At 40.0% G+C, this 58,498-nt stretch overlaps 2 protein-coding genes across 3 annotated transcripts; both read left to right on the top strand.

Moving 5' to 3' along the window:
• Positions 1-769: 769 nt before the first annotated feature.
• SMARCE1 (SWI/SNF related, matrix associated, actin dependent regulator of chromatin, subfamily e, member 1) lies at positions 770-29,818 on the top strand. 2 transcript variants are annotated; one of them, XM_042473468.1, is made up of 11 exons: positions 770-899; positions 3,538-3,581; positions 4,951-4,994; positions 10,671-10,775; positions 14,473-14,553; positions 15,588-15,719; positions 16,353-16,524; positions 23,171-23,343; positions 25,056-25,157; positions 27,083-27,293; positions 29,319-29,818. In XM_042473468.1, exons 2-11 carry the CDS (start codon positions 3,575-3,577, stop codon positions 29,528-29,530), a joined length of 1,239 nt encoding a protein of 412 aa, XP_042329402.1. In that variant the 5' UTR covers positions 770-899; positions 3,538-3,574; the 3' UTR covers positions 29,531-29,818. The 2 variants fall into 2 exon arrangements, with proteins under 2 accessions (XP_042329402.1, XP_042329401.1); XM_042473467.1 differs by having other exon boundaries at positions 771-899; positions 10,671-10,838.
• Positions 29,819-49,185: 19,367 nt separating this feature from the next.
• On the top strand, positions 49,186-57,645 carry CCR7 (C-C motif chemokine receptor 7). The gene is made up of 3 exons (XM_042475117.1): positions 49,186-49,303; positions 51,738-51,787; positions 55,113-57,645. The coding sequence occupies exons 1-3, from the start codon at positions 49,294-49,296 to the stop codon at positions 56,190-56,192; spliced, it is 1,140 nt and encodes a 379-aa protein (XP_042331051.1). The 5' UTR covers positions 49,186-49,293; the 3' UTR covers positions 56,193-57,645.
• The last annotated feature ends 853 nt before the right edge of the window (positions 57,646-58,498 follow it).

The raw sequence follows: 58,498 nt of genomic DNA, 5'->3' as shown, positions 1-58,498 counted from the left end.
CGTTTAGCCTTCTCTGCCACAGAGCTCTAGTGACACAACAAACTACAATTCCCAGAATCCCATAGCATTGAGCTATGTCAGTTAAAAGTGGTGTCACATTAGATTATTTCTGCAGTGCAGATACAGCCTAGGAAAGAGCCATGGTAGCAAAAGTGGTGTTACACTGCATTATTTTTACAGTGTATGTCCCCAAACTGTGCCCTTTAAGAGAATTTGGGACTTCAGCTCCCAGAAGCCTCCGCCATGTTGGCCAATGGTTTGGAATTCTGGGAGCTGAAGTCCCAAACCCCTTAAAGAGCACAGTTTGGGGACCACTGGTGTAGATCCAGACCCTCTTTAGGGAGTTTAACACTTTACAAAGGGCCCTAGGTTGCTTTAAAAGCTGTGCCTGCTTCCTGTTGCATTTCGGGGTTTGTAGTTCACTGAGGCTTAAGAGCTCTCTGGCTGAATATTTTAAATTGCCCCTTTGTAAACTACAAGTCCCAGAATGCAACAGGAGGCAGGCTAAGCATTTAAAGCGACCTAGGCCCGTCGTGACGTCATCGCGTACTGTAGCACGCACGCTCGCCTCCGCCTGTGCTGCTTGTCTTCCCACTTGCGTTTAAGATAAATGCAATTTTGAAATCACAACCGCAGTTTCGCCACACTCCGTTGGGAAGGAGACGACCTTAAAAAAATAAAATAAAACCTCTCTCGGAAAGGAAGAACGTGTTTTTGGGGCGAGGATGTTTTTTTGTTGGCGGTGATAGCTTTGCTTTTTTTTCTTCCTGTGAGTGAGGGGAAAGTGAGTGTGGAAAGCGCTGAAGCGGAAACGGAAGGAGCCTCTCTTTTTCGCCTTTCCTGCCTTCTCCGCTTCTGTCGAGACAAAGAAAAGAGGCCTGAGGTCGGTTTGGGAGATGGTGAGTTTGAAGGACCTGAATGGGCCCATAGGGAATCATAGGGGAGTATTTGCCCATAGAGAAACATTGGGAATACTTGTCCATAGGGAACCATTGGGGGATATTGCCCATAGGGAATCATAGAGTTGGAAGAGACCATAAGGGCCATCCAGTCCAGCCCCATTCTGCCATGCAGGAAATCCAATCAAAGCATCCCCAATAGATGACCATCTAGCCTCTGCTTAAAGATCTCTAAGGAAGGAGACTGTATTACAATCCGAGGAAGTGTGTTCCACTGTCCAACAGCCCTTTACTCTCAGGACGTTCCTCCTAATGTTGAGTGGAATCTCTTTTCCTGGAGCTTGCATCCATTGTTCTGTGTCTTATTCTCTGGAGCAGCAGGAAACAAGCTTGCTCCCTCCTCAATATGACACTCTTCAACTACTTAAACCAGGCTATCATAACACCTCTTAACTGTCTCTTTTCCAAGCTAAACATACCCAAGCCTGTCACCATTTTAGTCTCCTTTGGACACATGGCTCCAGTTTCTCAACATCCTTTTGGTGCCCAGAACTGAACACAGTATTCCAGGTGGGGCCTGACCAGAGCAGAATAGAGTGGCACTATTGCTTCCCTTGATCTAGACTAGACACTATCCTTCTATTGGTTGTTGTTTTTTTTAGGTGCCAAGTCATTTCTTGGGATTATGAGATGAGATTCTGGGGGTTATAGTGTTGTGAGATATTTAACCTCCTCTGTCAGAGAGCTCCGGAGCCACAACAAACTACAGATCCCAGAATTCCACAGCAGTGGGCCATGGCAGTTAAAGCTTTGTCGATCTGCACAACCCCTGCAGTGTGGGCGCAGCCATAGATGCAATAGGGTTTAAGATTGAAGTTGTCCCAATGCATTCCAAATATAAGTAATATAGTATGCAAAATAATTATTTTCTTCTTCAGTATCCTATATAAAACTGACTCCAGAGACTATGACCAAGAAAGAAAGTGCCGACAAAGCAAATAACTTTAGATAACTGAAGCTAGTGCCTTAGAAAGCTGCCTTGTAGTCAGAATACTTGTGCATCTAGCCCACTAAGTCTGCTCCGACTGGCCTTGTTTCCCTAATGATTCTTAGGTCTTTCCTGTCATTTGTTGCCCGCTCTTTTTAAACCTTGATGATTGAGCCTGAGACCTTCTCTGTTCTCTCTTACTAAACTGTGGTCCCTCAGCCAAGCAAATACAAGGAAACCTCTAGAAGTTCTGTAGCTACTATATCATCTACTCAGTTGAATAGATCTCACCCAGCTTCTGTGCTAGTGAAAGAACAGTATAAATTAGTCTTGTCAAGTAGGAAGCACACAAAGGCCCAGAACAGATGGGCAGAAAGAGGCAGCTTCAGGCCACTTTGGATGCTTGGTATTCAAACGACACCTGCCTCCAACGCGACCCAAAGCTGTGCTCTGGTCCTTTGGACTGGAGCAAAAAGGAGCCAGGATAATCCGGCTCCTAGCGGCACTGTTTGGGTCCTGCAGTTGGAGGCTGTGTGGTCAATGCTGACTCGTTCCACTTGTGGCCGGAGAAGGCCTCTCTTTCTTGCCTGTCTGCTCCGCCCCACAGTGATAACAGTCTTTTAGTGTTAATGTAGGGCCCATAGAGACAGGCCAAAATAAAGCTGCTTCGGGTCACTTTGGAGGTATGCTGTTTATGATGCATTCATCCTAAGAGGCTGGAAGCCGTACCAAAGCCACACTCCAGCCTTAAGGACTGGAGCGCAGCTTTGGCACAGCTTCTGGACTCTTAGGATGCATGCATCATTTAAACAGCATACCTCCAAAGTGACTTGAAACAGCTTTATTTTGGCCTGTCTCAGTTGGCCCATAGTTTCAGAATGCTTTAAAAGAACTGAATAAGGAGTGTTTTCCTAGGCCATATACTTCTTACTCCTGTCAAAAGAAGACCAACTGATTGCTGTTCCATTAATTCCATTAAATTATTCAGCACACAGTGAGGGATTAGTGTTTCCTTATATGTACTTGCTATTGCTATTATATTACCTATTCTCTATGCCATATTTTTGTCACTATTGCTGTTCCCTGATTATAGATGACTCTCAAAATACTTAGGAACACGAACCATTTACACGTGTGAAAAAGTATGGCTTAATACTATGGTTGTAGAGTTTGTGTTTTACTTGTAATTCTTTGTCCAGCTGTGCATGTTAAACTATAGGCCTTCTTGGCTGACTATCAGCCCGAACAGATGGGTGAAAAAATCCCGCTTCTGGGCATCATCAGCGTGCGGCATTTAGATGCTGCACATCCCGATGATGGCCAGAAGCTGGCTTAAAGCTGCCCAGCTGCTCAAACGTAGGCGGCTTTATGATGCCACACGCTGCCATAGCATCTTAAAGCCAGTTTCAAGGAGGGGTGGGAAAAGCCAGCTTTTCAGCAGCTGAAAAAGGAGTGGTTCTTATCTGCTCCTTTTTCAGCTGGCTTCAAGGCAGATTGAGACCATGGTCTACGTTTGCCACAGCTCCAATCCATCTTCAGAAGGGGTGGCTTCACATCCATCTGATTCCCCCTAAATTGAATCAACTGATTATGCATGATTTGTTGTGGAAACATGATTTACAGTATTCTATTACTACTACTATTTTTCAGATCTGATGTCATCTGGTTGAACTTTTTATCTACCAAAATGTCAAGTAAGTTTAGCAAACACTTTTTCTTGTTTAGCTTAATAACTGCATATAAAAAACAACAACAAAGTATTTAATTCCGTGGCTCAGTGCTAATGTGGCTGTATCTTTAAATCTTCCAGTCTTTAAGCTACATATTTTTCATGTGGCAGTTGTGTGTGTATTTGCTTGGGAGTAAACTCCATTTAATTCACTGTGAGCTAGTTCTGACTAAACCTGTATAGGCCAGCATTGCAAATCTGGAAAGGTGAGAGTGCAAAGCACAGTCCTTTGTTGACACAGGGCAAGGTCACTGTTATGTTAACCACATACTTTGTTCTGTGACCACCCCAACCAGGTTTTGTCTACCTGCTGGCAGTTTTACACTCACAGGCACAAAGACCAAGACAAATGTAAATGTAATTTTCTTTTCTTTACTATTCTTTCTTGCTTCACAATTCCTGTAGGAAGGTGCAACTTTGGTGGGCCTGTAGCCAAGTTTCCACATTAAGGGTCCACCACAGGCTGCATCGGCCCTGAAAAATGTGAAACTTTCTGGGTTTGGGAGACCTTGCATCCCATTTAATAGGAAAACAAAAAGCCTCCTGAGTCTTCCAGCAGTGAGTGATAAATAATCTGCCCCTCCAATAATTTTTCAGCTGGATGTAGACTAGAGATCTCAAACTACTATGCAGTCTGCACTCTTTCCTATCCCTGCTGTAAAGTACCCATCCACCATTAGAACCTTGTACATTGTATTGATACCAGTGATCACTACTGCATTTACTTCGTATTTGGCCGCTTTCTCCTCCACTGACTCCTTTAGTATTGATTTTGAAAGTGAGTAAGTGCTAGAGTCTTCTTTTGTGATATACACAGAAACCTTTCTCATTTCCTCAGTTTTCATATGGATGACAGAGCAAATGTTTTCTTGTTAAAATTATGTTAATGTCTTTCATATAGCATATGAGAAAGAATGCTTCTAGCATTACCTGTCTCTAATCTGTAAGAGTTTCCGCAGTGGAGCATTTGGAAACAAAATATACCCAACTAAAAACTGATAGGAGTACAGTCATTTGAAAAGGCTCAGACTTCAGCAAGTAGTTCAGCCATCAGTATTAATATTTATCTAAGAGAAAAGAAACTTACAAGTGTAGCTAGGCTTCTTCATTCTGTTCATTTCCTTGAGTTCTTGGCACCTGAATGCAAACTCACACCACAGTTTGGACACTCCAGTAGTAATAGTATTTGAAATATTTTCTGAAGTTAACCTTTCTTATTTTCCCTTCACCCTTTTCCCCTTTTTCATTTTGATTTGCTTATTCAGAAACTCCTTGCATTCTCTATGTTTCAGCTATTGTAAAGTCATTGTTTTTCCCTTTTGTTTTTAAAACAGAAAGGCCATCTTATGCCCCACCACCCACCCCAGCCCCCACAACCGTAAGTATGGAAGTATTTTTCTCGTCACACAAATTCTGAAGGCTGAATTCAATTTAGTTCCACAATTGAAGATGTAAGAAACACCATACTCTGAATCAGATTATTGATGCATCTCACACTTTGTGGTTAAACTCAAAATCAAATCCATGCTGCAGAAGTCTTTGCCAGTTAATTTGGTGAATCCTCTTTACTTTCCTAGCCCTTCTAAAGGATTAGGGGCCTCCATCGGGCATCAAGCCTGCAGACTTATTTTATATTTGGCATTAATTGTTGAAGAATGCCATATTTTTGTTGTTTAGTTCAGCTATGTCTTTAATTTAGGTGATCCAACTCTTGGTTTCTTTCTATAACATCTCAAAGCTACTTAATTTTCTAAAGCTGTGACACATTGCTGGGAATCAGAAGAAATGAAAGCTCTAGCTTTACAAAGTGCTAAGATAAAAGCATGGGTGTTGGTAATAATTCTCCCAGCCCATTCCCTTTCTAGTAGTTTCAGTGTTGCATTTATTCTGGATGTAAGATACATACACCTTGGCAAGACATGAAAATACATTTTGTGGCAGTCATTAAATAGACAAAATCAGAAGTGCTGTACAACATACTATATAGGTTCCACTACTATGTTGAAGCCAATTACTCATTTCTGAGTAAAGGTGATAAAGGAGGGATGACATGTGTCGCTCCCGTTTTCATGTCCCCCATCCAACTGCTAGTATATATCCTCAACTATAAGTCGACCTGATGTTTAAGTCGAGGGCAGGTTTTGGAACTAGAATTGTAGATTTTGATATGACTTGTGGATAAGTTGAGGATAAAATTTAGGGGCATGTAACAAAGGATCTAAATATTGCAGCAAAGGAACATGATGCCAAAGGACATACAAAATTCCAGCAGGCCTAACTGCTCATCCTAAAGGCTGGGTAGATGAGAGAGTAGAGGGGCTTCAGTGCTTCCAGGAAAGGCAGCACTCTTGCCTTTCACTAGAGGATGGCTCCTTTTCTTACAAGAAGTACAGTACTTACATTGATCTGTGGATAAGTTGACTCAGGTTTTTTAACTAAAATTTTTTACTAAACTTTATAAATTTACACATGAGTATATTCTGTAAATTTGCTGCCATGCAGAAGTACAGTTCAGCCTGAAAACAAGATGCATCTTCTCCATGTACCTTGTTTCAAAATGCTGTGTTTTGTTGCCACCATATCACTCAGCTGCTCTTAAAGGGAAATCAGCTGGATTTTGCAACAACTGTACATTTTAGCAGCATGGTGGTAAGGTACAGTTTTCTTAGTTATCAACCACTATAGTACCTTTGTATAGTATGATCTATCTGCTGCTGTGTTATAGCCCCCCTGTTTTTTGTTACTTATGGTGCAGACCTTAATAATGCCTCACTACACATTTGTCTGGTAGCTGAAACCTATGCTGTAGCATTACTTGACGTTAGACACAATTACTAGTTTGTTGAAGAGCCAGACATAGATTTACTAAATCAATGGTAAGGTTTAAAAAGTGAACTGATTTTTATTAGTACAAATATCAAGAAAATATTGATACAGTAAGAATATAAGTGGCTATTTCTGCTCAGCCACATACACTTTAAACACTTTCTTTCTTGTGAGGTATCATTCTTTCTGCAATTATGTATGCTTTGTGCTCGATGGGCCTCTACACTCTCCAGCTGTGAAACTCTTTTTTGGAAATGTACTGGAGCCCAAGTTTCACTTTTGTTCAGATACACCTACGGCATTATCATTTAAGTTGGCTGGAGTCAAGCTAAATTATTGGATAATAACAGTTCTAAGATGTTTATACAAAGCATACATTTTTCTGCTTACCTAAGGAGCATAATGGGTAGTCCCCAGGAAGGTAGCTAACTGTAACACTATGTGTGATTCAGACATAATGCCAAAGCAGCATTAGGTAAGCAGCGAGGAGCCTATGATTGTATGCTTCTTCCTCTCTTTGTGTGCTACAATTTTATCCAGTTTATATGTGTGTAGCAAACCATACTTTGTCATTTTGGCTAAACTAGCAAATACTGGATCCTACAAACAAATGTATGGTCCAGTGTTTATCTGATTTTCATTAAAGGTCAGCCTATGGTTTCCTCACATCAGACTTGGTAAAATTGCAGAAAGAAGAAGAGCACAGTAGTAAGGCTGGCACAGAATCACTTCTATCTACCCATTCATTCATGTTCCGTACATCAATGGTACATCTCCATTGCAGTGAAAACAGAATATTCTGTTTTCACAGTTATGTTGCTTCTTTGCTCTGCGTTTTTCCAGTTGTTTAGGAGCAGAATATGAAGAGCTGTGAGAACACCCCTTAAAATAATACATAAAAATTACATATTTCCATTTACAGCATTATAGGAGCCTTTGACTCATTCACAAAGTGCCATGGTATAAATGGCTAAAGTACGGATGGTGTCAATATAAGACAGGAATTTCTTTCACACTCTTCACCTAGTTTCTTTGACTTGTTCTTTCTCTTTTTAACATAATTGCTATTGTTTTTATTGCTGTTTTCCTATGGATTTTGGTTTTCCAATAGAGAAAATAATTTAACAATGTGTCTCAGCTGATTTTGATGATTTAATAAAGGTTGTCAAACAGCACAATTGATTGGCCAAATGTGGTACCTATGAGGACCTGCATTTCTGAGGACATGTCCAAGCAAGCTGTTTCACGAAATAGGTTGAAGCACCTAAAGTTAGTGTGTCTGCAAGATTTTCACATTTGAGGTACAGATCCTCTACGAGCCTCAGTTATAAACAAGCAGCAGGATAAGGAGAAAGAAATTAAATAAAATCAGGAACTGTCCTGTGTTATCAATGGCTGCAAGTTCTAGCAAACTATGCTCAACTCTGCAAAAGTAAAAAGGAATAGATACAGTAGCATACAGTACTGTACCTGGTACCAACATAATCTCTTGGGTCAATTACAGACACCATTTTCTTGGACTGTATTGGAGTCATTACAGGCTTTTGATTAAAGAATGGATTCACTGCATATCTGAAATGCTTTGTTTCTGTGAAAATTGGAAGCATTATGGCGTATTGTACATTTTAATAAACAAAGCTGATACTCATTGTTAGCTATGGGTAACAGATATATGCAAATTATATTAATGCTCTATCTCAAAAATGGCTTCTTCTCATTGACAATCACTGAGTCAACAAAATGTTTTAGTTCATTAATGTGTCGGTTAAGAGTTTCTTTTTCCTCCAGTTTTTATTGTAGGACATGGGGAAAGGTCCTGCAGTAAGCAGAAGAGTATAGTTGGTAAAAACAAGGGTCTAGAAAGCATGATTACTGAACAGCATACATGAACTTCAGCCAAGTTTTGACCTGTCTGCTATGTCCAGAAGAACTACCTAAGCACAGGAGTGGAGGAGCAGTATTAGAGCAGAGGCAGACTAACAGGGAAAACAAGTTGGAAAGCCCAAAGCAAGCTATTAAGTCTCAAAGTCAAGTGATCTTTATTCCTTGAAAGAATTAACAGGCTTGGCAGTCTTGGAACAAAGTTATAAACTGATGAAGACTTGCAAATCTTGCTGGTTTCCTACAGGGAATACAGTTGGAGCCACGGATGAGTGACCAGGACATCATACTCACACATTGGATGTAGTGGAGCAGAAGAGGCTTTTTAATATATATATAATATATTCATACATTTCACTATAATGCTTGCTTTGGTCATATGCAAATATACACTGTTGAGTACAGAATTAAATGTTCTGTACCATCTTATGTGGGGTAGTTTTTTTCCACAGTATTAGAATATTGATTCTCCTTTTTCAGCAGAACTTTTAAAAGTTACTTTGGGGGGCTGAAACTCCCAAGTGGCTGGGGAACTCTGGGATCTTTTATAAAGAAAAAAAGTATTCCATGCTCTGTACATGAGATGGTGAAAATGGCCAGTCAATTTCTTATATAGGTCGCATCACAAAACAATCTATTTTTCCATTGTTCTCCAAAAGAAGAACTCTGTTAATGTCAAATAATGGTTTTTATAAAACCAGCAGCTTGCAGGGTATCAATTTTTGGTTGAGGAGCCAATTTTATGTTTGTTTGTTTTTTTGTTGTTGTTCTCTGAACTGTGGACATTGAAAAATTTACATTGGTATAAAAAATCCATATGCAAACACGAATCTAGCAATCTAGATTTTAGTTTATGGGTGTTAAAAGAACCCCAACCTTTTGTTTAAAAAAAAATCAAATTTAAACCAGGCCTAAAGTAAGTGCCCTATGCTTTAGTTGGGTTCTCTTAATCCAGACAGGGTAGTGGCTTTTCCTGGCTCCTGAGTCGTGTTTTTGAGGCCTATGAACGTTCCTTGCCTTTGTATACATTATACCTTGGGAAGTATGGTGGATTTACCCTGATGATAAGAGTTTGTGGTTGTGATAAAAATGCCTGTTAAAATCCCTAATTCCTGTGATTTAACTATGAGTAGACGTTCCCCTAACATTCAGCTACTTCTAGTATTCATTTTTGTCATAATGATAGGAATTTTGACACTTGGACATTCTTTGCTGCCTTTCCAAAATGGGGATTGTTAGCTTGTATGATGGAGAAAAGGAAGGGACTGGGGATGTTCATATTACAGTTGGCCCTTGTAACTATGGGGGTTCCTTTCCAGACCACCCCACTCCCCTCCCAAAGGGAAAAAACAACCCATGGGACCTCGTCCTGTGGTTTTCAGTGGTGGCGTGCGCATGCACAGCCACTCTGTCACAGCCTCATCCATGCGGAGCCATCAGGCACGGTTGGGGAGAGTGGGCTGTATTGTGAGTGGAAGTTATGGCAGTTAGCTCTTCTTCAGATTCTCAACCTTTGGGACAGCATCATCATCTCATGTTGTCCAATACTGTAATGTTGCCATGAAGCTTCAGGTTAGCACAGAATATAAATGTACATAATTTCTTAGTTGCAAGTTGGACTAGTATAATCCCTGGCCACCTAGTTGTATTTTTATCATGCCCTTTCTTTGGGAGGACTACATAGTTTATTGCTTGTAAGTTAAATTTAGAGCAAGAGTGGTTCAAGATCACTCAGTAGCTTTGCACTTGAAACCTCTTTCTGTGAGCCAGGATTAAACCCCGTAATTAATCATGGTTTGTAATGGGAAAATCTCACTGCATCACAGGACAATTTCTTACAGATTGTATATCCAGCTTGATGTAGGCGTGAGTCCATTTCTGTCTTCTCTATGTGTGTTTATGTTCACTCGTAGCAAGATCTCCCTTTCTTCTGAAGCCTTTAAGATGATAGCTACTAAAATCAATTAGAAGCTTGCAACAAAGCAAAAGAAGGAAATGCAATAAAGGAGCTTAGTTATGCTGAAACAGAACTTTTGCTAGGTTCTGTGAAACAGGACACCCCCACCCTGTGTTTTTGCAAATTCGTGTTGGAAGCTTTTGAGGCTATAACTCCCCACAATTTCTAGTGACAAGAATTTAAAAGAAAAAATTCCAGTTTTCTGGATGGGTTTCATTCAGGCTACCTGTTCCTCTCAAGAGGGACCCAGCTGCTGCAACACCTCATTTTGCTTGTTTAAATTTCCGGTTGCTTTTGCATGCCGTATTTGCAAACCATTTTCATTTCTCTGTGTTCTCCTCGTTGGGACTCATTTCTCATTCGTGTTTTTGTCTCATTTGTTTCCATCAGCAAATGCCCAGCACACCAGGGTTTGTGGGATACAATCCATACAGCCATCTGGCCTACAACAACTACAGGCTGGGAGGGAACTCGGGCACCAACAGCCGGGCCACGGTAGGAGAATCAACTATTACGTCATCCGGCAAACAACAGGAAGTGACCAGAAATGGCTTTAGAGTTAGGTTCTTCTGAATCTTAGCTGCTACCACTTTTTACATTTTTAAAAAAATATATATAACCATGAAAAATTAACTTGTGATTTCTTTCCCTAATTCCCTGCTCTTCCTTTTTTCACTGTACAGGAACTAAATTTTAAATAATAACCTTTTATTTGTAAATTGGAACAAGGTTTTGGGTGAGTTCACCTGTATGTCACTTGATGTCTGGAACATCAAGTTAGGTATAATACTGTTACCAGAGATCAGGCATCACTGACAGCATTTTCATGACAGCTCCAGGCACCTCTGACAGTCGCTTCCCATGGAGGCAGCTTACACACTGGCTTGCAAGTCATCAAATTAAAAAATACACATTTGAATTGGCCTTTCACTTTCATTGGAACAATTAATGCAGAAGTCAGGCACAATTTGGCACCTGCAAGACTAAGATCAAAAACACACTGCAAAAATAATCCAGTCTGAGACTGCTTTAGCTGCCCTGGCTCAGTGCTAGGGAATCCTGGGAACTGTAGCTTATTGTGGCACCAGAGCTCCCGAACAGAGATGGCTAAATGTCTCACAAAACTACAGTTCCCCAAATTCCCTAGCATTGAACAAGGACAGTTAAGGTGGTCTCCAATTGGAATGTTTCTGATGTGTGTTTTGGACCTAAATTGCCTTATTATGCAGGAGACAGTCTGAAAAAGTGATGGGCATATAAGCACAGAAACTGAGCCAGACTGTGAAGGACTTAGATTAAGATTTAAGGGAAACAATTTTGGAACTGCAGGAAATTCTGAAGCCTTCATCCAAATTAGTATTCACTGGTTGCCATAAGTCAGAAACAACTTGAAGGCACACAACAAAAACTTAGCATCTTCCTTCTCCATATTATTGTGTAAAAATCTACAGACATTTGGAGTTGTATGAAAGTAAGTTGCTTGTTCACTCTTGCATTTAAAAATGGTCTTATATTTTTCCTGTCTTTAAATAAAGTCATAGTTAGAATAGTTGTATGGCAACAATAGGAATTCACTCAGTCATGAGTTCAGTTAAATCCTATTGATATAAATGGGTCTCAAACTACAGTCAGCCATCCATATCTATGGATTCCTTATCCACAGATTCAATCATTCACACCTTGAAACTATTTTAAAAATACACAAATTCCTAAAAACAAACCTTGAATTTCCATTTTATATAAGATACACAATTTTACTACACTATTATATTTAATGGGATATGAGCTTTATGGATTTTGGCATCCGAGGGAGTCTTGAATCCAAACCTCAGCAAATTCCAAGGGCCCACTGTTTATCTAAGTCTAGATTTGAGGGTATCCCCCTGCCACTACACACACACAGATACACCATATAAAGAAATTATCCTTACAAACCTGCAATCTGAATTCAAATTCAATTTGAGGTGGGTTTTTCGTTTCACGGACTTTCATTGTATATTTGTCATGAGCATTTACAGCTTTCTCTGCCATGTATATCTCAATACATCTGGCTTCTCTTTTAAAACTCCCTGTTGATCTATAATCATTAAATTGATTCACTGAATGTTTTCAGATCCATCTTTGTGTTTGTGTATCTGTATACATTTGCGGATGCATACAACTCATAAACATTTTAATATTTCAATGGAAATGATGTATGCATTGATTTGTTCATAGCATTTCATAAATGGCAAGGAGAAAAGCCTGTTTTTCTCAATTTTTAAAAAAATACAATTTCCATTTGCTTCTAGAAAGCCGGAGGCCAGGTTTTGCAGAATGCTTTTATTATACATCCTTTACCTGACACTAGGGAGTCCTAGTCCTTTACCAGTCCATGAGATCGATCAGATAGATCTAAAGCTGTATCTTTACCCCTTGATCCTAAGCAAACTAACATAATTCCAGAAGACCTCTATGGGTTCCAACATGCAGGTGAATTTTCTTCACAAAGGCTGACCTATCAGTTTTTATGGAAGGCAGACGTTCATATGAGCCAAGAAATCCTATGTAGATACGTTTCTTCCGTTGGAATGAGAGATCCCCCACTGTCAGCAACAGTTTAGAAGAATGATCTTTGTGCCCATAAATGTCCATTTATCATAATTGTGGATCACAGCTACTACTTGGAAATCACACTGATTTCAACATATGTATTCATGCTATAAGTCGACAGGCAACTTGAAGGGATATATATACACACACATAGTGCTGAAACTTCTTGTGAGCTTTGGAACTAATTCCATTGAAAACAGTTTTTTAAAAGAAAATGTGTAAGATTGAGGTATTAGATCTCTCTGCCAATCTGTTGATAAACTTGACTGGAATGTCAGCACATCTCTGAAAATAATAAATGTATTTGTCCAAGTGTTGCATTTTGAAAGAATTTTTTTGTAGAGAGAAAGGGTCATTACAGTTGCTGGCCAATAACACCTCTTTGTTTTAGTCTCTTTCTTTTCTTTCTTATTGAGTACAGGCAAGGTGCTTGGCGTTTGTACAAACCTTTAAGGAAGACAAAGGTCCCTCCAGGAACTCACAAACTAATTTGGACTCGGACAGTACAATTTGGACTCATAGGATGTACAGGTTGAGGGAGCAAGCCTTGCAGAGATCTTGTTCCAACAAACATTCTGGGGTTTTCCCCACTCTTATTCTGTCTTTATGGAATAAGTGTTATTTGAGAAGGCCTTGAATGAAAGAATGTCCATATTACTGCAGTTCTGTTTTCTCTCCTCCTCCTCCTAAAGTTATCTGTCTTTTGTTTAGCATTGAGGTTGCATTCACACCTGAACTTTGCTACTGGTTTGCCACTGTACTCTTGTAAACTGTGTCCCCTGATAAAATATATTCTGTGTTTCTTCAGTGGAAGTTCAAAACAAAATCTGTTACGGCAATCATAAGTAATATCTAGCAGCTATTTTAAGTACTTTCAAGATGCAAGTATAAGAGGAGCAATGTTTGAAAATTCAGGGCAATTACCACCATTTCCCCAGGAAGTAAAATTTGCCTAGATTTTGCCCTATCAAACAAAATCTCTGCGCTCATTTACTACGTGTAGGACAGGAATAGGCAACTTGTGACCTTTAAGATGATGTTGGACCTCAGCTCCCAGCAGTCCTAGTCAGTGATGAGGGAGCTGTAATCCAGTAGCATCTGGAGGGATGCAAGCTGCACAGACCATTGTAAGAGAGCCACTTCTTTGGAGCCTGAAACAACTTAGGCTTGAATTTAGTTTGAAATCAGTAATTGTTAAATCCCCTTTGAGCTCTGCTAATTGATGCTGTAAAAGTGATGTTCTTACTGGGTTTCAACCAGGAGTTCAAAAGACAGCTGTGAATGTAACCTCAGGTAGTTATTGCAGGTATAGTAACAAGTGCTCTCAATGGAAAGAGAGGATGGATCATTGCAGATGCCATTCAAGTTGTTGTACATAGTATTGCAAATATATATATTGACAGAATTGTTATACTCTAAAAGCTCTTTTAAGATTCTATGGACTTTGACGTTGGCAAGTATTCTCATGAGAGCTAGTTATGTTACCTGTACCTGTGTCTTACTTACTTGCCTGTGTCTCTTGGAAAACTTTGGGGGGGGGTTGCACTTCTTAAATGTCTGAGTTTAGATAACCAGTGGATATTATTTGGTTCTTCTCTAGGCATCATCAGGCATTACAATCCCCAAGCCCCCCAAGCCTCCAGATAAGCCACTCATGCCCTATATGAGGTACAGTAGGAAGGTGGGTACAAGACACTTGGTCTTAATTTCAACAACTGATACTTAAAATCAGGACTCATGCTTAACCTGCTTTGTAATTATTCTAAAATGTATTTCAGTTTAAAAATTAAATCTGAGTGCTTTGCTTATTATATTTCTTTTCCTTTAAGGGAAAACTTAAGAATGCAGTTGTCTCTCCTTTCACAGTGAAGGCAATAGTGAACTACCCAAATGAAAGGGGGAAAATAAGTTTCGCCACAGAATGAAACATGGCCACCCTGCTGTCGGGGGAAAAATGAAGAATTTATTGATTTTTTTTGTAAAAAAAAATGTGCTTAAAACTTACTACCACTTCCTCTACTAACAAGGATGCATCTGGTGACCTATTGACAGAATTTTTTCTATGTTAAAATACCACTTTCTGTGGCCAAGCAGGATTGGTGCAACTCCATAACTGGACTTTGCAATAGGAGCTACTTTGCTTCTTTCTTTTAAAGGTTTTTTTTTAGTTCTCTTCTCCATTTACTTTAGGGAGAGGGAATGAGGGTGTAGCGCCACCCTTCTTTTTTTTTTTTTAATTCGGTGACTTTTTCCTGATATAATGAGCATCTGGGTCTTGTGGACAGCGCCTGATCCAGTCCAGTATCAAGGAGTGACTGAGCCAGAAGGAGGAACTATGTTACTTGTCTTTTTGTCTCTGGTTCTTTATAAAAAAAATTGTTTCATCCAGCGGCCTCTCTTAAGGCAAAGGAGAAGAAACATGTGCAGGATTTAAGGGCATGTACACACTACCTGCTGTCAAAAGGATACAGTCAAAAGGATGCTGTGCGACTGAGAATAAAACCCAGGCAGTGGATAACCATTGTACCACTGTCCTCTTGTCCCAGAAAAATGCAATGGATGTTCTATAGTCAAAAATAACTGTCTTAATGTTGCCTTGCTTGTGGTGATAGTTCTCTGAAAGGACCATAGTCGTGGTGGTGATAATTACAAAGATGTGTTTAATATTATAAGTATTTAGTTAGCTGGAGCTTTACTACAGATGTTTTTATTAAGGTCTGGGACCAAGTGAAGGCGTCCAACCCTGACTTGAAGTTATGGGAAATTGGGAAGATCATTGGAGGGATGTGGCGAGACCTCACTGATGAAGAGAAGCAAGAGTACTTAAATGAATATGAAGCAGAAAAGGTACACAGAAGAAATCTCCCTCTCTCACTCCCAAATGACGCTGGAAGGCTCTGTTTCTCTCATATGCACAAAGCTAAAAATAAAATATATTTTAAAAAAGACTGGTTCTGGCGGAGGTGATAAAACGGGCTCACATACGAGAGCATTATTGAGGGAAGAAAACTGAATCAACTGTTTGCTGTACAAGGCCAGATCACCCAGGAGTTTTAAGGAGAGTATAATAGAATCATGATACCTTGGATGGCTTGAAAGAGCCCACCCAAACACCCACAAAATCGTACAGTTAAACCTGAGTCGAGGTTGCGTGCCCTCCCTCTCTGCCCCAACTGTAAGCATAAAGGCACCTGGAAGTAAAGCAGAGTTAAAGACACTCTCCTCTTCCATTCCTCCCAACGTCATGTTCCCCTGGCTGTTCATTATATATGGACACACTGAAATGCTTAGATGCAACCCAACCCTTGCAGAAGAGAGCAGTTGAATCTCAGTAAGCTGCCCTGAGATGTCCACTCCTTGCTTCATGTGAAAATGTCCTTGTTTACCACGAGGATGTTTTAGTCAGAAGAATTTCCCATGGGTATGGGAGATGGTCTTGACTTCAGTTTTTTAAATATATATATGTCTGTCAAACTGTAGATAGAGTACAACGAGTCAATGAAGGCCTATCATAATTCACCTGCTTACCTTGCCTACATCAATGCAAAAAGCCGGGCTGAAGCAGCATTGGAAGAAGAAAGCCGGCAAAGGCAGTCCCGTATGGAGAAAGGTGAACCTTATATGAGTATCCAGCCTGCTGAAGACCCAGACGGTGAGTGCAACTCTGAACCATGGTACAACTGTAACACCTTACTGAAGGGTAATTGGCAGTGGCATTTCTCTAATGGTAACCATCAGGATAGTTCCTCAGCCTAAATCACACTCTTACCAGCTTGGTGGTGAGGTGTCTCTTGACTCTGTTGGGGAATTTGTTTGATATAACTTCTTATTTTGAGATTCAGAAGAACGTAGAATGAGCTGCATTTAACTCAAGCAGCAATACTGCATACATACTCAATACATACATCAATACATACTGGGTGTTTATGTATGCCACCCCGTTTGCTAATGATTATTGTCTACAGACTCAAATCTGGTTCTGTCACCAGCTTGTGCAAAGTTTGTCATCAGGAGTAGAAAAATTCTAGGTGCCTGGTTTTATGAGAGCCTAAAAATGGTGCTTAAGAATACCAGCTGATCCTCGCAGACAACTGAGTATTTTTAATGCTGCTTCCTGAAGTATACCTTGATTTAATTCCTTGAGTGCTCTGAACTTCTTTCCTGAGCTTGACCCCTTAAACAGCCTTTTGTCTGTTGCACAGTTGTTTGGTTTGGTGGGGGAAAGGGAGACACTTGCTCTTCAGACATTTTTCCTGGTGTAGGAGTGGGGGAATAGAAGCAGAAGCAACACCACAGCACTTGGACAAAGGCCATGAGGTTTTTTCACAGACTGAGATTAGAACAGAATGAAGAATGTACCATAGAAAATCCAGGATCAAACCTGGAAGTCAGTTTGTAGAAAGAACTGGAGAGGCAAAAATTAGAGTTTCAACTGTTTTTAACAAATGTAATGGCCAGTCATTGACCATGTCCAATCAGTTCAAGTGAATTGCTGGAGAAACCTTAGACTTCCTATCATGTGTGCTACTTCAGTTTGTTTTTGTCCTGAACAGTTCAAGAGGTGGGATCATCCAATTTGAACGGGTCAGTAATAATAATAATAATCTGTTTTATTTATATACCGCTATTCCAAAGATCATAGCGGTGAACAGCAAGTAAGCTAATTAGCAAGTAAGCTAATTTGCCCCCATCAGTCTGGGTACTCATTTTAGCGACCTTGGAAGGATGCAAGCCTGAGTCGAGCTTGGGCAAATTAGTACTCAGTGTTCTACTCACCTATGGCTGTTTGAGGGGATTTCATCCATCCATCCACTACCTGATCACATTTCCTTTAGTGTCAGTCTCTTTGAAAACCTTGTTTGTCCATCTTGATGACTTCTCTGAGACAAATTAGACTCACTGACAGCTGAGTTCTTTCTGTTTTATCTTGGCCTTTAACAAGCAGAGATAATGACATTTAAGAGGCTTTGTGTTCGGAGACATGTACTGACCATGGGGCAGTTATCAGTGTGCATCTTCAATTACTGCATGTCAGAAATGAAATCAGGTTTTGCCCTTTCTGCAAGAGTACCTGCAAGTCCAGAAACCATTAGCTTATGCGGAACAGTTCTGGGCAGCATTGCTTGGTCCAAGGGTCAGTATGATTCCCATCTAAAACAAGGCCTGCATTTTGCAAGGCAGCTCAGAAAGTATGATGAGAAGAGGAATATATGATTAGGGGAATATCTTCCCTGCTCACAAGAGAGATCTTTGTCCTCCTTGGCAGTGGAGTCTCTTTTTATCACATCCAGTACAACCTCCTGGCTGACTGGGCTTTTACTATCAAATGCTCCCAGGTTTCTGGTCCACAGAGGGATGGGTATTTACCTTATACAGAGTGTGGGACCAGGGAGGAGAGAGCATTCCAAATGCTAGAGAAACTCTTTTATTTCAGGACCAACATATTTTGGACATGATCCTTCCTCAGGAGTAACACTGTAAACTACAGTCCATATAACTCTTTAAAACTCTTACTGTCAGCCCACCTTATCAGCCCTCCCCCAGATAATAAAAAGTGAGGGACCTCAAATCTCATTATTGTCAATGGATGTACAACATGCATGTGGCCATATTGGTGTACCCGCATGCACATGTTGCTATTCACAATAATGGGGTGGGACCTTCCATGGATGCTCTAATCTGTAGATGACTAGATACTGATACGGAAGGCTGACCATACTATCAGAAGCCCCAGACTTCTGATTTCTAACCTGCACAAAAGTCATAATCTACCATGCTAGGAACAAATCCCTGTCCCTGAGTCCCTTCCAAATCATGGGCTTTTTATTGTAGTAATGCCACTATTCCCTCAAAGTTGTTCAAGGCAATCCAGACTTCTGTATCTCTCAAAATAGCTTTAATTGCAATGATATTTTCATATTTTATGGTGCAATATTTTGTCTGGGGGAGGTTAGCATTTCTTATGGGCATCCTAGCACTGTTTTCTATGTTTATTACCAGGCCTCACCCCTCCAGCACTGAGGAAAGGCTACTATAGAACCCCTAAACATGTGCAGAATGTCTTTTCCTTATTATTAGGTAAATTACCACAGACCCTCCCACATTTCAGATTAGTAGGTCTGCTGTACTCACTATAAGAGAAAAACATAAGTAATAAGACTTAAAATGATGTTCTTCCTCACACTGCATGGAGGATACAGTGTGGGTGTACTGTTATTTACAGCTGATATGGAAGATCTTTCTGCACTCAGAAGTTCAGCACTTGTAATAATTGTAGATTTACCAGTAGATAAGACCCCCAGACCCTGTAGTTTGAGAAACTACAGGATGTGGGGTTCTTATCTACTGGAAATGGACATATCACAGATAAGAACCAATGTTCCTATTTGTTGGAAAGACTAGGCTTGAAATTCCAGGTGGTTCCCCTGAAAATAAAGCTTTATTTAGATTCAAAATCAAATCTATATTATCATACCACCTTTAAAAAATCTTTGTGATGTATCTTTGCTGCTTTACTGTCTCTGGCATTCTTCCACTTGTTTTAAGGTGGTTCCAGCAGGGTCGGAGAGAATAGGTGAGTGTGAGTTTGCAATCTGGTTCACGTAACTATAGTCTGCAGGAGATGACAGAAAAAAGGGTGAGGGCTTCCAGTGCTTATGGTTTTTTAAAAAATGCTTTCAGCAACAGCACATGAGCATTCATCTGGAAAAAGGTTACTTCTCCAGCTGTCACTGAAACAATTTGTGTATTTATTTTTTTCTGTGCATACTGTGCATTAGTATGTACACATCTACGGGTGTGTAGATGACATACAAACAAAGTAGATGTTCTGAAGGCCTTGAAAAAAGCCTGGAAGCATCAGGCTGGAGATGGGGACATGGGGACATTTTTTCAAGTGGGAAAATGAGAAACTCTGAATTGGGTGGAGGGGAATTCTGTGAAATATTTTTTGTTTGGGAATGATTGGAATGCTTTTTAAGACAAGGTTTTTACTTACTCAGAATAAAGGACATTGTACCTACCGTACAATGCCCATGGTATTCCATGAGCCCCTGTAGATACCAAAAATCCGTTGATGCTTAAGTCCCATTAAATACAATGGTGTGATTAAACGGTATCCCTTATATAAAGTGGCAAAATCAAGGTTTGCTTTTTGGAATGTGTGTGTATGTGTATTTGTGTGTGTGTTAATATTTTAAAGCTGTGGATAGCTGAATCCGTGGATAAAGAACTCAGGGATACAGGGAACCAACTGTATGTGGAAGTCTACAGAGTTAGAGTTAGAGCACAGCAGCACTTACATTCAAGATGCATGAAAAACTTTGCTGCACCAAGCAGGTGTTACCATCTTCATGAGAAGTTCATGGAGAAGGGGCTTGGTTACTGGAGACAATAATATGCTCTTGAAGTGTTTATGTTTTTAATGTTCAGTTTTAATTTTGAGTATTGTTCCCCAGATTTACTGTTAGCCAGTTTAAGACTGTGAGTACATGAGACTGTTCTTGGCCAAAGTAACACATTTTATTTTATGTAATTTAAAAAGTGTAGTTTATGTTTTCTTTTTTTTTCCTACTTCATAAATGACATACAATAGCTGTATGTTAGCAAGCAGCATAGATTTCAGCAGTTTTAAGGGTTTTTAGTACAAAGTAAAGGCTTTATTTCTTATACAGAACTAAGGCTTTTACATTATTAAATGTCAGAAATATGCCAAACAGTATGGTCTTACATACTAACTAAGGGCCCAAACAGACAGGCCAAAATAAAGCTGCTTCATGCCACTTTGGAGGTATGCTATTTAAATGAAACATACATCTTAAGAGGCCAGAAGCTGCGCCAAAACTGCGCTCCAGTTCTTAAGACTGGAGCATGGATTTGGCGCGGCCTCCAGCCTCTTAGGACACATGCATCATTTAAACAGCACACTTCAAAAGTGGTCCAAAACAGTTTTATTTTGGCCCCAAGTGATGAAGCAAGCATTCTACTGTATCTTACTTCAGTAAGAAGCAGTATAATAGGTTTAGGCTGATAGGAAAGTAAGTATTGCAGTTCATTCACATTTTTCCAAAAATTTCAGATCCCCACCCCTAATTTGGGTCTTTGCATGGTTTCAGAATTTATAGAAATCATACATCTCTTCCATTATGAATATGGTTAATCCAGTTTGTATTTAAGTTTACATCCAATTGAGGCACGAGAAATTGTATGCAGGTGAGTGAATGAGTGGGTGGGCCAGCAGAGAAGGTTTGAAATACTACATCGTTCCTCTGCATCCAATTCAGAAACCAGGTAAACTGCTACAAGGCAGAAGAATAGAAACGCTATCCACTGTCCAAGGAGGGTGACATGATCAGTGTTGCCAACAAGCCTCAAGGATATTCCCCGGAATGTTTTACCAAAATCGCCAGGATTCCCCAATATTTAACAGAATATTCAGTCAAAATCCCCAGAAAGAAATTAATTAAATTCCCTGGATTCTGGGGAATTGCCCGGAAATTGGCAACGCTGGACATGCTGTGTGTGACTGCCAGTCCCGGCAGGCTGGGAGCATTTTTGAAGGCTAGTGTTCTGTGGGCTTATTTACAAGGTTTCATCTGTTCATGTGTTACAGTTCTGCATATACTAACATAGGAGTCAGCACTATGCAGCCTAGTGAAAATTGCTTCTGACTAAAAATGCATCAGAATGTGGTGTAATTAGCATCATTTAATAGCAAATGTATCCAAGACTACTTTATAAGAGGGAGCACCTGTGTCTATTGATACTCAAATTAGGAATTGTTGGGTATGAGACCTAGAATAATATTGTGGTTATGAAGTTTAAACCATATCATTATCAGTTAAAATCTCAGTTTAAACATTAACTCACTGGATGATCATCGGATGGTTTGGGAAATGTGTACCCCCCCTCCCCAAGATGTTGTTGCAGTATAGCTTCCATCACTCCTAGCAGCATAACCAATGACTAAAAGCAGTGGTTGCCACAGTTTAGCAACATCTTGAAGGTGACATGTTTTCCATCTGAGCCCTTAAGGAAGTAGCTATTCAATTCAATTTTTCTCTTTCACACTGTAATAGAATGATGAATTTTCAAAGAAGTAGCCGTGTTAGTCTTGCAGTTTAAAAAGGAGGAATGAAAGGGAGAAAATAATGTGGCAGCACCTTTAAAAATAACTCGTTTTTATTTTTTGCATGAACACTCACTGTTTTGGAAGCAGTAACAGGTGGTATTGAAGCCTCACGCATAAAGCATATTTCTACAATTGTGGTAGTGGGGTAGGAAATAATAGGATCCAAAAAGATGCAAATCAAAACCCTTGTCCTAAATTTTCAAAGGGCTATGTAAGATGATCAGGCCTTTCAGTTCTTTACAGTTAGTGTTGATGTGTGATATGTGAAAGGCAATAAATCTGCTTACCAAAAGTCAGTTTTCCAGGGTTCAAAATTCTCTTGAGAAGGTTCCTTTCATTAAAGGTGCAGTTGCAAGAACTCCTGTATTCATATATGTAGTATGCCATTAAGCTATTGTCGTTGTTCATATCTGCTAATGGACTGGAATTTGTGCTGTAATTCAATTCAGCTATTTCTCTTTCTAATCTTCCTTTGTAATTTCCTTGTTCAAGGAACACTGTCTGTAAATCACTTACTGTATGTCCAGAAAAGTTGAAATGATCTGCAGTTGATTTTTGGTTATTGCCATTTCTAATATCAAGATTTGTGTCCCTTATCCTCTTAAATAGTCACTGTCCCTTTTGTCCAGTGTAGTTGGGCATAGGATAACGTATTTCACATTGGAGGAAGAACAAGTGAATGTACTCTGATGTTGTGAGTGATGTTACTGGCCCCTGTAATATGGATTACTTATTAATACTGCTCTTACAGTAGATGTGGAGACAGAATTGGCATCAAGGTTTATGGCAGGATCTTGTCTCTGTATTACTATCCATGCTATGTGTCCTGTTGTGAATGACTGCTTGTCCCCACTGAGACTAATGCACCATCAATGAGTTGCAACCAATTCTGGAGAACAGCCACTCACAAGCTCTGGAAGGCAGGCCTTTACTGTCCTACAGGCAGCCTCCAGATCTTAAACAACTACAAGTGTTACACTTAATTATGCTCCTATTCTTTGTGATTTCAGAAAATCTGACATGCTTTTGGGAGAAAGAAGTGGGAAATAGAGTAATTGAGAATGCAAGGTTATGTGTCCAGACTGACCTGCAATGTTTAGCAGTGGTAACAGTGTGCAAGCTGTATTTGTAATCCTTTATCATTCACTTATGTATGTCTTTGTTTCAGATTATGATGATGGGTTTTCTATGAAACACACTGCCACAGCTCGTTTCCAGAGAAACCACCGCTTAATAAGTGAGATCCTGAGTGAAAGTGTAGTCCCTGATGTCAGATCAGTGGTCACCACAGCTAGGATGCAGGTTCTCAAGCGCCAAGTCCAGTCCTTAATGGTCCACCAGGTAAAGTTTGCATATCTGAAAAGTATAAACATAAATAGGCTTTTTATATGGCATGTGTCTATATAATTTAGGCACCCATGTTGTATAATAAATATCTTAGAACCATTAAACATGTCCCTATTAAGAAAAAGGTAAAGGTTTCCCCTTTGACAAGGTTTTGAAGTCATGTCCAACTGCTTTTTTTTTTCTTGCTCTACTCCTCCCAGCTCACAGCATTCATTGCAGTCCTTGCCACATAGAACACTTTGACACTGTTCCCCTGGGCTTTAAAGTTCATGCAGGAGGGCAAAAAAGCACAAGCCCTGTTCTAAACATTAAGTGTATTTCTAATAAAGCATCTTTAGAATATCCTACAAATCACCTAGTGTACCTGAACATGTATGCTAGCCCTATGAATCTTTTTGCCCACAAAAAGCTCTCTGAATCTCCCTTTTGAGACGGCTGTGGGCGAGATCTAACATTCAGTGCTTCACACTGTATCTGCTGGGAAATCAAATGCAATAAAAGGTGTGGACTGACTCTTCAAACATTCTTGCACATGCTGTGCTCTGTTACAGAGCTGCAATCTTGAACTTTTCATTAAAATGCAAATGACAGAGCCTATCTTTCTGCTTCTTTGTTAACATCCCTAGTTGCTTAATATGTGGGCTAAACGTTCTTTCATCATAGTTTAGAATTGAAAGCATACAAGATGAACTCCCTCTTTAAAAAATAGTTGTTTTATTTCATGGTCCAGAACTGCATTGTTTTACCATACTGACACCATCAACAAAAAAGTCCCTTCTGCCCATGCCTAAATCTTACACTTTCCTATTTAAAAAAAAAATCTTGAACACTCCTTGATAGGCCTGAAGGGACAGAATATATCAGATTAAAATTACCTTCCTAGTAGACTGTATCACACAGGCAAATACTTGACCCAAACGAAAGTCTTCAAAATCTTGGCAGAAGGTCACATGTGTGGGATAGTAACAGTGTGTACCTTTACCTTTGTTCTTGGTGCACATATGGAAATGCTGCCAGGGCATGATACTAAGATAGCTTGCAAAATAGAGCTTTTATTGCTCAAGTGATTGAAGCACAAGTAAATTACATATTTTAATATCACATGCAAAGCCTTTATAACATTATTATAGTCTTTAGATCAGAAGCTTAGTGTATCCTATTTGTATAGTAGTTGAGACATGTGTGTGCATTGCCAAAAATAATTATTTTGTTGTAAGTATTTGTTAGGAGAAATTGCTGTGCTTGGCTGTGCAACACACTTAAAGCATTTTAATTGGGTTTTTTTAACCAGAGCGTACCTTCAAACACATCTTTTTGCAGTTGTCTTGAGAGGGGTTGTGTGAGTTAAACTAGGATAAAATAGATTTATGTTTGTCATAGAAATATGTTTCGTTTATTTAAAACATATTTCTATTGCCTCCCACAATAAAACAAGTTATAACTTATATAATTCTTACAAAAAGTGTCATTGAGAATGTTAAAATGCCTGTGTAGAAGTATTTTAGCCTGGTGTCAAAAAACATTTGCCCAGCTTGTCTTGTTTCTGAAATGATCTGCTTGTATTTCAAACAAGAATATGTACATTGCTTTCTTCAAATCTGCCATCCCCACCCTACTGACAAATACAGTAGTCATGTACATTTGAACTCCCATGTTTTTACAGCTCTTTGTTCACTTTATATTGTAATATCCCCTTCCACACATAGCGGAAACTAGAAGCTGAACTCCTACAGATAGAGGAACGTCATCAAGACAAGAAGCGGAAGTTTTTGGAGAGTACAGAATCCTTTAACAATGAGCTGAAGAGGGTATGGTTCTCCAGAGCTTTTCTACCTATACTGTGGGCTTAGACAGTTTCTGACCTCATCAAGAGGGATGGTGTGTGTGTTGGGCTTGATCTGTGATACTGCAAAGCTGAGAGGAGAAAGTTGAAATCTTATTATCCATTACAATCTTGTGCCTGTTTTGTAGAAGTAGTCCACATTGATATTTTTGATCTGGAAATACAAGAGGTGACCAAGCTTAGAGCCATGTACATGCAAACCATGTTATCATAGTTCAGCCCCTGTCTAGAATTAGTTTCTTTTGAACATTTATGTGTCTCCTGGGGTACAGATTGGGAGGGAATAATGGGAGAATAGAAGTTGGCACAAGTAACAATAGGTCTAACATAGACCAAACTGTGTAGTCCTTTAAGTTCTCACAAAGATAATAAACCTGTATGTGGACTGTAACATGTCAGAATGCACATTCAGGAGCAATTGTAGGTACTAAAATATCTCTCCAAATAGAAAAGCCAAAATGCTGTTACTGATCCCAATTAAAGTAGACCCATTGAATCACTGAAATCAACTAGATGTTAATTTACCCGGTTGCCATTAATTTGGTGACACTCACAATTGAGGAAGTAGACTGAAGTCTACAATAGCTCATGATGCCAGTTTCTTTCTTTCAGTTAGTCTCAAATGTGCTACAAGACCTCTCTACGTCATGATTCTGCTAACACAACTATATCTTTGAATTCTACCAATTAGATTTAGAATTTATGTGATATCAAGTGGGAGGGAATCAGATACCTCGTCTCTCTAACATAGTAGCTTGTATGTCAGCATCTCTTTTTTTCTTTTTTCCCTTTCTTTTTCCTTCATGGGGCAAGCAGAGATGTGCTTGCCAATCACATGGAAAAGGATTTTCTCCTATTTTGTTCCAGATTGTGGAATGTGCTCCCTTAACAGTTGTAATATGTTCTCATTCTCCCTGCTTTTAGGAAGGGTGTGAAGACTCATTCATTTAAACTTTTTAAAATGTTTATTTATTTTGATGGTTTTAATTAATCTGTTTTTAATTATTATTGTTTATCCATCTTGAGCACTTTTTTAGTGGAAAGGGGAGGAGAGAGATATGTTAGGAATCAACAATTAAATAGAGAAGTATTCCATTGTGTGAGCCTCCACACTGAATCATTTCAAAATTGACACATGTGCAAACCTTTAGGCATGCTTTTGTGTCCCTTGAGCTTTGATGTAGACACCAGAAACCTGCAGTCTTTTGTTTTCAAAAGAATTTTGATTGGATTTCCATGGTAAGCCCAACAATTAATCAGTAAGCAGAATCCCTAATCAGTTGCCAGTGGACTAAGGATGCTGGCTGAATACTTTCCTGTTTTCAGTATTCAGCCAACTCCATAACTTGAACCAGGAGAAGAGTCTGCCATTGACATGCCTCTGAAGAATAACCTAAGGTGGTTGTTTGCTGGGATTTTGCAGAGTGCTAGAAAAGGTAATTTCTGGTCCAGTCAGGCCAAGATGATTAAGCATCTTATATTATATGGGATAGAGGTGCAAGGCTGAAAGTTAAAGTGCTACATAAGCATTTATGTTAGCAACGGGGGCCCGAAACAAATGGGACAAAAATGGCTTCAGGCCGATCTGGGGGCGTGGTGTTCAGATGAAGCACGCCCCAGATCAGGCTGAAGCTGTGGCGCCACCACCTAAGGCGGCCCAAAACCAGGCCCAAAAGAAGTGCTCCTTGCTGCTGGTCCATTGCAGATTGCAATGGCAGTCAGCCTCAGGACCATAGCATCTGGTTGCTCCAATCCCACACTACTCGGCACATTCACGGTTGGAGTAGCCAGAGGGCACTCCAAGCCACCTGCCTGCTTGAGGCCAAGGTTGGAAACATAATGAATGCTCTGGATCCATAAATGAGAGCATTTTTTTCTTTTCATCACTAGCTATGCAGCCTGAAGGTAGAGGTGGACATGGAGAAGATTGCTGCAGAAATTGCTCAGGCAGAGGAACAGGCCCGTAAGCGGCAGGAGGAAAGGGAGAAAGAAGCAGCGGAGCTAGCAGAACGCAATCAGAACAGTGCAAGTACTGAAGAAGAGCAAGCTGCTAGCAAGGCAGAGGAGAAGAAAGAAGAGGGGTCAACTCCCATGGAAACAGGTAAACTTTTTGATGAAACTAGCACTATATGTTTGTTTAAATAGCTACAATGAAAATGGGGTAGTGGGATACATAACTAAGATTATCAGAGAGTTAGTACAGTAATTGGGTTTTTTTTAAGCACTTCACATTTTGTAGGCTTTTCAGTTACATTCTTTCTAGGTTTTGACTTCTCAATTCTTTATTTTATTACTCTATATAGCTGTATGTTTATGTCAAATAATTTTGCTTGACTCTTTCAGAGGAGAATTGTTTTTTACATTTTTTCTGTCCTTTAGAAGGGTGTTTGTGCAACTTGTTTTCAGGTATTGCTCATTGACAGGAGGTAAAGCCAAAGCTTGGAAATCATACTTTTAAAAAGCAGTTTGCTACCATTGTAATTCCAAGCCTCCCAATTGTTTATTGGATTTTATAGTTACATTTGTTGGAAGGTAACTTCAGTTCCCCAATTTTTCAATAGTAACTAAAAGCAACTAAATAGTTATTTTACAGTTTTAAAAAAAACAGTATAGCATACAAGGCAACATCCATGAGAAACAGCTGAAAAGTGCTTGAACAGTGTTACATGTATCCTCCATACCCATGTAAAGTAATTGTAAAAATAATTATAAAATTACTGTTACATGCAGAATGTTAGCTTTCACAAAGTTGCAGTCATAATGTACGTAGCTGTGTCATTGGAAAAGTGAATTCATTTGTAATTCCAAATTTCAAGGTGTCAAGAAGACTGAATTCCTCTTTGGTTTAGTAACAAAGGCTGTGCATCTTAGTGAGGAGCACTTATCTTCTTTCCATTTATTACCTCCCTCTTCATTCTTTCAGCTCATAAGTGGTGCTTCTCACTTTCTTTCCAGCAGCAGTTCAGAGACCTTTCTGTCTCTTTGCTGTCAACTCAGCCTTTTCCTTAGCCTTCGGAATGCGCATGAGCAGCATTTTATTGCACCATAGCAGTCCAGCTAGTGGCTGGTGTGGTGAAAGCTTATTTTAGAAAAAGTGGTTGGAGCTTACACAGCCAGTGGCTAGGGATTTTAACACAGGTAATGTCTGATGTTTAGGGAAAGGAAGGTTTCATGTGTTTCTGAATATCTTGCCAATTGAATGAACTTGACCTCACTGTACTATATATTCAGTAGCTTAAGTTCAAAGACAGGGATGGAGAATCTGTGACTTTGTAGATATTATTAACCTTTGATTCTCATTTCCCCCAGGCAGTGGTGAGGAATGGTAGGAGTCCAGGAACATCTTCCCTGTCCTGCTTCAGGGACAGACTGGTTTACCAAATAAATATATAGATGATGACAGACAGGAGAATCTCCTTGAATAAAGTAGAGACAATCTGTATCTCAAGTATTTTAGATGAGTTCATCTTACTTTCCTTTTCTTCTGTTAATGCTGTTCATTATTTAAATTCCATTCCATTTTATTATTGGCCTCATCTGCACTGCAGAAATAATGCAGTTTGACACTGCTTTAACTTCCATAGCTCAGTGCTTTGGAATTCTAGGATTTGTTCTTTGTGGTGACATCAGAGCTCTCTGACATGGAACGCTAAATATCCCACAGAACTACAAATCTCAGAATTCTATACCATTGAGCCATGGCAATTAAAGCGATGTCAAACTTCATTATTTGTGCAGTGCAGATGAGGCCACTGTGTCTGAAATTTTTCTAAAGAATTTTATGTTAACTGTGGCCTCAAACAGATGGGCCAAAAGGTCTGCTGTTGAGCTGTGTTGAGGGCATGTCATTTAGGTGACGCACGCCCCAAATGAAGCCAGAAGCCAGTCTGAGTCCGCCCCAAGCCAAGCAGGGCTAAAAAGGAGTCGGAAAAAACCTGCTTCTTTTGGGCACCTGGTTCAAGACCATGGTGGTGGCTTGGATCAGGGCTGGGCATGTGTGGTTGCCACGGTCCCACGGTGATCAGGGCAGGAACAGACTCTGGACACTTCATTTGCCCCATCAGCTTGAGGAATGTGATAACCAAAAAAAAAAGTCTTACTGACAAAAAGTAATGTTTGTATGCAGAAGAACCTCCTCCTGAAGAACCTATTGAGAACCAGCAAAATGGTGAAGGGACATCCACACCAGAAGACAAAGAAAGTGGACAAGAAGGAGTTGAGAGCATGGCAGAGGAAGGAACAAGTGACAGCAACACTGGCTCAGAAAGTAACAGTGCCATGGTTGAAGAACCCCCAGCTGATCCAGTAGTTGCAGAAGACATTGAAAAGAAAGAATAAATATATAGCTTCTACTTTTCATGTATCCCTCTTTTTTAAATAAATTAACATCACAGGGAAGAGTGGAGTGTTGATCACTGTTGGTATTGTTGTTTTCTATGATTCCACTACCAAATAAATATTGGGCATTTTTATTGTTAGAAATGTTTGTGATGCCACTGGATTGAAATGGCTAGGGATGAGCTAAGGCTTTTGGGTGACTAGCTGACATAGAAACAGGTCCCAGCTCATATTTTGCTGTAATACAGAACAGCATCATATCTCTCCCAAATAAACAGTTTTGTTATATGGCTTGCTGCCTTTTATTGTTTTATATGGCTTTTCCAGAAAACTGTTACAGAGATGTAGTTTTTTGGGGTGGGTGTCACGATAGAACATATTTATCGAAATAATAGCATGAAAAGGTATAAAAATGGATAAAAATAATCACTAGATATATTTTTGCTTTGCTGTTACCATAATTTCCCATGCTATATTCTCTACAGTGTTTGGAAAAGTTACTTTTTTTGGACTGGAATTAGAAACCCTACAGGCCATGCCTCCTGGTAGATTATAGGAGTTGTAGTCCAAAAAAGTAACTTTCTTAAAATCTGGTTTGTAAAAGAAAGGCTTCTTCCTTACTGGAAATACTACGCACCTTTCACACTTAAAAGCAGACATTGATGATGTTAATTTTACATCTCTGCAACAAAAACCCATACGCTGTAAGCTAAATATCACTGTAGTAGCAGTAGCATTCTCTGACAGAAACACCAGAAAGAGTAATTCTCTTTGGACACATGACTCCAGGCCATTTCTGCCAGAAATGCAGTCTTAACCCAGTTTCGTTATACCTTGGGGCTGTTCAAAGTAATATGAGATCCTTCTTAGAGTTGCCCCACCCCACACTCTTTGATCCCTTTGTTCAGAATGATTTGACGCAAAGGTGTGGTGCAACACAATCCAAGGCAATTGTTTGAAGTTTGTCAAAGTGTTCCCCTCCCATATTGTGCGAAAGCACCATACAAATTGTTTTCAGACAACCCTTTCTGTTAAAATGAACTCTACAGGTGCCCTGCATCATCAGAAAGTTACTTGTTTTCTTTTGGTTCTCAAGCTGTCTGAGAATTCTGCTTCAGGGTTGCCCTCTACAGACATCTCCTCAGAGGATTTTAAAAAATTAATAAATACAGTCACTCTAAATGAAAACACCAAGGTCTGTGTCTGTCTCCTAATCCGTTGTTGTCTTACAGATTTGTAATGGGTTGTTTTATTGTTGCATTCTTTTTTAAAAAAAACTTTTTGGTCCCTTAACTTGTTTTTAATGTAATAAACTAGAATATGTTTTAAGAAAATGAAACAACTGTAGTGGTCTGTAAATGGTTTGCATTCATGAAATATGAAGCACTATGTTCCTATGAAGAGGTATCTAATACATGACCCCTTTTGAAAATGCAAAAGTCCTTCCAGTTAATAAAATGTACTGATCCCAATCAAGTTGTAGTCTGGCAAAACTAAAGCTCAGCAACCACTGACCTAGTGGATAAAGACATTCCCACACCTGCATTTTAAAAAATGCATTAGCTGGCTGAGTAGTATACAGATGAGCATCATGTTTATGGCTGAACCTAAAATACATGTGTTTTGGGAACATATTTTGCAGTATGCTGTTCCTGTTGACATTTTTTCCACCAAAGGCTATGAAAACATTTACCTTTCCATATCTGCTTCTTGCAATTGGCTTTATTTGCTCATACTTGCTATGTGATAAGACTTTACCTAAGTGGCTGTGTGTCAAGATATCCGATTCATTGAGTGGTCTTCAGTTGCTTCAACTGTATATGTGAATAATTCTCAGGCTATTAAAGGAAAGGGGCATACTTACCTGGCAAAGAAGATTTCAAGATCATAAAAAAGGTGGCAGGGACAAAACTGGCAGTTGCAAGGGGAGTGTTTATATTCCCATGAAAATAGTGTTATGGCCTTAAAATTCAAAAGCAAAACAGGTTTACTTTTTGGATATTTATTTTTGGAATATTTTAAAGCCTTGTATGGTTGAATCTGTGGATACTGAGGGCCAACTGTACAGATCTTACCTTGCTGGATTCGCTGCCAGACACTGTTTTCATAGCTTTTGATGGGAAAATGTAAAAAAAATGTATAGTTTTTGAAACTGCCAAACTATGTGTTGACAGCCAACATGAAGCCGTATACATACAAACAAACCTGGGAGGCAGGTTAGGCTGAGAAAGAGAATGATTGAGTCCCAAAGTAAGTTTTATGGCAGAGTGAAGATTTGAAACTTGTGTTTCCCCAGGCTTAACCTGACACTTGTCCAATTGCTGATGGACTTTAAATTTTATCTCCTGGACTTTACAACTGTTTATCTCCCAGAGGCCACATTGCCAAGGAGGAGGAATGGTCTCTGCCTACATAGATATTCCTTAAAAATGTATGCCTATGACTCCAATTTTGTCAGGTTTTTTTTTTCCTTTCTCTTGTTCTATTTTTAAGACATTTGCCTGATGAAGAAGTCAATGGAGCATGGAAAGCTTACATCAGATATTTTGTACTTTTTGGTTGCCCCAATAAAAGTATTGCTGTTTTGTGGGGAGGGACATTATACATTGCTGTATAGCCAACTCAGCTACCCCTGGATAGACACTTGAATCAAGGTTTCCTGAATTCCAGATATTTTGCCATACAATTTGCACCATCCTTGTTCATTGGTCTTGCTAACGGGCTGATCGTAGTTGCAAGTCAAAACATATGGAAGAACACAGGAGAACCTGCTCTAACCTCTACACTACCCAGACTGGCTCTCTACTTTTGGGGATGTAGACCACTGGCCACTTCTGTTAGGACCGTTGCGTTGCACAGAGGAGCGGGATTATTATTATTATTATTATTATTAACCTTTATTTATAAATAAAAATACATTTTATTATTAATTTATTAATTTTAGATATTTTTAACAGAAACCCCTTAATCTTTTTATTTTAAGAGCCTCTGGGGAACATCATAGTTTTACACACCTGCTCCTTAGCAGCTGGGTGCGGAGAAAATGATTTTCAGTAAAATTGCCTGAGGTACCTTTCAGAGCTTGTGTGTTCTTATGTGAAACGCCAGGAGGACTTGGAGCTTTAAATCAGGTTAAGTCCATGTTATCAAACTTTCATTTACATTCTCTCCACCCAAGGCACAAACTGTCTTGTTCCAGCATGTTTCTGTTGTATCTCCACCCCATTCCCAAGACCAAAGGAACACCATTTTCATAATTGGTTTTTTTAACTTCCTTTCATGAAGCATTCTTGAATAATGGCAGTCTCATCCAAAAGTGTCAAATTAGCAGGAAGGGTGTGATAAAAGTACAAGTTATGGTAGTCATCTTGTGTTCATTCCCATGTACAGCTTTCTGTTGGCATTCAGTTGATCTGGTTATTAGAGCTGAAACTGATTGTTGACCAAGATCTGAGTGCTTATTCACATGGGAATTTGCAGAAAGTTGTATGTGATAAGTACCCCAGAATGTTGGCTGTATCACTCGTTCTATCATTGGTTACACTTATATTTCAGTTGCAGTACTTTTTCCAGTAATCTTTCCAACCGTTCTGTGCAATGGGCCCCATTATGATCTGGGTTTCCTTGCCACCAGGCAAAAGATTTGGGTGGCAGAAAGTCAAGGTAAGAAATTCGGTAAAATTCAAATGAATGGATGGGCCGGTGGCTCTACTTCTAATTTTCAGCACACCTTGAGTGTTTAAAAGATAAACTAGACTCATCCCTTCCCGTTTGCAGACTTGCGATCTGCAGTTTTCATCCTTCGCAGACAGCTAGTGGGGAGGGACAAAATGGGGCATGCATCCAGGTTGCGTGTTCTGCAGCACACACAGGAGCGTGTCCCCATTATAACCAATAGGTTTGAATATCTCAATATTTCAGTGTACTTTCATAGGGCTTCCAGGAGTAATTTACAAAAACAGGATAAAATTAATCTTAAAATATACAGTCGACCCTTATACACATATTTTTTATACACGGATTCAAGCATACATGGTTTGAAAATGTTCAAAAAAAGTATAAATTTCAATTATCAAACCTTGATTTTCCAGTTTTTATGAGGGACACCATTTTGCTATGTCATTATATTCAATGGGACTTGAGCATACACAGATTTTGTTATACACGGGAGATCTTGGAACCAAACCCCAGCGTATAACAAGGATCCACTGTATTACAAGTTGAAGCATCACTGGAGTCACCAGATACAGTGTCCAGAGAGATCTGAGGGTGGGGAGTTGCTAGTCTGTGTGTACATCTTGCCAGTCTGTGTGTACACTAACAAATTTTACAAGGACATTCCCTCCCCTGCATAGAAAAGATAAACAGTTCACAAAACATCCTCTAGCTTTTTAATCAGAAACTATTGCAATCACAAAAGATTGTTTCTTGTTGTGTGCCTTCAAGTTGTTTCTTTATAAAGTCCGCCCCTCATTATTATCCCTACTTACTACCCCTCATCTATATATTTAACTCGTTGTTATTATTGTTGCTGTGAACATTCAAGTCATTTGTGACTTATGATGATCCTTAGGCAAACCTATCATGGGGTTTTCTTGGCAGGATTTGTTCAGAAGGATTTTCCTTTGCCTTCCCCTGAAGCTGAGAGCAGTGGGTTTCATGACTGAGTAAAGGAATTGAACCCTGGTCTCCAGAGTCATACTCTAACACTCAAACTCCATTGCACTTGGTCTCTTCTATAATGGGTAGCTCTTGGTTATGTGTTACAACCGTTCCCTGATGCCCAACGGCTGTCCCTTTAAAAACCTTCAAAAGTCTTCCGTACATCTATTGCAAAACCAGCTTGTTTGTGTCAAAATGTATGGATTATATTCCCTTCATTCAAAGCCAACTGCGATTTTCAACAAGTGTCTCATTCTCCTAATGAATTTTAATTAACAGTAATTAGCGTCAGAAATAGAGCATCTTGCTTAAAAGGGTGTGTCTTCAACGGGGAGAAATAATGCCTTTGTTCATTTTCTCAGAATAAAAGGGGTGAAATTGAGTATGCTGAACCGCCAAGAATTGGCGTAAATGAAATCTTCAAGTGAACAGTTAAGCCGTTAGTTGCCCAGTTCTTAGTAACAGAAGATCAACCTGTCAGATGAGTCATAACAGTGTTTGTGGTGACAATGGGCTGATGTTATCGTAACTGTGGTTAAGATGATTGTACGCAGACACGGACCAGCTCTTTGGGCTTGGCATACATCTTAGGTGCCTTTTCCACATCAGTGGACTGGTATTTTGCAGGATACACCTTAAATCAGATAGATTGAAAGGCTTTTGCAATCCCAGAAGCATCCATGAGGAACGCAGAACAAAAAATTAGCCTTGAATTTATTGGGCCCAATGAACATCTTTGGCTCAGCATCTTGCCTTCCTATGTTCTAAATACACGTTCTGGGAAGCCCATAAGCAGGACATATGTTCTCTCTAAGTCATCTAGCACAACTTTGCCAGAAGTTGATCATAGAGTTTTGCTGTACAACCTAGAAGTTCCTAGAGAAAACACTTCTCTAAGCATTTGTAACTCCTCTAGCATGATTCTATGACCAACCTCTGGCAGCTGTTGACCATTGAGTTTCACTGGAGGACCTGGAGATTCCTAGAGAGGTGTTTTCTTAGGCTGCAGTTTTTCCACATTCACAGGGGTGCTTCACCCATAATCCCAGTATAATAGCCTATTATACAAGGCCCTTTCCCTTTGAGCAAGCAGTCTTCAAAGGCCTGTCAAAACAAAATAAAACAAAACTCTTTACCTGCCTGCAGAAAGATAGCAAGGAGGGTGCCAGTCTGATCTATCCTCAAAGAGAATTCTGGAACCTGGGAGCCACCACTAAGAAGCCCCTTTCCCATATTCTCACCACATGCATCAACCAGGCTGCTGGGACAGAAAGAAGGGCCTTCCCAGAAGATCTCAAAACACAGAATCATAAGGGGAAATGTGGTTTTTCAGATAATCTGGACCTGAGCCATATAGGGCTATATACTGTATATACTCATGTATAAGTCTAGAAATTTTAGTCAAAATTTGACTCAAAAAACCTGGGTCAACCTATCCACAGGTCAATGTATGTACTGTACTTTAACTCTTATCAAAAAAGGAAGCATGCCCTGGTGAAAGGTGAGAGTTGAGGTCCAAAACACACTGCAGAGATAATACAGTCTAAAACCGCTTTAACCGCCCTTGTTCAGTGCTAGGGAACTCTGAACACTAGTTTTGTGAGATATTTAACCTTCTCTGTCAGAGAGCTCTGATGCCACAACAAACTACAATTTCCAGGATTCCCTAGCACTGAGCCAGGGCAGTTAAAATGATCTCAAACTAGATTATTTCTGCAGTGTGTTTTGGACCTTAATCTCTTCTCAGAGCACCTAAAACAGTGATGGTGAACCTTTTAGAGACTGAGTGCCCAAACTATAACCCAAAACCCACTTATTTATCACAAAGTGCCACATCCCTCAGGCTTTCTAGTGACCAACTCTAGTGAAGTCTGTGTTGGGATGATGGTGTGTGTGCCCACAGAGAGGGCTCTGAGTGCCACCTCTGGCATGCATGCCAAAGATTCACCACCACTGACCTAAAAGAAGCATCAACCCCCTCTACTAGCTCATCCATACAGCCTTTAAGGTGAAGATGCCAGCCACAGATGCTGGCGAAACGTCAGGAATAAACTCTTCTAAAACATGGCCACATAGCCCAAAAAAACCTATGAGCATAAACAATTACGTCTGCCAAAATATTTAAATACATTTAGCATTGTTTTCCTTTCCTTTATCCTTTATATCCTTTCTCACCCTCTTCCTGCTAAGTTTTACCCTTGACTTATCCACCAGTCATATCAAAATCCATAATTTTGGCCTCAAAACCTGCTTTCAACTTATACATGAGGTCGACTTATAGTCGAGTATATACTGTAGGTCATAATCAGCCATCATCAATAGACCCATTCTCCATGTATTTATCCAATTCCTTTCTTAAAAAGCAGTTAGGCAACTCCTTTTTTTTTTTCAGCAGAGGCAGTATGTTATAGTGGTTTGAACACTAGACTATAACTCTGGAGACCAGGGTTCGAATCCCAGCTCAGCCATGGAAACCTGTCACACTCTTTCACCCTCAGAGGATGGCAATGGCAAACCCCCGATTAATCTTGCCAAGAAACCCCCATGGTTTCTTGAAGGCAGACAACAACAACATTAACAAGTAATATGTGGCCTGAGCTGCTATGGTGAGAATGGCATGGTACTGCACAAGGAGAACATTGTGTGCAGCCTGTCTGATCCAGGATCTCAATAAATGCTATGTAGCAGTGTCTGCAACATATCTAGAGGTAGTTACACTCATTGTCATGAACATCCCAGAAAATGATGAGACTCAGGAGTCCTGCAGCAAACCTAACAATTTAAAAGGAGTTGCAAATGTTTGGATTCTCCTAGCCCTTCCATTTCTGTGTTGCTGACTGTGGGTCTGCGGAAACAAAGAGATTGTGTCACCCCTGAGGGGTAATTGCAATGCAACCCACAAAAGCCCTAGATATCATAGACAGTAATGAGGAATGATGGAAGATGCAGCCAAATTACATTGAGAGAGGTTCATGATTCCCACTCCTGGCCAAAATCCTGGAGTACTAATCCTGGAGTAAACCTACAGAACCAGCTGTTGAATGGTTCATTTAAACAAATCCCATTGATTCTACCCAAAAATGCCAAACAGTTTTGGACCAAAGCCTGCAAGATAATAAATAACCGCACTCTGTTTTGATTTTTGTTTAACTATTATAACAAAGAACTTGAAGTTTGTATCTAATCCACAAGAGAGCGCCAAAAACAAGAGCTTTGGGCTACCAAATTTACATAACTATAACTTCATCCCCATCTAGTGGCAACTGATTAACTTTTTTTTCTAATTTCACAAAAGCATTTACAGTAGGCTTGGGCTTCGTTGGGTCCCAGGTTCTGACAGATCATCCATTTAAATATCCCTAGGAATAAACCCTAATCTATGTCACACATTTAAATCTGTTATAAAATCTTCACAAGCTGCAGGACATATTAGATGAGACCCGCAGGTATGATTACAATATGGCTCCCCAAATTGCCCAGTGTTCCTTATTATAACGGATTTCCCTTATTTGAAGGCCAGAAAGCTTATCCTGTTTAGAGCTGGCAGATGTCCTTTATTTGAAACTTGAAGCTTGCCAAGAAAACTTTAGGATCACCATAAGTTGAAAACAACTTGAAGGCACACAACACCAACAACAACGACAACTCTTATTTAAGGTTTAGAAAGCTTTTCCATTTATATAGATTGATCAAGATGCAACATAAAAAACCCACCATATTTCTGGATGTGGTACTTTCATAAAGACTGAAATGTATGCATCATGTAATTTCTGAATGTGGGCAATATATTAATTGACTTTCATGGCTAGGTTGACTTTCTGAGGGTCAAGCCTACATGTCATGAATTTCAGCTGTCCCTAATTGCTACCAAAATATGAAATAAATAAAGGGGATGTGAAATAAGTGAAGTTACAATTACTGTTCCCAAGTTTTCAAAACGTGGCAACACTAATTGTAACTGTAAAACTAATAATTTTTATAGTACGCTTCTTAGCTTCAGCTGAATTTCTCCATTCCCATGGAACCTCTCAGGCCATGCTGGCTGGAGGATCCTGGGGGAAATAACCCAGAAAAGAAATGTACTTACTTCTTTATTTCATATCCCACCATTCTCTTGGGATAAGATCTAGGAATAAGGTTTCCAAGCTCTGCTCTTTCCTGTTACAGGGGTGTAGCATATAAGGAACAAAAGTAAACAAAAGGACTGTTGAAGCCATGGGGTCCTTTAAAGAATGTCTCTCCACACTCTTTTTCCGACTCTGCAAAGGAATACCATTTTGAAGCTTTGCTCACCAAACCGTGGTCCTCCAAGCCAAACTGTCACCCCACACGGCTGCTTTTAGAAAGTGAAACATACATTAGGAGCTCTCTCATCAGAGAATTCGTATGCAAACAAATGGTTTGGCCAGTCATTGCTGGCCACCTCATTTGGTAGAGTTTTGGCAGGGCAATGGATTGTGTATTTGTTTTTATATAAGTTCCAGATAGTCAGAGCCCTGATCAAAGGCAATTGGAAAATCAAAGAGGGTGACAATTAGACCCTCCTAATTTTGACACCTTTTACTATCCCACCCACATACTTTCTTTGCATTTTTTCTCTCTTCTTTCATTCTGCTTTCATTTTGAAAGTACCTTGTACTCCCATTTACCATCCCTTTTGAAGTGGTTTCTTGTTTTGTACCGTTACAGGGTTTTGGCTACAGTGAGGCACACTTGCAGATTCGATCACACGCTCTTGCCAAGGGGCCCTCTGTTTGAGGTTAAAAGGTAAAAAGATAGCACAAGGTAGAAGTCATATCTCCTTTACCCTGCATGAGACATTGAAAATCTTAGGTATAAGCTCTGGGACACCGAACACTCTTGTGCACATTTTTTGCTTATGACAGCTGGACTTAATCTCTGGCACAAGACAGCAGATGCTATTTTGTTGGCATCCAGTGCAGCCTTTCCCAATAAGGCTCCATCACACACACAAAATATTATTTAAATATAAATTAAATCTGAATCACTTTTAAATTTTCTCATTTTGTTCCTATAAACACTCTTCACCTTCTCCAGTTTTCCTTATGCACACTCAGGAGGAGGCCTATCCCTGTGCGAAAGGAATTTGGCTATTAGGAAGAGCTATGAAAAGCTTTACCTGCATCCCTACTAGAAGGTTCAAGGTGTATGGCTCTTGACCCAGAAAGTGAGTCTGACCCAATAATGTTGCTCGAGACAAATGGGAGAAATGGCTGCTAAGTACTCGTGATCTTTGCTTTTCACAAACTGCCTGCATTTGTGCTAGGGTTGCCAGTCCTCTGGGTTCATCTCCAGCAGGAGGCAAGGGTGCAAATTCTCCAGTTTTGGGAGACTCAACTCCAGGCAAGAAGAAACAACTCTGTGCAAATCTCCAGCTCATCTGTTAAAACTGTAGCTTTCTATACTTCATAAGACTTAATTGATTTTTTTGCTGCAACTTCCAAAGATTCTCCAGAGGGGCTATGTATTCAGTATTTAGTCTACACACTAACACAGCTATATCTTTGAATTCTATGTATTTATTTGGTTTCCTTCTTCATTCCTAGTTATTCCATTATACTGCATTATATTGCACTCCTACTTCCTCCGCTCTGTAGCCACAGAGTGTGGGACAGGCCTGATCCAGTAACCCTATTTAATTCTGTATAAGTGGACTAGCCATTTGCACTGGCCTTTGTGCATGTAGTGTTTTTTCATCTTGTACATGCTGATATCCCTACAGTCTGAGACCCTGCCTGTACTGTTGCACAGCTAAATTAGCAACAGTTTTTTCCTGTTATAAAGTCTGTCCCAAAATCTCCTTTGGATCAAGAGAAGTTCTAGAAAAATGAGTACTGAACATTATGACTATCATATAAATAGCATGTAATAATTTGAAAGACAATATGTATGATGATTCACAGGGACAGGGTTTATGGGTTCATGATTTGGGGAGGAAAGGGAAGCAGGGAGGAATAGAAGGAGAAAAATTTAAATTGCAATATTTGTATCATTATTATTATGGTTCACTCTTGTTGTGTGACTTCAAGTTGTTTCCAAATTATGGCAACCCTAAGACCCTAACCCTATTGTGGGGTTTTCTTTGCAAGAGTTGTTCAGAGAAGGTTTGTCACGAGCTCGGTGACCTTGGCCAAGTCACACTCTCTCAGCCTCAGAGGATGGCAATAGCAAACTTCCTCTGCAGAAACTTGCCAAGAAAACCCTATGCTAGGTTCACTTTAGGGTCGCCATAAGTCAAAAATGAACTAGGCACACAATAACTGCTTTAATTTCAAAAATGCATCACATATGTATTGTTACCCCCCCATTGACCTCCTCCTCCCATATCACACCATATAGAATCCTTAGTAATATTTTTTGTACTAATGTTGCTCATAACTCATAATGCCCTTATATTACATATATTATATTACATATAATGGTAATAGTTGTGACATAAACAACTAGCAAATTAAAATTATGCCTTTAAATTACAAGATCCTATGCACAGCCTAAATGCATTTACATGTACATAGTTCATGTAAATGACCCTAGACATTTTGCTATTTGGGGTAGAACAGCCAACTGCATGCCTGCCCTGTAAAATACATGTAATACCTTCTCCACACCTGAAGAAGAAAATCTCCCCAGTTGCAGTTTGGGGAGAAACCATCACCACCATGAAATGGCTAGCTTGGGAGATTCTGGGAACTTTGTTCTGAAGAGGTAACTTTCCTAAATTTTGCTCACATGCATTTCAATTTCAGAAATGAAATTCTTCAAAAAGAAGCAGCTCCACTTTCAGCTGATGTTGCTCCTTGGTTTTATCCATTTTCTGCAGAGATAGGACACAGTGAAGAATCTTTTGGCCTTCCAGATGTTTTGCACTACCACTCCCATCAGCCCTGGCCAGGATAGTGTTGAGGGATGGTGGGAGTTACAGTATAATGGCAGTTGGTAAACCACACACTCCCTAGCCCTGAATTAGGAGAGATGTTAGTAGACATCAGGGCTTCCCCAAGGCATTTTGCTGCCTGAGGAAGAGCAGTAAACCGTGTCTCATTCACCTAAATGACTGCATAGTATCCAAAGCCACCCAGTTAATTTGGATACATGCGACAGAACCGGCCCCCCATTCCTTACAGTAAAAATACAACAATTACAAAGCAAACAATAGAGTGGTTTTTTTTAGCTTTTTATTACTTCACAAATCTGCTACCTAAGGCAACTGCCTTCTGCTTTATCACTGAATGGACTCTAAAAGACAGATTCACCGAACAATCACAGCTTCTCTACTAAGAAGGTGATAACAACTACTCAGGGTTAAACAGTAGGGGACAGAAGGCAATGGTGCATAGCTAACTGCTGGAGCTGAACCTTGCCTTTATACATGTTGCAATGTGATAACAAAGGACAGGTTGTGGTTTGGTGTTTTGCTTCTCTCCCCACACACATCTTCATCTGCAACCAGGAGCAGGAGAGAAAAACAATTTGCATAGTGTCTATTTCTATGATTTAGAAATAGCACTTATTTTGATAACAGCAAGAGCACCTCGATGAGGAGAGTGGGATGCAAACCCGGCCTGGACCCATCTGAACTAACCTCTTCCAAGGGGCCTGAGCACTTTTAGTTTTACAAAAGAATACACATACTTCATATGACATCAACAAATATAAATAACATTTAAAATCATTAGTGTCTGGCAGTGGTGGTCCTCTAGATGTAGCTTGACTGCAACTACTCCCAACAGCCTTAAGTTACTATAGCCAATGTGAGACAGGAAGACAGTTTAAAGCAACTGGACAAGCCAAGTGACCCATGCAATATTATCTTCTAATGAAAGACAATGGCCATGAGGCAGTTGCCTCATTTTGCCCAATAGTAGGGCCAGTCTACCATTTGCCAGCCAAACAGGGTTGTAATGACTACTTCTCATATTGAGAAAACTGTTGCTTCTTATTCAAAGTTATGAAATACTACATTTTGGACTGCAGCACACAGAATCCTAGTCTTGTGCTTGTAGAATTCCACTCCAAAAAACTGTGAGCGTTTGTGAGAGGAGGGAAAGGGAGCAATTTTTTTCTATATTATGAATTATGGATCATATAATTTGTACTATGTACATTAAAAAAACTTTATAAAGTCAATGAGTTGGAGACTATGGGCAGATCTACACCAGCCAGAATACCCTGGGTTGCTCCTGGAGTATTCTGGCCTCAAAGCTGCCCCAAATTCCCCCAGTACCTTGAAAAGGAGGCACCCAGCATTGATCACATCGCTGGATGTCTTGTTGTAACCTCAGAAAAAGAGACTTGCACCAGAAACAGTGGTGATGGCACTGTGGGATGCTGTGTAAACACTGCCTGGCATCGCTCTGGAGTGTTCCAGATTTCCTGGAGAACACTGAGCTTTTTAAAACCAGTTTAAGACAGAGATAGCTCAGATTTGATATGGAACTACCCTCACATTGTCCAGACAGTCTGCAGCCAAATCACGGCTTTGGCCCTTCATCATGAAGACAGGGAGATATGAGGGTGTGAGGAACTGTTTTAAATGGCCTGTGCAGACATGCCATACATTTATTTAAATTAATTTCCTCTTAAAATCAATGGACTTGAATTCTGATAAATGGACTCCACTGATCTTAATGGTACCTACAGCTAACTAACTTAGCATGTGTTTGCTGTTGGCGTTGCTGTGTGCCTTCAAGTCATTTTTGACTTATGGCGACCCTGAGGTAACCTATCATGGTTTTTTTTTTTGGGGGGGGGGCAGGTTTCTTCAAAGGCGGTTTGCCATTGTCACCCTCTGAAGCTGAGAGAGTGTGACTTGCCCAACGTCACCCAATGGGTTTATATGGCCAAACCAGGATTCAAACCCTGGTCTCCAGAGTCATAGTCCAACACTCAGACTACTCCACCATGCTGGCTCTCAGTATGTGTTCAGTCTCTTGTAAATCTAAGTCACAGAGTTGGAAACATTTGCCCTTCAAGCAACATCAGACTGGAGCTCTTTTCATTTCTAGCAAATAGAATCAATAATAAGAGATGGTGGAAGCTGGAGTCTAACAATATCTGAAGAGCCATACGTTCCCCAGCCTGAATATAAATACATCAAAATGGATCTCTGGTGTATAATGTGACAGTGTACAGTAACAAACTTGTGGGTTAGAAATTTTTAGAACTGCCTGTGCATATCCGCGAATGTATAAATTGATGCCTGCCTTCTAGATCCACTTCCTGGAAGTGGTTTTAAGTATTTCTTTAAAAAACTCTGTAGAAGATAAGGAGTACACCTGTTTCTGTAAGATATGGCTGTGTGGTTAAAAGGGAAAGCAGCACTCAAGAACCAAGCTGTTAAACCATTGAAGGCATCTTGAAATATATAACCGATGAAGAGAAGGGCAAATGAAGCCACAGAAGTGCAGAGAGATTGAACACGCACATTAAATCTTTGTGTGTCATTTCTGCAGTAGCTGGTAAAAACACACACATTTAAGATCTTTTCCCTACAACTCTATAAAGTATATGATTGATTTTGCCCTGGTGTGTTAAAATATGCATGCTTGTCTCTCCAAAGATCCTATTTGCATTTCAAAAGAAGCCAGTGGTAGCTGTTGGTTTCCATATCATTGGGACTGCATCCACACTGCAGAAATAATAGTTTGACACCACTTTAACCACCATGTCTCAGTGCTGTAGAATTGTGGGAATTGTAGTTTTGTGAGATATTAACCCTTCTCTGTCAGAAAATTCTGGTGTCACAACAAACTTCAAATCCCAGAACTCCCTAGGATGAAGCCATGGCATTTAAAGCAGTGTGGATGCAGCCTAAGACAGGGGATCTACCCCAGAGTTTAGTCTGAACTTTACAAAACTTGTCTAAGAGGCTGCATGTTTTGTGAGGGTAGGGTTGAGCACCTTCAGAGTAACCAGATATTCTCACTGCAAAGGAGGACAGGGCAGCGCGAAATGTAGGATACTCAAGGAAAATGCAGGACATTAAAACTAAAAGCACTGATATAAATGTAAATCCATGCTTCTTGGCCATTCTCCAAATGGAGGTCATTTTGGAATTCCTCCTAGACAGAAGGCTGAAATGGAGGACATGTCCTGGAAAAGGAGAGTGTCTGGTCACCCTGTGCACCTTGGATAGCTACAATAAAATTTGGACAAAAATCAGTGTGGATTCACCATTCCACTGACATGGAAGCTACCAGGAAGAAGCTTCTGTTGCAGTGCTGGGCAACTTGTCAATTTTACACTTCTTTGTTGCTTTCGGACACCAAGCCTGATAGAACATATAATGTTGCCATATTCTGTGCAGCTGTGATTAAAATCCGTCAGACAATGCCCTCTGCAGTAGACTAGTAACAAACTTGCCCTACCACACTGGATTTTAATAATACTGTTTTAACCTGTGTTTTTACCCTGCTTTTACATTATTTTATTCTGTATCCCCTTTTTACCTGTGCTGGTCTATGATGGTAATAAAGATGAACAGAACTGGTGTTGTTGCTGCTGCTGCTGTGAGCCTTCAAGTCATTTGTGACTTATGGCGACTCTAAGGCGAACCTATCATGAGGTTTTCTTGGCAAGATTTGTTCAGATGGATTTTTCTTTGCCTTCCCCTGAAGCTGAGAGCATGTGACTTGCCCAAGGTCACCCAGTGGGTTTCATGGCTGAGCAGGGAATTGAACCCTGGTCTCCAGAGTCATAATCCAATACTCAAACCACTACACTATGTTGGCTCTCTATTAATAAATCTAACAAACATCAAATAACATTTCTTGTTTGTCAAAAAGTCAGTTAATAATTTCCAGTCTTTCCAGAATATTGTTAACATATTTTCCTTAATCAAAAGAGACAACTTGTCTATCTCTGCTAATTCCTTCATCTTGGATAACCACTCTTCTTTCATAGGTATCAAGTCCTGCTTCCATTTCTGAGCATATAATATCCCTGCAGCTGTGATCATGTATTGAATTATTCTTCTGTAACTCCTCTCCAATTGTTCATCCATCATTCCCAGTAGAAAAGGTTCAGGTTTCAAATGAAAATTAATAAGATATTTTGCATCAGACTGTGTATTTAAATCCAATATCGTTTAGCGTTCTCATATGTCCACCATATATGATAAAAGAAGACATATGTGGCAATTTATCAGTCTCTGTTGCAGTCCAGCAACATCCTGACAGTACCCAGTTTCCTGTTCCTGTCTTATTCCCACCAAATGTAGAAAGAGAAAAAGTTCCTTTTCTACTCCTTGCAGTTCTGAAACTATTTGTTTCCCTATAGCTGCTATTGAACATTAAGATAACTGTGCATTAATTGCATTCATGCCATTAGTGTCATATCTAGTTTGGCCCTCAATCCTGAAAAAATGGAGCTGCTGTTAAATATGTTTTATCTGACCACACAGATGATGTTCAGTTTCTGTGGCCCAAAATTTGGAACTATGGCTTTTTTAGATGGCATATCTCAGAATCCCCCACCCAGCTCTGGTCTGAATGGAGTCATACACTTAACATATAAACAACTTCCATGACATGTAGTATGTGGGGATTTTTGGTTGGGGGTTCTGCTCATGTACCTCCTGCTGTTCTTTCTTGCCACCATTTACCTTGTTCCTGTATCCTTCAGGTTATATTAAATAATCCATAAAATGTGGGGCTATCTTTTTAGGACTTTCCAGAAACTGCACTTAGCACAGAATCCTGTACCTCTTCAAGGATGCTAACTGGGACCAGCCTTAGAATATACAGTCCACTAATATTTAAACATCTTCACTAGCTGCAGATCCATTTCTGAGGCCAGTTCGAAGCGCTAGTGCTTAGCTTTTGTAAAAAAAAGAGTCTCCACCTCCAATCCTGCAAGGTAGGACAAGGTACAATATGTGCTTTGTCAATATCCTTTGAGTACAATCTGTCACAGTATTTCTTATGCCTGGCATGGCTAAGGATCAAAGGGCTTCAAACCTAGACTTGAGGGTTACTTGGAATTATCCTGCAGTGTAACAAGACCTAATGGTCTTCCCAAGGAATCGGCAATAGGACTCCTGAACAGCTGATGGTTTTAAATTCGGAGTGACAAAACATTGACAGGACTTGAGACAAGCCCTGGATGGTTGCATAAGAAGGGGTAAGAAGGAAATATGGTCTTTGACTGCTTTGCAATGGGACTGGCACAGTCCTTATTGTGAGAAGATACTGTATATACTCGACTATACATCAACTTCATGTATAAGTCGATGGCAGGTTTTCGGGCCAAAATTATGGATTTTGCCATGCCCTGTGGATAAGTCAAGAACGTGGAGGCTTCTTCAGTGTGTGTATGTGTGTGTGTAGTAAGAGAGACTCTGATTGAGGTTATTTGTTTCAACATTGGTTTCAGCCAGCCAGAGACGGTGGGGAGAGGTTCTCTGTTTGTTTATTTAAAAGCAATTAATCACTCAAAGCTCTTTCTGTTTGGCAAAGAGAAAAGAAACTATCTTGGGTCTCTGTTTGTTTGTCTAACAACAATTAATCACTCAGGACTCTTTCTGCTTGGCTCAAGAGAAAAAGAAACTGTCATCCACCGCATGGGGAAATCTAAAAGAACTGCTATCGCATTATCATCCTGATCTATAAATAAGTCAACCTGAGATTTTGGTGTCAATTTTGGGGCATACGTTTTTAGACTTATAGATAAATATATACGGTATGCAGGAAGCCTGGGTAAGAAGGAGTGATCAGTAAACCCATTTAACCTTTATTTCATGCTGTCTAGGTCTTCCACATGTCTTCAGGCCAGTGTGCCTTTCCCATGTGAAACTTCCTAGTCTTTTAAAGGTCATCATGGCCTCTTAAAAATATGCCTGACTCTAGATATCAAAATATGAGAATATGTAACCCCATATTCAGCATGAGAGGGGTGTATGCTAATAGATCATTTCTGTTTAAAGGCTAAGTCATCCCTCCTCAATACTGTGAGCTCCCCATTACTCTTCCTCTTCCTTTTAAAAGCTAAACTGTGATGGGGGAGAGGCAAACTTTGTGCACATAAGTGTTTTGTTGTTGTTAAGCGAGTGAACAGGGTCTGATCCATCACATCAGGGATCCATACTGGTAGTGAAACAAACTGTGCTGATGTGCAAGTACATGAATCAAATGTCATAGGACCATACAGTATAGCTTTGCAGAGGTTGGCATCTACAGAAGAACTGCAGGTCTGTCAGCATCTCTGGAGAATCATAATGGAGACACACACACACACACACACACACACACACACACACACACATATATATATATATATATATATATCACAGCTTTTAAAAAGTGTTTTCTTTAATGTTTAGGAATCTTCAGAGCTGATGAAAACACAGCTTGCACATAACAGGATGCAACGAATTTTAGGTGTTGACGCAGCACTAGTCTTGCCAGTCAAAACAATTTAAAGCCATTAAGTCTTTGACAAGAACTACCATTTATGTGATTCTAAAGAAAACTTCTTTATTATGATTTAGAGGCCAGGAATTAATGGCCATGCACACTAGTGTAATGAGAAATGGGGGGGGGGAAAATAATATCTAAACATCTGAGGCAAACAAGCAGCCAGATAGTTATGAAATATTTAATTCAACAAATTATTTTATTATGCTACTCTCTACTCTGTACTTTGAGTATAATATATATAACACATGAAAATAAAGAGGAGGGTTTAAACATTCTTTAAAAAATACCAAATCTGAAAAAACTCTTGATTATGTCCACATTATTATTAAAAATGAAGCTTTTGAATGGTTTCTAAATAGAGATTTTTGAATGAAAGTTGATGTGTTAATGAAAAGTAAAAATGTTATTCTATGATCTGGATGTCCCACATCTGTGTATTAGGCGCGGTACAGGCCATCCAAAAATGCTGGTCTGCAGGCACCTGTTTTAACTCCTGAAGGACACCGCAGCCACCAAATCATGTGACATTCCTCCAGAGTAAAAAGAACCTGGTTCTTCCGGGTTCTTTTTGTGGCACCCGGGTTATCAGTGCACTCATGATGTAACCGATGCGCAGGGATGTGCAGACGCTGCACATCACTTACATAAAGATGGCAGCCCCCATGTGGATGGGAGGCCACTGTTAGGCCATCGCTCACACATACTAGGGTTCTGAAGCATGTGGTTGCCGCGCGCTCTGGAACCCTAGTTTCGGCGGCAAGATTACCTGTTCTCTTGCGTGTGTGTGTGTTTTCAAAATGCAGTTTTTGTAGTTAAAATCATACAGTAGGAAGAAACCCCAAGGGCCATCCAACTAAACCTCCTGCCATGCAGGAATACACAATCAAAACACTCCTGATAGTGGTTTGTTGTTTGGTAAGTTGTTTGGTGACAGAAAAACCAGGGGGAGGGGGAAGTGTGAGGAGGAGAGTGGTCATACAATCCATTTTAGGGGTTAATTTTGCCCTACGTGTTTAATTACATGCAGACACAAAAAGAGACGGTTAGAAAGGCAAAAAGCTACTTGGGGTGCTTTTCTTTTCCCCAGTACTTAGAAATTTGTTTTTGAACTACAGGGATCCTGGGACTTGTAATCTAACATGTAGATGTTTCAAGTTCTGCCCCTCCATTTCTGCCACTTATAGGTTTTGAGAGTTTTTTTCTAATTAAAAAGCAGGGTATAGATATATACAGATAATTCATTCCTGTTCCCCAAAAACAAAGAAACCAAATTCTCGGGTGCACATCCTCACCATTACATGACCTATAATAATTCATTCTACAAGTTATTTTTCTTTGTAGGGATGAAGTTCTCTTTATAAGTTCTACCCATGTTTCTCCAAAGGCAGCAGGAAACACCTGAGCTTATTTATGCCCTTCCACAAATCTGTTCATAGGTGGAAAAGATCTGGTTCATTCTCAGCCTCTCATCACCACATATCATGTGCTCCTTGCTGGATATAAAGTTATGTATATACAGCACAAGTGAACTGCCTGCTGAGTATAAAAGGGAAGTGCCTTATACATTGCTTTTGAGACAAGACCATTGTAACATCCTCTTCATAAGCTTTGTTGGCTAGCACTTGCATTTCCTTTCTGGTTTCTGTAACTGCCTCATAAAAAACAATGGACAGAGGTGAGTACTATCTTCTCTCACTTTTACTCTTTCTCACTTGGTTCTACAGGTATCAACTTGAGCCAAAGCCCAGCCTGCAAACATGTTACTAATGGCAAGGCTTCATCTTTGGATGTAATCACACTAATAGTGTGTTGCTGGACCCACAGAGGGTACCATTTCATTGCCAATAATAATTTTGGCTCAGAAATACAATGGGAAACAAGGGTCAGATTTAGAGCCCCAGTACGTCTCAATTTAAACGTGGTAACAGCAAATAGACTGTGCTATTATCTTGTCCGGGTTCCTGTTATGGCTGTAGGAAGGACTGCAGATTTCAAATTACAAAATGTCAAGGTGATATTTACCGGGTGGTAAATGACCTCTCTGCTCTGGAAGCCCCTATCACTCAGTGGCACAGTTACTCAGTGATAGGTCAAGCTCTCTGTGCATGCTCTTGTTGTTATTATTTCACAAGGTTCATGAAATACGTTCAGATTCAAAATTAATTATGAGCAGGGCTGAGTTGTTGTTGTTGTTGTTGTGTGCCTTCAAGTCATTTCTGACTTATGGTGACCCTAAGACAAACCTATCATAGGGTTGGTGTTCTTGTTTTTTGCAGGATTCGTTCAGAAGAGGTTTTGCTATTGCTTTCTCCTAAGGCTGAGAGCATGTGACTTGCCCAAAGTCACCCAGTGGGTTTCATGGCCAAGCCATGAATTGAACCCTGGTCTCCAGAGCTGTAGTCTAACACTCAAACCATTAAACCACACTGGCTCTCAGTACCGATACTGAAGGAATAATTCCGTATGACATCACGTTAACTGCCATGGCTCAATGCTATGAGATTCGGGGAGTTGTAGTTTGTTGTGGCACCAGAACTCTCGGATAGAGAAGGCTAAATGTCTCAAAGTGCGATTCAAAGAACTATGCAGAATTCCATAACACTGAGCTATGGCAGTTAAAGTGTCAAACCAGATTATATTTGCAGTGCAGATGCAATCTTAAATGTCACTTTGTTTAAAGAAAGTGTGTGCATTTGTAGGCAGTTGTGGGCTTTATTATGTCTGTTGTAGATTTGAAAAAGAAATTTAATAAATGTAATTTAATAAATTACAAGTAAATAATAATAGAGAGCCAGTGTAGTGTAAGGGCTTGAGTGTTGGACTATGATTCTGGAGACTATGGTTTGAATCTTCACTGAGCCATGAGACTCATTGGGTAACCTTGGGCAAGTCACACGCTCTCAGCCTCAGAGGATGGCAATGGCAAACTCTCTCTGAAGAAACCTCCAAGGAAACCTCACGATAAAAACAACAAAATGATATTAACCTGTTGAAGAAGACCAAAGCAACTAAGGCAAGATGCCTTGTGTAGATAATCTGGAGTGGAAGCTTGTTTGAAAAGTAGTTGAAATGCACTGGTGTTTGCACTGTGTTCTTTCTCCAAGCACAAATCAAAGTGCTGTTCTAGATGTCTGAACATCTGCAATGACTAGGCCCCCAAGCCTCTTTTAAAAATATATATTTTTAATTTTTTCTTTAAAAATATCAAATCTTTACATATTTTCACTTTAAGCATGAAACTATGTATACGTGATTACATTCAGGCTGTGTGTATAATATAAAGGTATAATTTTTTGCTAGTTGTTTAAGACAAAACTATTACCATTACATTCAGGAATTACATACATACCATTACATATGGGAATTATGACTTATGAGTAACTTTAGTACAATAAAAAATTACTAAGGATTCTGTATGATGTGGTATGGGAGGAGGTCAATGGGGTGTGTGTGACACCATGAATAACCACACTGGGTGATGCCAACTCTGTTGACACCACTCCCTTATCTACTACCTTGTAAACCCCCTTTCAAATTACACTCCTCCCTTCACATACGCACCCTTGCCATATGCGGATTCCAGCTTACACGGATGGCGAGTGGCGAGGGACAAAATGGAGTGCGCCGCCATTCAATTACATGGGACTCCAGCATACACTAAATTTGCCTTACACCCGGGGAGGGGGGTGTTGGTCCAGAATGACAAGGGCGGACTCTACAATACTTTCCAGCCAAGGCATTAGAAAACACATGCAAAAATCCTTATGGAGATCTGTACAATCCTAGAAACTAATGCAAATAAAAATCCTCAATCACAGACATGCTTATTGCAATTACTCTTGTATGGCCCATGACTGTTGTACATCACAGCCTGATTCCCAATCTTAAAGAGCCACTGCAGGGGGCAGCTTGGGAAAGAGGTTTTTAGTTGGGTTTTTTGTTCAAAAAAGTAACTTTCCCAGGTTCTGCTTCACACTAAACCTGAGTGATCTGTTTTTGTGAAAAACAATATACCTGAATCCCAATCTTGAGTGCAGATTGCCCACTTTGCTGTTTGGTAAGAAGGAGGCTTGCAGTAATGTTGGCTGTTGTGTATTTCTCTCCTCTAGACCAACTTCTGAAAGTGGCCATCCTTTGGAACCTTCCTCTCCTTTCTCAGGTATGATGCCAAGAAAGAAAGAAAAAAAATCTGATTGATGTCCTATGTATCACTGCTGCAGCAGGAAAATGTTAAATATTGTTAAATATTGTTAAATAATGTTAAATGTTGATACTAAACAAATGCATTATTTGATACAGAAATTTATTAGATACTGTTCTATCTTGACTTTCCTCTAATTAGCTCAAGGCACCAGATGCGAATCCGTGGATCCCCATTTTCTCTTCATACCAACTCTGTGAGATATGTCAGTCTGAGAGAACATGATCAGAACAGTTAGCTTTTAGCAGCTAAGAGGGAACTTGAAACTCTCAAGTGCCAGTTCAACACCCTAAACATCAAATCTAAAGTGGTATTGAACAACTTGCAGCTGCAGAGTGGCAGGTGCTGTTGGGCTCATGCACTGCTTGTTAACTTCAAATCAGTATCTGATTGGTCATAGTGGAAACAGAATGCTAAAGCAGTAGACTTTCAGTCTGATCTAGCAGAGTTGTTATGTTCTAAACCAGCCTTCACCAACCTGGTCCCTCCACAGATGTGTTAGTTTACAAAACCTATGATGTAATAGCCATGCTATCAGAGGATGACAGCATGTAGGCAGCTATCCTAAAAGGACACATTAACTACACTTTGCCACCATTTCTGGGTTGCATGAGCAGCTCAGGTTGGTTTTAGGTATTGTTTTCCTAACCCTTTCTTCCTCTCTAAATCTTCACTTTCACACTTGCAAGAAAAGGATGGAAGGTATTCTGGTGGGCTGTCGTCTTCCTTTCTTTTTAAGTGATTTTTCTTTTGTACACCCACAGGATGTGGTAGGAGCCCTTGCTCACTGAGCCCACCACAAGATATAAACCTTATAAGCCTACAAGATTTTGTTTTGGTTTGTTTTAAGGACTATATGGCCTGTAGAGGCCAACCTCAAAAGGCTTTATCCTGTTTACTCTGCCTACAACTTCTCAGCCCCAGACCATGATTGCTTCTGTGGGTACACTCTAGCCACTATGTCCCCCCCCCCTTCCCATGTCCTTAGCCATCTCTGTTGCTTTCTCCTAGCTTGGTCCCATCTACCCTGTTTCTTCTCTTCTTGCCCCATCCACCCTGCCCAACCCAGTCTTCAACCAAATCTTGTGTCAAATTCAGTCCAATACCTGGAGGATCCCTCCCTTCCCAGGGAGACCCAGGGCCCGAAACGGCAGGCCAAAATAAATTGGGTCTTCGGGTCATTTTGGAGGTATGCTATTTAAATAATGTATGCATCCTAAGAGTCTGGAAGCCGTGCCAAAGCCACGCTTCAGTCCTAAGGACTGGAGTACAGCTTTGGTGCAACTTCTGGCCTCTTAAGATGTGCATGTCATTTAAAAGCATACCTCCAAAGTGACCCAAAGCAGCTTTATTTTGGCTTGTCTGTTCAGGCCTCCAGTCATAAAATTTTGACTAATTAAACTGCAGAAGCAAATTACTTTCTCGATGTGTGTTTTTAATTGTCTGGAGTTTCCCACTGCAAATGTCACACACACTTCAGCTTCCTTTGAAATGCTCGTAAGGATAGCAAGGCATGCACCAGAAATCACATGCTGTAGCCGCTCCTGAGAGGTGAAATGGAGAAGGTAGTTTATATACATTCTCAACCTATTGATGGAGAACAAAAAAATTAAAGGTCACTCTCATCTACCTGCTTCCAAAGACTTTCATATTTATGCCATTTTGTTGTTGTTGTTGTTGTTAATTGCCATCAAGTCACTTTGACTTATGGCAATTCTATGAATAAGACATCCTGTCATCATCAGCTCTGCTCAGGTTCTGCAGACTCAGGGCTGTGACTTGATTGAGTCTACCCATCTGTAATGTGTTCTTCTTTTTCTGCTGTCTCTCCCTTTACTGAGCATTAACGTCTTTGCTAATGAGTCATTATATGGCTGAAGTATACTGTGTATAAAGGTAAAGATAAAGGATTTCCCTTGACATCAATGTCTAGTCGTAACCGGTGCTCATCTCTGTTACTAAGCTGATGAGCCAACATTGTCCGAAGATGATTCCAGTGGTCATGTGGCCAGCATGACTGCATGGAATGATGTTACCTTCCACCAAAGTGGTACCTATTTATCCACTTGCGCACACACACACACACACACACACACACCTGGTTTTAAATTGTTGCCGGTTTAAAAGTGGTTTTGACTGTTGCTTGGTTTAACTGTTACTATGTTTAATGTGTTTTTATCTTATTCAAATGTTTATGATTTTAGTGTAGAGATGTTTTAAATTGTTTATATAGTATTGTATACTACCCTGACATCCTGTAATAAACAACAGGATAAGAAAAGCTTCCAGGTATCAAGCAAATACTGTAGCAAGAAATAGCATCTCCAGACCAACCTAAATTGATATCTCAGGAGGAGGCAAAGGGCTTCTAATATTTGATAGCTTTAGTATACTCAGGAATTGAAGTTTTGTCTGTTTTGTAAAGGCAAAGGGTTACATCTCTCCACCAACATCCCACCCACAAAATACCTGTCCAGATGCTATTTAGTTTTCATTACTAGCCCTTTATGCAATTGCTAACTGCTTGAATAGCATCTCTCTTAGTTTTCCCACTGACTATATGGGCATATGTTGTAAAACAGAAGCTTGAAATGACTTCTCAAGTATTTCCTCATCACCGGAAACTCTGGGAACTGTAGTTTTCTTATATAGGTCAAAAATCTCTAACATTCATGCTAAACAAGTAATAAATAAATAAATAAATAATAACAACATTTATTTATATCTTGCCTCTCTACAAAAAGTAATCGCATTACTTGCCACAATACTTAAACGACTTTACCAATCAATCAATCATTTATTATTACGGCATACAGCCAGTACAAGATAAAATACAATAAACATTGTAAGTTTATTGGTAGATGGGTCCCAGAGAGTGGCATTCAAGGAATAAGCACACAGTGAAAGGACCATCTCTTCCTGAAGATGTTTCACAGCGATTGACAGAACTTGAAAAAGTTACTTTTTCAGAAAACAATGCCCAAAATTGGGAATTGAATATGCTGATTGGGCTATTCTGTCAATTGTAACCCCAAACAGTAATTTTTTTCCTGGCTTTCCCCCCCTACATCAAACCAGAGTGGAGAATGTGTGACCCTCTTGGTTTTGCTAGGTTGCAGCTCCCATCATTCATCACATTTAATTATGTTGGCTAGGACTAATGGACACTGCAGTCTAACAACATCTGAAAGATCATATGTTCCCAGTCCTGACATAGAGAATTCTGCTCAGATGTTGCCAGTCAATATTTAGATTGTAACAGATGCTTTGATTTTCCTTCTAGTTCTGCATGGGTGAGAATGTGACACTTGAGTATGACAGTGGTGACTATAATTACACTATTGACTACAATCTATATGAGGAGGTCTGCAAGAAGGAAGAGATTCGAAGGTTCCGAGCTACTTTCTTACCCACCATATATTCCATTGTGTGCTTTGTGGGCCTGGCTGGTAACAGCTTGGTCATGTTGACCTACATTTACTTCAAGAGGCTCAAGACAATGACAGATATCTACTTGCTCAACCTTGCCTTGGCTGACATCCTCTTCCAGTTGACTCTCCCCTTCTGGGCAGTCAGCGCAGCCAAATATTGGGTCTTCAAAGACTTTGCTTGCAAGGCTGTCCACTGCATTTGTCAGATGAGTTTCTTTAGTGGCATGCTGCTGCTCCTCTCCATCAGCATTGACCGCTATTTTGCCATTGTCCAAGCTCCCTCAGCCCACCGCCATCGCTCCCAGAGGGTGCTTGCCAGCAAGATCACCTGCTTCTCCATTTGGATACTGGGTTTCATCCTTTCACTCCCTGAGGCAATGCACAGGGGTGTGTATGAGTCTGAAACGCAGATGCCACGCTGCACCCTCAAAACAGTCAACTTGCTTGCCTTCAGCACCTCCATCAGAATCTCTCAGATGGTCTTTGGCTTCTTAGTGCCCCTGCTGGTGATGACCTTCTGCTACTGGATCATCATCAGGACCTTGTTACAAGCCCGCAGCTTTGAGAAGAACCGAGCCATCAAGGTCCTCATTGCAGTTATGGTTGTCTTTGTCCTCTTTCAAATGCCCTACAACAGTGTCATGCTTGCTGAAACCATCTCGGCCTTCAACAATACGACTGGCCAGTGCAATGCCATCAAGCGCATGGATGTGGCCAGTGATGTGACATACAGCCTGGCCTGCTTCCGCTGCTGTCTCAACCCCTTCCTGTATGCCTTCATAGGTGTCAGGTTTCGCAATGACTTGCTCCGGCTCCTTAAAAACCTGAACTGTATCAGCCAAGCACAGCTCTGGAAGTGGTCGACAAAGCTGGAGAACAACCGATGTTCTATTGGCACAGAAACTGATACCACCACCACTTTCTCCCCATGAAGCACTATGGACACAACAGAAATGGCAAACTGACCATGAAATTGAGTTAATGACATCCATCTTTGTGAGGGACTGAGTAAAGGACCTCTGAAGCTCGCCAGGCAGGTATGCTACCAGAAGCAAAAGATCATCCCTTCTTGACCAACCCTTCTGTAGATCAACTGTAATGAAATCCAGGCTAATAAAGGCCACAAAGCAGCAAAAAGTGAACTGTTGCTTACAGATCTGAAAAAGTGAACCACAGGGTGAAGCAAAGTGCTCTGTAAACCAAAAGAGGTGATCCGAATTGTGAATCCAAAGATGATTTGTCATAATAATAGTCACTATGTGCCTACGCCAAATGGAATTGCATCAAGAACAATGCAAATATAAAAAGGTGAACCTAGTTCAGTTTGTTCCACAGAGTAAGAAACAAACATGAGCACAAGCAGATAAACACATTTCATTATTTTATTCCTAGTTTCTATCTCTCCCACCCCACCGCCAGTTTCTCTATTTGATTTCTTTTTCTCCCCTGCCATCCCCATATTATTGTTATGCCAGCTGTAAAATAGACCAAATGACCATCTGGGTCAAGGCACACGCACCCTCCCCCCCCCAAAAAAAAACTTGTTTGTCTAAGTTTCCTCTTCCTCGCTTCATATCCACCTGTGCAACCTAGATGGTTGTGACCAAACCGCTTCAAGTGATTCAAGGAAGAAATGAATGTGTTGTTAAACTGCTGATGTCTATGCTTGTTTCCTATACAGAAGATGCATTTAAAGACAAACATTGTAGAATATGATTGTTTAATATACCTATCTATATATCTATAGCCTGCAGAAGGCACATATAAGTTGAGTGTTGTATACCAATCTTGTTATTAGCCATTCCATTAGTTGTCCACAGTAAGCATCAAAGTTCTCATTCCTGTACTGTCCTGTGTTTATAATGGGCTATATAATGGTATCTGTGCATGTGGCTTCAGTGGTGCTATGGTAAATTCTGATGTTCAAGCGGTCATTGTGATTGCCACCATAGTCACAATTATAAATTCCAAAAGTGCAAGCAGCTATATTAAGCCATATCAACAAACCAGTTCTACCAGTTCATATCCACCACAAGCTAGTACATATCCACCACACACAAGTCCTTTGTAAAGCTAATGGGTTTTAACTGCCAATTGAAAACCAAGCCACCCTAAATGTACCTTGTATCATAGCTCTGCAACTATGATTATATCATCTAGGCTTAGAAGGAACAGGGATATATGAGGGGGTGCCAAGTGACATCAAATGGCAAATGGCATCATTGATCCTACAAGCCCTGATTCCACTACAACATTATGAACTCCCTAAAGTTTCCCAGTGGTGAAGTAGATAATAGAATCATAGAGTTAGAAGAGACCACAAGGGACATTCAATCCAACCCCCTGACATGTAGAAATACACAAAGTATTCCCAACAGATGGTCATCCAGCCTCTGTTTAAAAAAAAACCCAAAGAAGGAAATTTCACCACACTCCAAGGCAGCATGTTCCACTGTTGAACAGCTCTTACCATCAGGAAATTCTTGCTAAACTTTAGGTGGAATATCATTTCTTGTAGTTTGAATCCATTGCTCCATGACCTAGTCTCTGAAGCAGTGGAAAAAGCTTGCTCCATCTTCAATATAAAAAAATGCACTATGCCATCTGCTCAAGGGTTCTCTTACCTGTTTTAAATAATATATTGTATGTTTGTTGACAGAATATTGTGAACAAAATTATTACTGTTGGTTTTTCTTGAGGAAATTCCTGGCCAGAATCTTAAACTTGACAAAATAATGTTGATAGCGTGAGATATTCCAGTAAAATCTCTCCAGGAGAGCAAATTGTTAAAAGATTGTTTCTTGACACAGAGACCACCTTGGAATATTCTGAATTTGGAGGTGCAGGGAAGAAATCAGAAATTTAGGGGAGGGATCTTACCTCCCCCTCCCCAGGGATCATTTTTGCTATAGATGATATAAACAAAATCTCTGTCTGAGAAACAGTAGAAGATGATATTTTTGCATGGGACTGGGGAAAAAAGGAAGAGAATTAGATTAGAATTCTGGAACGTATCTTGGAGAGGACTGCCTCTCTAGAGATCTGATATGGGAAACTGACATTAGCTGTCTATAGGAAAGTTAAACTGTGTGACTCTATCTAAGGTTAGTTTGTAGTGTTGCAAATAAACAATATATCACAGAAATGTCAAAAGTGTCTTCTAGTAGTTTCACCTTCCAAAGGGTACTAAACCCAGGTAAGAACTGCATCTCAGGGCTTGTACAGGCAGTAAAAAGTC

This window comes from Sceloporus undulatus, chromosome 6 (genome assembly GCF_019175285.1).
Source record: "Sceloporus undulatus isolate JIND9_A2432 ecotype Alabama chromosome 6, SceUnd_v1.1, whole genome shotgun sequence".
In the NCBI taxonomy this organism is placed as follows: domain Eukaryota; kingdom Metazoa; phylum Chordata; class Lepidosauria; order Squamata; family Phrynosomatidae; genus Sceloporus; species Sceloporus undulatus.
This window is presented reverse-complemented; position numbering and strand designations above follow the sequence as displayed.

Excerpts from the sequence above, each read along its gene's own strand:
- CCR7 (XM_042475117.1), top strand. Across the intron at positions 51,788-55,112 it reads ACCTTCCTCTCCTTTCTCAG|TTCTGCATGGGTGAGAATGT; the intron begins GTATGATGCCAA and ends TTTTCCTTCTAG.
- SMARCE1 (XM_042473467.1), top strand. Across the intron at positions 23,344-25,055 it reads AGTCCTTAATGGTCCACCAG|CGGAAACTAGAAGCTGAACT; the intron begins GTAAAGTTTGCA and ends TTCCACACATAG. Across the intron at positions 25,158-27,082 it reads TTAACAATGAGCTGAAGAGG|CTATGCAGCCTGAAGGTAGA; the intron begins GTATGGTTCTCC and ends TTTCATCACTAG.